Below are 61,330 nucleotides of genomic sequence, written 5' to 3' on the forward strand. Positions count from 1 at the left end.
TGCGAAATACTTAGCACTCAAGACCTTGTGCAAAAGTGATTCGGGTTAGACACTAATCGCCAAGCTTATCAACCAAGAAGTGCATCATTGAAGACCCTCAAATCCCGGAATCCCATTCCCCCAAGACATTTAGGTGTGCATAGATCCTTCCAGCTTTTCCAATGTACCCTCTTTTTATCCTCTTCTTGACCCCACCAAAACCGAGCAATCATGGAATGTATATCATCAATTACCCCTGCCGGAATTTTGTACACCCCCATAATGTACGTCGGGATTGCTTGGATGACTGATTTAATAAGAATTTCCTTCCCTGCTCTTGATAACAATTTCTTCCGTATCCTATCCTTAAGAGCCGAGAAAACCAACTTTTTTTTTTTAATTTTCGATGATAGTTGGGATCCCAAGATACTTTTCATGTTTTTCAACCCGTCGCATTGTTAAAATTTCCAATAGTTCCTCCTGTTTAGAGACATCCACTCCTTTGCTAAAAGAGACCTCCGATTTATCGTAATTAATTTTTTGCTGAAAGCTTGTTCATATATGATGAGAATTCAACAATTTTTTAACACTCGCTTCGGTTGGCTCTTGTAAAGAGAAGGTCATCAGCAAATAGGAGATGAGAAATCTCTGGCCCTCTGCGACTAGCTCTGACCCCATGGATGGAACCCTCAAGAACAGCTTGCCGCAACAAACCTGAGAAAGCATCTGCCACTCTATTTTTCTAGATTAAATAGAATGCAAGAAGTTCCATGTGAAGTCAACGCTCCGCTCCATAGTCTAACGAGTAAAGATACGGGGAAAGAGGGTCTTCTTGCCGGAGACCTCTAGTAGGGGAGACCGACCACAAACACCGCCATTGACAATGAAAGAGTAGTTTACTGAAGTTACACACTCCATTATCGTCCCCACCCATCTTCCATCAAACCCCATTTTTAGGAGCAATTTTTCCCGGAAATTCCATTCAACTCTGTCATAGGCCTTACTCATATCCAACTTCATCGAAATTGCCCCTTTCTTCCCATTACACCTCATTTTCATCGTGTGAAACAACTCTAAGGCAATGAGGGTATTATCTGTAATTAATCTTCTCGGAACAAAGGCACTCTAATTTTTCGAAGCAATTCCAGGAAGGATCGATTTTAATCTCATCACAATGGCTTTCGAAGCAATTTTATACAACACATTACAGAGAGCAATAGGCCTAAATTCAGTCATCAAAGTAGGAGATTTAACCTTTGGAATAAGCACAATGTTAGTATTATTTACAAGGCCAAAAGAATCATTACCCTGTAAATATTACTAATAAGCCTCGAGACATCGTCACCCACAATATGCCAAAATTTCTGGAGAAATATAGCATGCACACCGTCTAGGCCACAAGTCAATAAAGATTATTTGATATACGAAAATGCTCATTTGCAAATTGACATTTCTAAATTGTCATATGTTAATTCAACAATCACAATCTAAAAACTTATGGACTCAACAACTACAAATATACAAAGTACATATGTAAATGAAATTTTGTCTATAAACTTTGAATTACTAGAAGATTATTTAATTTTCCTTTTATTAAAGTGAAGAATAATGGCTTTTCATTCCTCTATATGTACTTAATTTTAGAGGAGTAACACACGCTACGTAATGTCAAATTTCAAATTTTAAATTAAGATTAATCAGAATTTAGCGGGCTTAAAAAAAATCAAAAGCAATTTCTGTTTGGGTCCAATTTAGTCCAATTGGGCCTAGGCATTAAATGATCCAATTAAAGCCCAAGGTCAAGGTTCAACTCTCCAATTGTGCTAAAGTCAAAGGTCAACCCACAAAGCAAGCCAATTGGGCTAAGGCCCAACCTCTCCATGTATGATGAGGTATAAAAGCCATCAATATTGATACATTTATTATGTTCATTGATATATTCTGAGATATACCATCAAAGCCTCAAGCAACAAACTATCTTGCATAGTGTCCTCTTCTTACACATTGTACTGACTTTAGCATCGGAGGGGCCTTCCTCGGCAACACCCCCGAGGCTAGTTTACGTGTGTTTACTGTGCAGGAAACCTTCGGCCCAACATAACTTGGACCGAATCCAGCCTTCTCCGTTTCAGCGGACCTTCGGCAAGGTCCCATTGTTTTCACCCGAAACAATTTGGCGCCGTCTGTGGGGAAGACTTTCAAAAATCTTTAAGCCAAATTCCTAACCAAGATCATCTTGCAATTATCTTAGCAGCAATGGCTAAGAACCGCAAGAGCAAAAGCCTCCGTCAAGGAGCGGGCGAAAAGCCTAAAACCCCTACACCATCACCCTCGCCGGACCGGAACTCTCCCAAGGGTGCCGGCTCGGGGGGAGGATCATACAAGGAGGATTCCCTATCTCCCGTAATTCATGACTCTCATTATAGGCCGAGTTACTCTCGGTCTAGCAGGGGTGAGTCCGATCATAGGACACATTCAGTGTCCCAAAGCCAACCATCGGCTGCGCGCCCTCATTCCCACACTCGGCCGAGGACCCCTTTGACGGGGCCCAGCTCGGAAGAGGTGGCAAGAGCGCTGGCAGTACTCATGGAGGCGATGAGGGCACAAAATATGCCACCACCTCGTGATCGAACTCCTCCACATACCCGGCATCAGCGGAGGAAGTTAGACCATGATGGTGGGAAGCTTCCTTCCTTCCGGGAACTGGAAGAGTGGGAGGAGGATTCCTGGAAAAATGAAAAACAAAGGAAAAAGAACCCTCAATTTTTAAAAGGATCCTCATCCTCAAGACCAGAAGCGCATAAGAGCAGCAGCTCAGCTTCTCGGCCAGAATCTACTCACAGAGAACCTGAGACTGTTCGCAGAAGCGTCCTTGACCGACTCGGCGGCAAGGAACCGAGCGTGCGCAGTCGCCTCTCGTTCCCTGCAGCCGAGGCCCAGACTTCCCAGCCAGGGACGAAAACCACTCCTACCTCTCTAAGAGGGCGGAGCGCGGTCCCTTCGGCCAGGAACAAGGGCAAGGCCGTTATGCTACCCGCCAGTTCACCATTCGAGCAATGGATACTGGAAGAGCGCGTACCCACGGTTAAAATACCGTCGCACATCACATATGACGGGACCACAGATCCGAAGGATCACGTGGCCTCGTATGAGACTCATATGCATCTTTGCCCCACATCCGAGGCGACTTGGTGCAAATATTTCCCAACCACTCTCAAGGGGGTCGCGCAAGCGTGGATCTCCAAGGGAGTAAGGCAAGGCTCCGTAACAGGGTGGGATGATCTGTCCTCCAAGTTCAGGAGCAAGTTTTCCACGGCAAACCGCCGAGAGAAGACTACCGCAGAGCTCATGAGTCTGCAACAGGGGGAAACCGAAAGCCTCCGAGACTACCTGACCCGTTTCAGTAACGAGTCATCAAGCGTCTCCCATCTGGACCAGGGGCTAGCCGTTTTCGCAATGCAGAATGGCCTTCAGCCCGGAAAGTTCCTAGACTTCATGGTCATGCATACCCCGCAGACCTTGGAGGAAGCTCTTAATGCTTCGGATAAGTTCATCCGAGCCGAAGAATGGAACAAAGCGAAAACCCAACCTCAATTCGGGGGAGGGAAACAAAGACAAATACCCTTGTCTGAAGGCCAAGGCCATAAGGCAAAGGGAAAGTCAAAGGCCCCGGAGCAATCTTTGGCCAGCGACCCAAAGAAGGAAAGATCTGCCTCATACACAGGCAGATACGAGTCCTACACTCCGCTCTCTCTTCCACGCGCCAAAATTTACAGCGTGACGAAGGAGGAGCAGAGTTACCGAAAGCCGAGACCACTCCCAGAGTGGTATCAGCGAAAAAATAAAAATCAGTGGTGCGAGTTCCACGAGTCTTCGGGACACAACACTGAGGAGTGTATCCAACTGAAGGACCAGATAGAGGACATGGTCCGGAAGGGATACTTGAAAAAATACATTGCGGATCACCGCGAGAAAAAAGAATCCGACAGGTCAGCAAAGGACCCTCGGCAAGACCTCGACTTCCCCCGGAAAAACAGTAAAAAGCCGGAGGGGAAATTCCCTCCGATCAATGTTATCTCGGGAGGAATATACTCTCGGAGGGAGCACAAGCGACACCTTAGAGCTTTGACTCACCAGGTGAACAACGCTGACATTCAATCTCCCCAGTCGCCGGTGCCGAACATGACGTTCACAGCCGCCGACTGCCGGGGGATTACGTTCCCTCACGAGGATCCGTTGGTGATCATCGCCACGGTGGCCAACCACGACGTCAGTAAGGTCCTTGTTGACGGTGGCAGTGGAGCAAACATTCTGTTCCGAAAGGCCTACAATCAAATTAAGCTGAAGCCCAAGCACCTTACGCCGGTACCCTACCCGGTATCCGGGTTCAATGGGGCTTCAACTTATCCAGATGGGAAGGTGACACTTCCTGTCACCATCGGTTGCGATGAGGCAGCCCGGAACGTCATGATTGAATTTTTGGTCATCGACGCTCCTTCAGTGTACAACGTGATTTTGGGGAGACCCATAATTCACGAGATCCAAGGGGTCGTCTCAACTTATCATCAGCTGATGATTTACGTCTCAAACGCCGGCTTCCCCGAAAGGATACATGGCAACCAAAAGGACGCCCGAAGGTGCAACTACCTCAAGCCATCCAGTAGTCGCCCAGATGACGACAAGGATGAGGAGGAGAAAGAAAAAGAAAGAGAGCCAAGCACAAAAAAGCCAAAAGGCCTAAGTGCTTCGGCCCAAGGATCTGTGCCCAGAGAAAAAGGGCCCGAAAGGGAAAAGGCTAGCTCTTCAGCTGAGCCGCAAGACTCAGAGAGCCAGCCGAAGAACAAAAAGACTGGGACACCTGCTGACATTGGCAGCAGGCCAGATTCTGAAGAGTCCAGTCCATCAGCAATGGACATGGACCAACAGACTGAAACAGTTGAGTTGGCCGAAGGAGACGTTGAGAAATGTGTAACAATCGGGATGGACCTTGATCCGAACACCCGTTGTGAACTTATTCAGCTCCTTCGGGACAACAGAGATGTGTTTGCTTTCTCGGCAACTGATATGCCCGGGATAAGTTCAGACCTCATCTCCCATAAGCTTAATGTTGACCCGACGTGTCGACCAGTTAAGCAAAAGAAGCGGAATTACTCCGCCAATAAGAACCGAGACATCTCAGCCGAGGTCAAAAAATTATTGGAGGCAGGATTCATCGAACCTTGCCAATATCCAGAATGGCTGGCAAATGTGGTGATGGTTCAGAAGCCCAATGGTACCTGGAGGATGTGCGTTGACTTCACGGACCTAAATAAGGCTTGTCCAAAGGATTTCTATCCCTTGCCGAGGATCGATCAGCTAGTCGATTCGACAAGTGGCCATGCCTTGCTTAGTTTCATGGACGCATTCTCGGGGTATCATCAGATCTTTATGCACCCCGACGATCGAGCAAAGACAGCATTCGTCACGAACGCTGGGGTGTACAATTACAAAATGATGCCCTTCGGATTGAAAAATGCGGGGGCAACCTATCAAAGGCTGGTGGATCAAGTTTTCGCCGATCAAAAGGGCCGAAACATGGAAGTCTATGTTGACGATTCGATCGTCAAAAGCAAAAAACTAGAGGACCATGTAAAGGACCTGGCTGAAACTTTCGCCACCTTGAGAAAGCATCAAATGAAGCTGAATCCGAAGAAGTGTGTCTTCGGCGTGAAGTCAGGGAAATTCCTTGGGTTCATGGTCAGCAAAAGGGGGATTGATGCCAATCCCTCTAAAGTCAAAGCGGCAATCGACCTTCGTGAGCCGAAAACGAAGCGGGATGTTCAGCGGCTCACCGGAAGAATGGCAGCCCTCTCGAGGTTCATTTCCAGAGCTTCGGATAAGGGGTTACCTTTCTTCAAAGCCCTGAAACTCCCGAAAACAAAAGAGCTCGTTTGGGAGGAAGAGCAAAAAGACGCCTTTAAACAGCTTCGGGAGCATCTGGCTGAACTCCCAACGCTGGCTAGCCCAGCTGAAGGAGAAACTTTATACCTATATGTGGCCGTTAGCCCTGCCACCATCAGCGCAGTATTGCTGAAGGAAGAGAGTAAAAGTCAGCAACCGATCTACTTCGTCAGTCATACACTGACGGATGCCGAGACTCGCTATCCACTACTCGAGAAAGTTTCTTTCGCAGTAGTAGTAGCTACTCGGAAGCTGAGGCCCTATTTTGATTGCCATCAGATAGTGGTCTTAACTGATCAGCCGTTGGAAAAAGTTCTCGGCAAGGTTGAAAAATCTGGTAGGCTAGCCAAGTGGGCTTTTGAGCTCACCGAATTCAGCATCAGCTACCGTCCGAGGGCTGCCATTAAGGCTCAAGCTCTAGCGGATTCCTGGCCGAATGCTCATACCAAGAAGCGCTAGACAGTGAAAAGAAAGTTTGGACCGTGTTTACGGATGGATCTTCCACCGAAAACGGTTCAGGGGCAGGAGTAGTGATAACTTCTCCCGAAGGCAAATCCTTTGAGTATGCACTAAAGTTTTCTTTTAAGGCCTCGAACAATGAAGCCGAGTATGAGGCAGCAATCGCCGGCCTAGAATTGTGCATCTCCCTGGAAGCCGATCATGTCTGCTTAAAAACAGACTCTCAGCTAGTTGCATATCAGATCAGTGGCAGCTACGAGGCCAAAGAGCCCTCCATGATAGCTTATCTTGCCAAGATCAAATCAGTCATTGCAGAGCTGAAAACTTTTGAGGTTCAGCTGATCCCAAGGGGTCAGAATACTCAAGCCGATGCACTCTCCAAACTTGCTAGTTCATCTCTTACCGAGCTGAACAGATCTGTATATGTAGAAGTGCGTCGAGAGAGAAGTGTCGACGAAACACCTAAAGTGTGCTGCGCTGACCCAGAGCCTAGTTGGATGGACCCCATCCTAGCTTTCAAGCTTCGGGGAGAAACTCCTGAAGATAAAGCTTTGGCCTCCAAGATGAAGAGAACCAGCTCTAGGTTCATTGTCTTCAGGGGGGAACTTCTGAAAAAGTCCTTCTCAGCCCCATTGCTGAAATGCGTGGGACCAACAGATGCAGATTATATCCTACGGGAGATTCACCTCGGCATCTGTGGGAACCACATTGGGGGAAGAACCTTAGCCTACAAGGCATTGAGGGCTGGATATTACTGGCCCACCATGATCGCAGATGCTAAGGAGCTGGTTCGGAAATGCGAAAAATGTCAAAAATACGCTCCAGTTATCCATCAGCCAGCAAGGGATCTTCAGCCGATCCTTAATCCACTCCCGTTTGCCCAATGGGGACTGGATATACTGGGACCATTTCCAGAGGCTGTGTACCAGAAAAAATGGCTGATAGTTGGTGTCGACTACTTCAGTAAATGGATCGAGGCCGAAGCAGCCTCGAACATTACAGAGCAAACTGTCAGAAAATTTATCTGGCAGAATATCATCACTCGATTTGGCGTCCCGAGAGTATTTGTCTTCGATCATGGGAGGCAATTCGATAACTTGCCGCTGAAGCGGTATACAGATCAGTTCAGCATCAAACTGGCATATTCAGCGGTATGCCACCCGCAAAGTAACGGACAAGCCGAAGTTGCAAATAAACAGATCCTAAATGCCCTCAAGAAGAGGGTGGAAGATCAAAAGTCCAAGTGGCTGGAGGAGCTCCCTGGAACCCTTTGGTCCCTTCGGACAACTGAAAAAGAGGCAACGGGCCACTCATCTTTTGAACTGGTATATGGTGCCGAAGCAGTCCTTCCAGTGGAAATTGGCTCTGAGAGCCTTCGAGTGCACCACTTCTCGGCTGAGAATGAGCGACTGATGAGGGAATCTCTCGATTTCCTCGACGAAGTAAGAGACTCAGCCCGAGACAGAATGGCCGCCTATAGGCAGAGAATCAGCAAATTTTATAACTGAAGGGTCCATGCAAGGCCTCTCAAAATTGGAGACCTTGTCCTTCGGAATGCTGCTGCAGTTCAGAAAGGCCGAATCCATGGGAAACTCTCAGCTGCATGGGAAGGACCTTATGAAATCTATGATGAGCTTCAGCCAGGGACATACCGACTTCGGCAGTTGGATGGAACTGAGTTGAAAAATCACTGGAACGCTGATGTACTGAAAAAATACCATGTGTAAACCCTTCGGGGCAGAACAATCTTTGTAAGTACATTTTGAACTAATAAAAGGCCTTGGAGCCGCCATTTATATAAATGTTTACTTTTTATCCTTTCAAAATTTTCTTTGTTCTATCTACTCTTTAAGGGTTTTTTATTCAGCCTCGTCTGAAACCTTCGCCTTCGGGTAACTGGGTTTCAGATTGCTGACAAAATCCGTCTTTTTAAAGAACACTGGTCTTTCAGCTGAAGTCAAACTTCAGTAAGACTTGTTCTCCAAAGACATGCGTCCATGGACAATTCTGGGATATTGCCTTAACTGAGCCTTGTATCCCAGAGAGCCATTATCCGAAACATTGCCTTAAGTTGGCCCTGTGTTTCGGGTATCCATTTTTCAAAGATAGACAGAAAATCAAGGATAACAGCAACAGTTGAAAATTTTTAAATCAGCCTCGTCTGAAACCTTCGCCTTCGGGTAACTGGGTTTCAGATTGCTGACAAAACTCGTCTTTTTAAAGAACACTGGTCTTTCAGCTGAAGTCAAACTTCAGTAAGACTTGTTCTCCAAAGACATGAGTCCATGGACAATTCTGGGATATTGCCTTAACTGAGCCTTGTATCCCAGAAAACTAATATCCGAAGCATTGCCTTCAGTTGGCCCTGTGTTTCGGATATCCAACTTTCAGATGAAGTCAATCTTCAGTAAGACTTGTATCCCAGAAGCATTGCCTTCAGTTGGCCCTGTTTTTCGGATACCCATTTTGAAGAAATGAAGAAATTGCTTATTCATCTGAAGTCATACTTCAATTTCTGGGGGGGGGGGGGCAAGAGGCACTATCAGTGCAAGTATGTTCGGCAGAATTGAAGAAACAAAAACAGTAAAGCATTCAAAAACAAAGCAACTGAAGAAAAGAGTATCAGATTAATAATTCATGCTCAGAAATTGAGCTACAAGTTCAATTAAACTGTATCGGCAGCCGCCCACAAGCGGAAAATAACAGCTGCCGAAACACGTACATAAGCAAAAAAAAAAAACTGTTGTACGACAAGGCAAGCTAAAGCAAAAAACAAGGCAAAAAATTCAGAAAGCGGCAAGTCTAAAGTTAAGCGCATGATGAACCGCAAGATTCTGAAGACGACTGCCCGAGTTCCTATGCTTCAGCCTGAGGATCAGACTGATCAGCGTTGGGCCCCATGGTGGCCTCAGCCCCAGCAGCAGAAGAAGCGGGCTTTGCACTCTGCCGAGCCTCCCTTTCCCTCTGTTCAGTTTCCAGCTCCATTCTCTCAGCTTCCTCTTCGGCTTCCTCAGCCTTAAGAATTTCAGCTTCGACTGGAGTTGCATACTTCATATGAGGGTCTTCGGGATTCTGGACCCATTCAGCACATTTAGACCAGTCCAGCTTCGGTTCAGCATGAAGGCAGACTCTTCGACATACTCTGAACCCGTTTCTGAAACCCATCTCATATTCCTCTTGGGTATAGACACGGACTTTGAGTAGAGCCTCAGCATCAGCCAGCTTCTTCTGGGTCTCCTCCAAGTATTCCTTGGATTTCTTCAGCTCATCAGCGAGCTTGGAGGAGGAACCTTTCAGCTCATTCAGCTCCTGCTGAACTTGGGAAGCCTTTGTCTGAGCCTGGGCCACTTCAACTTTTTTGGTCATCAGTTGATCCTCAGCCTCATGGAGCTTAGCTCTCTGAGCCTCGGCAGCAGCAGTAGCCTCTGAGAGTTGGACATCTCTGGCCTGGAGCAGCTCTTCAGCAGCCATTCGGCTGGCTTCAAGAGCTTCTAGACGTTGCTGCACTTCAGCTTGTGCAGCAGCTCCTTCCTGAATACGGCTCTCAACAACAGCCTTGAATTTGGAGACGTCCACTCCCATATGCTCCTGGAGGAATTTTTCCCCTTCCATCAGTGGGGGAAAAACTTCCTTCTCCATAGCGTCGCAGAAGGTTTTGAGGGCTTCAGCAGCTCTTTTCTCGTACTCCTCACCCTTCTGCTGCTTCTCTTCAGCTGCTGCTTGCTTCAGCTTAGCAAGCTTTAATTCCTCTTCAGCTACCTTCTTGTCGTGCACAGCAGCGTCTACCCTATCTTGTAGGGTATCTATCAGCTCTACAGTGAGAGTCTGATTGTGCACGAACTGAAAACAGGAAGACAAAAAAAAAATAATAAATAAAAAAATATATTTATAATAATAAAAATAGAGCTGAATTTCAGAGGAAATGAAGACAAGGAAAATTACCTGCATCATCAGCAGTTGGTTAGACCTGGCTGGGTCAGGAACTGATCTGCTGGATTCGCCCATCCCAGCAGTGGCCTTCAGCGACCAGATCCTTGCCCTATCTACTTCGGACATGCCAGCAAAATCGCCGAAGTAGGCTGCAGCTCCTTCTCGGTTCTGACCCCATATGAGGTCCCAGATGTGGTCTGGGATTGGAATTCGGGGGGCCGAGAAACCCATTTCTCCAGATTGCAGAGTCTGGAAGGAAGGGAAGGATGACGATGGAGCTTGATTAGCTTTGGATGGCTCAGCATCATCCTTCTCAGAGGAGTCAATTACTATGACCTCCTCTTCTTCAGGGGTGAGGACGAAAGCCTCAACCTCTCTTGCGATGTCTGCCGTGAAGCCCTCAGCACTGGGCATCACGGCATCCTTGTTTTCGTGCTCAGCAGCACTCTCCTTAATTTCTTCTTGGACCCCTCCCTTAGATTCGGGAGTTCTCTGATCCACCTCCATCTCAGCAGGTGGCGGAGGGGTCTTTTGAGGTGATTGGGGTGGTGGCCGGGGAACCCTCGGCGATCCATTGCCTTCCTCGGGTTCCCTTATTGCAACGCCGATGGTCATCGGCCTCCGCTGAAAGTCATGAGGGCCGATGATGGCCATCCTTCGGCGCCTTTTCTGAAGGGGCTGCTCGTCCATATCTGAGTCTGAAGACTCTCCTTGTATTTGGTCTTCGGGACGAACAGGAGCTTTCCCTTCTCTATGTCTGTTACTCTCTTCAGACTGTAACAGACAGGGGGGAGGAAGAATGTGAGTAAAAAAAAAAAAAAGAAAAAAGAAAGACAAAGTTAAGTCTGAAAGCTCACCGAGGTCTTCAGCAAAGCCTCGTCTTCTTCAGCTGCCCTAGCTGCAGCTTCTGCTTCAGCAGCTCTGGAGGACCCTTCTCCTCCTTCGCAAGCTTCGAGAACCCGTGCAACCTCTTCGGCTGTACGGGCAGCTTCAGCTTCTTCGTCCAGCAGCTGAAACCAGGGGTCTCTCTTCTTCCACCAAGGCTTCTGCCTCTGATACAGAGCAACAGCCTCAATTTGGAAGTGGGAAGAGTCTAGATGAACTTCCCTATGCCTCGGCTCAGTGATAGACGGGGCCCGTTCAGTTACAACTCGTTCTCGGTTGACACCAAGACGAGCGTAGTTAATGCCAACGTTGGTCTCGTCCCGCTTTGAAAAAGGAAAGGGGAAAGGTCAGTTCAGATAGGTTGGCACAGCATAAAAAAGCGAAGCGAGAGAAGAAAAAGAGATAATTAAAAAGCCTCGGCCCCAGCCGAAGAAGATTACCATCCTTAAACTTTCGGCTGAGGCCAACAGCTGCTAGCATGTTCTCTTGGAAAACGTATGCGTATCGGGGAGCCAAGTCTCCGGGATATGTTGCATTCGGCCACTGCCCCCCCGGTTCGGCAGCTTGCCGAAGATATGTTGCTGATCAAGGTTCGGATCCGCCCCGTTATCTGCGGGGGGACCTAGACTTCCCATTTCGGGATCAGGCTCAGCGAGGTACCGGGGAGCGCTGAAGACGCAAGGGTGGCCCGGATCTGTGGGTGCCCTAACCCAAATCCATTGACCTCTCCAGTCCTTGTCTGAAGAGTCGTTTGGCCACATGGTTAGGTATTGGGGCCGGGACTCAATCCGGTACCACCCAGAACCATGGCTTCCGTGCCCACTTTGAATATTTGGCACTAGCCGATGGAGCTTTTTGAAGCAGTGCAGGTTCGGCACATACTTGAAGAACTTGCAGACCCATAAGTATGTCATTACCCTTCGGATGCTGGTGGGAGTTAACTGACATAGAGAGATGTTGTAATGGATCAGCAAGTCTCGGACGAATACATCCAAAGGGAACCTCAGCCCGTACTGAAGCTGTCTAGTGTACACCCCCACATACCCCGGGGGTGGACGATGGATTCTATCGGATGCCGAGGGCATTCGACACCAATACCCATCAGCTTCAAAAATGCCGTAATGCAACTCAATTTGCTCGGCAAATCGATATTGATCGGCATTCTCCACCCACCATGAGTATGGGCGGTTCTTTATCATGGCCGAAGCAACTTCGGCATTCTCCCATTCTGAAAACCCGAGGAGGATATCCCAAAGGACAGCGGGAACTTCATCATCCCGTCCAGAAGCGCTCGGCTCCTCCGTTCTCTGAGGAGGAGCCGAGGAAAGGGGAGTCGCCCTAATCCCTTCAGCAGGGTCAGACTCTGGCCTTTGTCCATTCCAGGTCCCAATCCTGTTCCTAGGATCGGGAATCGGCCTTGCTCTTCTTGGAGCACGGGCTCTACCTCTAACTCCTCTTGCCATTGATTATTTCAAAGAAAAAAGTCGAAAGAAAAGGGGAAGGAGTTCGAATTCGAAGAAAAATAAACTGAAATCAAAGGAATTTACCTTAATCTGAAGCGAAAGTTGCCGATTTACGAGTTCGTAGTGGCAAGTCTCAGTTTCTAAGCTTAATGCTCGGGGAATTTGCGAAGTTTTGATGCGGGTTCTTGGTTTCTCTCTCGAGAATTCTGGGTTTGTGTTGGTGAATAAGTGAGGAGAGATGACGCGCCTCTGTTTATATCTCCAGGAATGGGATACGAGGAGTCTGCGTTTTAATTTCTCTTAAATACTCCACTAAGTAACCGTTAAACACATGATCTTGTGATTAAACTGCCCATTATCCGTCCAACTTCCACAATCATTCGCCTTAACCGTTGTTATCTCATTAATTACGGTTTAAATTCAAATTTTTGGATTAATTAAATCATTTACTTCCCTCCTTTTCTGAATTAAATCAAACCCGACCCGTCATCCTTCCAAATCGGGTCTGGGGGGCAAGTTGTTTGGGTCCAATTTAGTCCAATTGGGCCTAGGCATTAAATGATCCAATTAAAGCCCAAGGTCAAGGTTCAACTCTCCAATTGTGCTAAAGTCAAAGGTCAGCCCACAAAGCAAGCCAATTGGGCTAAGGCCCAACCTCTCCATGTATGATGAGGTATAAAAGCCATCAATATTGATACATTTATTATGTTCATTGATATATTCTGAGATATACCATCAAAGCCTCAAGCAACAAACTATCTTGCATAGTGTCCTCTTCTTACACATTGTACTGACTTTAGCATCGGAGGGGCCTTCCTCGGCAACACCCCCGAGGCTAGTTTACGTGTGTTTACTGTGCAGGAAACCTTCGGCCCAACATAACTTGGACCGAATCCAGCCTTCTCCGTTTCAGCGGACCTTCGGCAAGGTCCCATTGTTTTCACCCGAAACAATTTCAATTTCCCCCCCCCCCCCCCTCCCCCAAACCGCCCATTTCCTTCCCGCATTTGGTAATGTACAGTTACCAAAAAAGTTAGAAGAAGAAACCAGAACTTGAAGAACCCAGCTACTATAGCAGAGTAGGAGAGAGAAATTAAAGATGTGCGGAAGATGCCGCTGTACTATCCGCCCAGACGACGTCCCAAGAGCTTGCCATCTTCGCGATACTTCCGTTCGTCAAGTTGATGTCGACCGGTATTTCTTCCTCTCTTTCAATTTTCAGTTTCACTTTACAAAATTTACTGTATTACTTATGTTTCTCAACTTCCTTTTAGTTCAATGATTAGTTCAAGTGCGAAAAGTATACCCTCTATGGCTGAACTGGGTAGCTTTTGATTTTGATTAAGGCATTTTTTAGGGTTTTAATTCAAGTTTGCATTTGTATAACCAATGATGAACTGGGTTGTTTCGAAATGTTTATTTAGGTGTACTAATTTACACAAATTAGGCCCCATTTTGTTCAACTGATTTTGACATATTCCAAAACAATTAAGTTTGAATAAATTAAGATAAGTTCATACAAAATGATTTCAAACAAAAAAAGTTAAGTTCAGGCAAAATAAGTTAATTGGACAAACCCCAATTCAATAGGATATACTACTAAGCCTACAATCGATAAAAAGAATAGCTTTGAGTGTTTAATCTTCTTGTTAGATGCATACTATGAGAAAAAGGAATGTATGTATATGCAAAGGTTTTATAATCTGTTTGATTTAGGTACCGGCCTGCATATAATGTCTCACCGGGATCTTACCTGCCAGTACTTCGTCGTGAAAGTGGTGGAGACGAGGGTTACACTGCAGCCGTACATTGTATGAAGTGGGGGCTAATTCCTAGCTTCACCAAGAAGGATGAGAAACCTGATCACTACAAGATGGTACTATTAATTCCCCTTCAATCTCCTTTTTTCTTTGAGTACATTAATGATAGTTTGTAGTAGAAATTGAGTTGCGTGTCTTGTAAATATTCTCAGTTTAATGCAAGGTCTGAATCAATTGGGGAAAAGGCCTCATTTCGTCGACTAATTCCTAAAAACCGGTGCCTTGTTGCTGTGGAAGGGTATGAGTATAATTTCTGGATCCATTTTTTGATTTTTAAATTTTGTTTTTTCCCAGTTTGATGATTTCTTTTCATGTTTGTTGCAATATTGTAAATATAGTTGTTTAATTGATTTTACATTTGGATGCTCCTGCACCTTGAAAGTGGATATATCCTGATAATGGAGTGTAGATTATCTTTTATAGATGGACAGTTAGAACTACAAAGCTCTGATCTCAATTCCCATTTTTTTCTGTTTGTTCCTTGGTGTTGTATATTTTACTTTCTTCTTTCTCATATTTGTTTTAGATATTTAGTTACAATTGTTTGACTTTAGCATGGTCACCATTAATGATCATGGGCTTCAGGTATCAGCATCCTTTTGCATTTAGTCGTTTCTTGTTCTTGGATATTGATTACTTCCTCTTGAATGTTCTATATGGAGTGCAATCATAATCTAATGCAATAAAGTCATTTGAAGATGCAACTTTGAGTTAAAAAAAAAAATGAAGGCCTTACCAACATTTCTGCCTTATGTTTCTCTTCACTAATTTTGCTGACTTTGTTCTGATACATTATGCAACTTGTTCCAGAGTCTAGCATTGCATGTTGCACTGGAAACCACCATTGTTGGTCCAAGGATTTTGATTTTAGCATCCTTTTCCTGACTTTGCAAGACAGGACATGTGGTTAAGTGCTCTGTTTGATTTGTACAGTTGTATAAGCATCTTAAAAACCTTTCCACAAAGCTTATCTTTGTTGGTTCTCTAATAGGAGCACAACATGTAGAAATGAAAGCTCTAACTGCATGCTTGGCAACTTTGCCCAATCCTGTTGATCTCGAGCATGTCATGGGTTATGTCACCTTCTCATTAGTCCTGTCATTTGAGTAAAGAAAGTACATAGATAATTAGTTACCGGCATATTGCTTTATTGCATTTGTTATCAGCCTTTTGCTTTAAAAGCAAGGGTAGTTGATTCCCACTTAGCTTCCACCTAAGCACCAGTAACTGCAAGGAAAATGCTGAGATATAGATAAATGGTAAAGAAGGGGCAGTGGAGATGGTAATGAGGACTAAGGAGGAGGGTAGGGGACAGGGGTGGTGATGAGCTGGAAGGTATGGTCATGGTGGTGGCAGTAGCAATGTAGTGAGATGTTTGTATACTTGTACTTGTATATAATTAGTGGCAGTATATATTTTTTTGGAGTATACTTGTATATATTTTGATTTTCTTAGAAAAGAATTTGAAACTTAGAGCTGGGGTGTCTTCCAAATTTGCCCCCAAAAAAAAAGGGGGGGGGGGGGTGGGGGAGGGGCTGGGGCTGTGGAGGTATGCCCTGTATGGCAATCATGAAACTTGGAGCTGGGGTATCTTCCAAATTTCCTTCCTGATTTTGTTGAACTAAATGACCCCCCCCCCCAAACTAACTGCTAGTTCTGTGTGCTTGACATATTATCCCTCAACTGCTACTTGCCTGCTACTTTTGTGCATTTGTTTGACTTGTGTCTTATTAATTGGTTAGGTTTTATGAATGGAAGAAAGGTCCTAAGAAGCAGCCATATTACATTCATTTTAAGGATGGTCGCCCTCTAGTGTTTGCTGCCCTCTATGATTCATGGAAAAATTCTGAAGGTCAGTTTCTATTCTACTTTCCTTACAAATCGTGGAGTTCCATTTGATGGATGGTTTACTTTATCCGGAGCTCTATTTGAGTTTAGAATCTTTAGATAGTCTTGTCATACCATGATTCAAATATGTGGATTGTGCATTTGATTTATCAGTCACCACTTAGGCACTTACCATGGTGGTCTATAGCTGTGAGTTATTATCCCTTACCCTGGTCAAAGAAGGAAGTATATGGGAAAATGTTATTCTCGAGCTATTCTAAATGTACATTTTTTAACAATTGGAATATGTATTGAACAGATCTGGATGTCCTTGTCCTCTACAATCTCTTACACCTTTATAATGTATCTTGCAGGAGAAATTCTATATACATTTACCATCGTAACTACTGATTCATCATCAGATCTTAAGTGGCTGCATGGTAATCAATTTCCCCGTATTGCGTACTTGAGATGATTTTCTTTTTGTTTGATTCAAGGTTTTCTGGGGGGATTGTGGTGTTGATTTGGGTTGGGGGGGGGGGGGGGTTTGAAGAAGTGAAGAGGAGAATGTCAAGAAAGTGGATTAATAATTTGCCACAGAATGAGAGTGCTGATAAAGGTCACTTTCTACTTGCTATTGCTTTTTAAAAAATCTGATACCTAGAGGCTGAAGGTTGCCATGTACTGGTGGTGACATGTTGAGTATTGTACAATGTAACAGGACTCGATTATCTGATTTATTCAGCTGCGTTCTCAATTCATTTTTTATTTTACCAATGATGCAGCGTGAGCTTTTAGAGTGGTATAACTGCCTATTTTATTATGCATGACAACGAGGAATCTTGTGGTTGCAAAATAGATTTTATTTCCTAATTATTACTCGTACTTTTACAGCTGGAGAAACACCCTACAATTTGTTGTTATTCTACATTATCATTTTGACATGTGGGTAGATACACCCTCTCATTTTATCTCCAATTGTAAAATATGGAGATCATATCTTGTTTTTGATTTCTGTATCTTGTTATTGCAATCTTATTGCTTAGTTGAGATAAATGGTTATGAAAGTTATAGGTTTGCTGGCTTGTTATAATGTTATGTACTTCATTTTGATGTACAGATAGGATGCCTGTTATTCTGGGAGACGAAGCCTCAACAGATTTATGGCTGAATGGTTCTTCAGATACCAAGTTCAATACAGTGCTTAAACCATATGAAAAAGCAGATTTGGTAAGAATATCTCAAAGTTTTGTATGCAGCAAAGTTTTGACTGTAGAAGGTTGGCATGTTTACAAAATAGTGTGAACCTTGATGATTATTTTTTTCCTGTCAGATTTGGTATCCGGTGACCATGGCAATGAACAAGGCATCATTTGATGGTCCTGAATGCATCAAAGAGGTATGGCTATTTTTTGTTTCTTGCATGTCATATATAATGTCTCTAGTGGGCTAAAAGCATAGCATCTATGAGTATGGTGTTTTCTTTTAATAATTTCTATTGGAGGAGGGGAGAATAACGTAGGCAAAAGAAAAATTGCTGATAATGTTATGCTGTGCAGATACCATTAAAATCTGAGCAGCAGTCCAACCCTATCACAAAATTTTTCTCCAAGAAAGGAACAGATGATGATAAGGAATCAAATAAGACAATTAAGGAGTCTACGAAGAATGATGTGCAGAGTGATGTTAAAGAGGAAGCTGAGGCACAAGCAAATTTGCAACTGTCATCCTGTGGAAGGACAGTTACTGAGATAAAGTCTGATGTTACCACTCTGACTCCTGAATCTGACTCCAAGGTTGAGGTGAAACGGGATTATGAAAAGTTCCTGGCTGATTCCAAGCCGAGCACCGGTGAACTTGGTAAGCTACCCCAGACTCCCTTGAAGAAGAGTAAAGTTAAGAGTGGAGCTGAAAAACAGGCCACGCTGCGCTCATACTTTACTAAAAGCTAGTAGTTCTCTGCTTCTGTAGGTTTGCTTGTTAGTTGTAACTTGTGGCATATGTACATATTGTACTGGTTGCTTGTAGAGTTGTAGGAGTCCAAGATCTCATGCTCGATGGTTTCATATTACATCTTCACACATCCACGGATCCACCCCTTGTTGAAGTTTAAGGATATGTCTTGTGTGAGTCGCGTCTCTTTGCTTTTTTGGAACCTTGTTTGATGGTGGAATTTTAATGGATGAAAGGAAGAGTTTTGTTCTGTTTGTGTTTGGCAAAAATCTGCCTTTGATATATCTCAAGTTCTGCAGGAAAACTACTTATTACTGTATGCCTGTACTACTATTAGTTGACTTGTAGACTGAGCGATTAGCCTTCTGGAAACAGCTTGGTATTGGTCAGCCAATATGTTGTTTCTTGCGTGATAGTGTAAAAGTGTTGTCTCTACCAACAAGAGTTGGCTCAAGTGGTAAGCAACTTGATATCGCTTAAGGGAGGTCTTTGGTTCGAGTCTCACTATATGCAAAATTTTTTTTTGGGAAACTCACCCACCATACAATAGGTGTGCGACCCAGGTCGGATTCGGATGTAATCGGAGCTAAGCTTTGGTGAATCGAGTGGACATCCTAAAAAAAAAAGTATAAGTGTTGTCTCTTCGAAGACCTTTAATAAAAATGGAACGATACAAAGAAGATTCTGCATCAGCAATTTTATTTTACTGACAGTGTCATTTGCATTACTAAGTATAAATCATGTTTACAAGCTATAGTAATTTTTTTACTGTATTTGCTGGTTTATTATATTTAAATAAAAAAACTTAATCTTGCAGAAGCTTGTTGGATTCATCTCAACGTTTATGCAAAATGTTAACTTTGTACATACTACCCTATTTTCTTAGTATTTGCAACAAAGAGATATTTTATGTTTTATAAATAATACTCCTTTGTTGCAAGTACTTCGTAATAAAAAAACGAAGGTAGTATGTATATGTTGAAGCATATCTATTTATATATAGAAGTATATAATTAATTACATTAATGATTTAAGTTGTGTATCGATAAGATAACTTTAAAAATGAAATAATTACAAACGTAAAACAACAGTATTTTTTCCCGTAAACAAAAAAAAAAAAAAAAAAAACAACAGTATTTTTTTTTTCCTTTTGGCGCCAAAGGCAATGTTTATTTATAATGGTTTGAACTTTTACGCGGGAAAAAAATGTTAGTCTCCAAGTAAAATTGGCGGCAACAAAGACTCAAAACTGGCGCCAAAACTGATTACACTAATTCTTACTTAACCTTATCAATCAAAAATCTGCTCATTACCAAAAGAAAAATGAACCGTCGAAAAAGTTCTTGGTGGGACTTACCATCAGAGCTTCTTACAGCCATTGGCGGGCGCCTCAAAACACGAACCGACCTCTGCAAGTTCCGAACAGTCTGTTCGACATGGCGGCGATCAGCCCCAGTCTCACAAAAATCTCTTATCCCCTCTTTTACCCCACAAAATCTCAACCCCCACTCCTCCCCTTTTAGACAAGAACAGATCAAGTCATATGTCGTCGGAAATTCCTGGAAAATCTTTAATCATTGTACCATGCTCTATTTTTCTCCTCCGACCGTCTCGAAATCCGAAGGCCTCACCTTGGTTTATTACTGTTGAGGAGTTAAACCCAGGTAAATTCTACCTTAGGAAACCTCTTTCTCGAATAAATATCCCCAAAGTCTTGCAGTTATCTGATCTTGAAGTGATTGAACTTGGGAAATTCTGTACTTTACGGTCAGCTGATAGACCTTTGGACATGTTTGAGAGCCGATGTTTAAGGAACAAAGCGGTTTTATTTATGGATCCGAAACATAAAAACAATCCTACAATTGATAATTGTACTGCTATGGTGCTGTATGGTAATGGAACTTTATCCGCAATTAGGCTTAACAATGAGGAAGAAAAATATCTGAATACCAAAGGAAGGAATTTTGATGATATCCTCAACTTCAATGGAAGGGTATATGCTATTGATCATCGAGGAAGGTTGTATCGAACGGGTTATGATTCGTTATCAATGTTGGGGATTGTAGGGGAGCCAATAGGAGAGGGTTCGACAACTGATAAAAAGAAATGTCTGGTAGAATTGTTAGGTGAACTCTATGTTGTTGTTTATAGATGTCGTAGGCCTGGAAACCGATCACCTATCAGTTTCGAGGTGTATAGATTGCAAGAAGAAGAGGGGGGATGGGAAACAGTCAAAGATATCGGTGATCGTATAATATTTGTAACGTTGGATGGCTGCTTCTTTGCCAACAAAAATTATTTTCCTGGTCAGAGAGGTCATTCGATTGTGTACTATAAAAGAACCTTCCCTCAATATACGGGTAGCAGTCTTGATATTGGTATTTTCCATTTTGATGATGGGCGTGGAATTGATGGATATGGAATTATGGATGGTCTGTAGCGCCTTCTCCTCAATATTCTGAGGTGTTCTGGCCACCCCCAGCGTGGCTTTTGCCGGATACTGAATCTGCCACTAAGTAAGATATGCTTCTAACTTTTATTTCAGTGCAATCTTATATGATCGACAAGTATACTTTAAGATGGTTAGTCTGTATGATTATGAGACGTACGAAGAAGTATCACATTTACTAGTTTAGATAATATCTGAGTATTAATATGGCAATTGTTATGAGACTCGCTGATTTTAAGAACATTGATGCTTCACATCTTAAACTAATAAGGAAATGCTTTTTTTTTTTTTTCCGCTGTTGTTGTAACATACAAATAAATTTTAAGGATTGATAGTACTCCACCCTCAAAATGTACTTTGCTTGTCTTATCAATGAATCTAATATGTTAAAGGTTCAAGTCTTTCTAAATTGGAAATTGTATCTTGTATGTTGTTCTTTGGAAAGCTCTTCCGAGGAGCAAGAGGAAGGACAAGGCTCTTCCAAAGAGGAAGAGGAAGAAAGCTCTTGTGAAGAGGAAGAGGAAGACAGCTCTGAACAGGAAGAGGAAGAGGAAGAAGACGAAGAAGAGGAAGAGCTACAAAGTCGTTACCGGGTGGAATTAATCAACATCCCTTAGTGCAAGTAGTAACGTTGCCCACCTTTATACAAGTTGCAGGTCATGCTAAACCTATTGGCACCATTTTTACTGAGGTAGATTAGTTAGTCTTTCATAAGCCGAAAAGAAGAAATTGGTTTTTACTTTTTAGACTGTTAGTGCATCTTCTAAGTTTTTATACATGCTTTTGCAGATTGTTCAAAATGGTGTTTCACAGGCAAAATTTCAAGGAATAAATGTGAGCTCTCATTTGGTCCCGGTTTTGAAGAAAATATGGGATAAACACGGGAACATAATGCAAGGACATGAAGTGCAAACTAATAAGCAGCTAACATGGGCCTTGGAGTCACTAGCCAATATGATAATTCTTCTTCAAAGCGACTCAGGAATGTTCTTAGATGGTTTCCAAGCTGCATACTTGAATTCAACCATGAATTATCTTCAGGGTATGCGCTTTAGATTGGACTGGCTAATTCCTTACATACAAAAGGCCCTGGCAGTACACGATGAGCAGCAGCAGGTACATTATATGAAGGGACTTGAGATGTCAAAATCCAATCTTCTTGCATAGTTGCATGATCTGGATTGGAGATTGGCTCAACAAAGAAACCTTCTGGTCGGGATGGATGTGGCCTCAGCTCCTCTAGCTCCTATAGACCTAAAGAATGTGCTTGGCTGAAGGATGATGTGCAGATTTCAAGATCACAATGTTTTGTTATGGTAAAAATTTTCAATGATTGTTCAATTGCATTTTAATCGAATACTTGTAAAGTTTGCTTTAGACTTGTACTCTCAAATATCAAGATGAATCTGATGTTACCCTAATTACAGAGAACGTTCATAGTGAAATCGCACACCTATAGTACTGTCATATTAAGATTTTCTACCTAAGCTCTAATAGTTTGCCTTGCAATTTCATTTTCAGGCACCAGAACCAGTAGCTATCAGCTAGTGTATGCCTATATCAGCAACGGCTTAGAAGAATTTCGTGATCATTTTCAATGTTTAATATGTCAGCGGATTAGAAGTATATCGGAACTATCCTGCAGTATTTTGTTTTCAATTGCAGGGTCGCAATAGATGATTCCTGTATGACGGCTTGTTAATGTTTGAAACCGTTTCAGATTATGTAATTATTAGTGATGTAAACCTGATGTAATTGCAAACCAGTATGATTATTAGTAATGTAAACCTGATTTATTTTCTAAAATATTAGTGATGTATCCTGCAGTATTCTGTTTCAGATTATGTAATTAGTAGTAATGAAAACCTTATTTGGGCAGGATCATGAAATGTGTGACTTATTTTGGGCAGTTAAACAGAAGAAACATTCATACAATTGAGACTCCAAATCCATGCAAAATTGAGAACTTAACACAATAATATTGGACAAAATCTAGTCAAAACCAAGCTTTCAGAAAGAATCTAACATAAATGAACAAATTTGAGCAAGAATAATGGGAATCAAAAATTACAAACTACCTTGTCTGAATTACAGAGAGTTCGATAAATTGTAATACCACCATCACTATATATGGTAGAGCCACACTAAAACTTACAAATGAAACAAGCTAGCTACAAAAATCAATAATTAGAAATAATATTCTACATGACAATAAAATCACAAACTAAAGAAGAAAGAACTACGCAAAGTTTGTTGACACATAACCTCGATTTGTAACAACTAAAATGGTCATCTTCAAAACTCATAAAACAGAAAATATATCCCCCAAGCAATAGCAACAAGTGCCGGCAAGGTGAGTTCCGTTAAAGCCACGGTCACTAAAATTGCTAAATGCACCTTCGCGTCGAGCCATCGATACTTCGGTCAAGTCCAAAGTGTTGTTCACCGATGAATTTTCCGGTGGTGCAAGATTTTTGCCCGAGCATGGCATATTCAAGAACACTATCGACGGAGCTTCGAAAGAGGGCAGGGCGAGTAAGAGTGGCACCGGTGGAGCTTCGAAAGAGGCGAGGGCGAGTAAGAGTGGCAGCGGTGGAGTTTTTGGTGATGAGGAGGGTGTTTCCGGGAAGAAGGGTAGGAAGGTAAGCTCCGGTAGGAAAGAGGAGGAGTTGAAATGGCGGGTAATAATATGGTAAGTGATGAATTGGGTGGAAGCAGGGCATGTTCCGTTGAGAGAAGAGGTGTCGTCGGAGATGAGGAGGGTGGCGGAGAGAAGGAACTTGGAAGGGTCGGCTTCAGCGAGGATGTAGAAATCCCCTGCTTCGACGATGGCGTTGAGTTGGAGTTGTTGGGTTGGTGTTTCTTGATAAAGTATTCCTTTATTTGCTATTTTTTTTTTTGTTAAATTTAAGTATTCTATTATTTGCTATTATTTTTTGTTGTCTATATATCACAATATTCATGTAATTTCATTACTATTTATAATATTGTATCTAGTGGTTTGATATTATTTTTCAGCTATGTAAAATATGCGAAATAATATTTTATCTAATGGTTTGAACTATTCATGGAATATGCGAAATAATGCAACCTTGAATATCAATGTGTATCGATCATTAGGTCTTCTATAACTACAATTTAAGAATCTTTGACATGATTAAGCACCTTCAATTTCTGGTGTAAGAGTAGATAGACAGTTTACCACTTTAACTAGTTAATGAAAAAGGATTACTTATTATTGAGAAAGATGCTCATAGTATTGATAATGCTTAAGCAAAAATCAGATGCTACAATCTCCTCGGCCACACTTGGACAACGCCTACCCATACTCTAGTAGAGGAGTCATTCGAGTTGATTAAAACTAGCAACCAACGATAATCAGGAGTCCCTCTAAATCAACAGACTCCCTCCCCTAGGCATTTGTCCAAATCAATTGGACCAGATGCAGATATGCTCTCCACAACAGCAAGATTTAATCCACTGTCCGGCTTCTCTGATTCAGCAAGGAGCTTCAGTTTCAATTCTTCGACATGAGCTTTGGCTTTCTCAAGCTCCATTAAGGCAACCGCCAACTGCCTGCTCTTGTTTAGTGCAACAGCCTTCTCAACAAAGGGGACTAACCAATCTACTTTCAATTGCATAAGTTGGAGGTCTGACAAGGTTGAAACCAGATAATTCACTTGATGATCAGTCAATTTATTTGCTGAGGTATTTTGGAGAATGTTTATCACCTTTGCAACAGACTCCAAAGCCATGATTATTGTATCAGAACTACGAATTGCACTCTGTTCAATGATGTTCCCATATTTGGCCCAAACCTTTTCTAATACAGGCACCAACTCAGACCTCACCTCTTTTCCATGAAATGCTGCTCTATTAGTTGGAGAAGATTGCACAACTCCAGAACCTGAAATAAAGACGATATAGATGAGGGCTCAGGAACCGAGTGAAAAATAGTCTCGTAATGATCTCTGGTTCCATAGTTAAACAAATACTTCGTAGTACAGAACAACTAAAAGCACAAAGCATATAGACAGTGACATCTTGTTTGATGGCATCGAAGAAATAATTACCTCCTTCAGCCTTCTTAGTATCACTGATTAAGCAAGTATTGACCACTACTGTTTGCTTCATATCTTCTACTTGTGCATCCTTGCTGCAAAGATCTGGTTTTAACTTTTGCTCTTCGTCGGGATTCCTTAATAAACAAACAAAATAATAAGTTATAATGCAGGACTCATTGCTACAAAACCCTCTGAACTATATCACATATATATAAATTAACCAGAGCTTTGATCATTTTCATTATGTGTACTAAACAATTTTACTTCAAAAAGGAGTAACAATTTTATAGCCTTCTTTCTCCTCTTTTCAGAGGTGTTCCGTTCATGATCACAGAACGCCAAAACACAAATTTAGAACACTACACAAACAAGTAAAATTGATTAATTCGGCATCCTAGACTTAGTTGCTGATGACAGAGTTATTGATCTTTGAATTTCATAACAATGGCTGTGCACACAATGTAGAGAAAATCAAAGGAAAATTAAGTATACCATGTCGAAAAATGCCATAATGATTGCAAAAAGCCAGCATGCATGGGCTTAAGCCCCATAATCTCACTATCCTTGAGGTGTTGGACCTTCTCTACTCCCTTGCTTACTTTTTCAAATAGAAAATCATCGGAGATATGATCTCCACCAAAACGAAGAAAACAATTTCTTTGAGAGACAACGCGATTAGGTTGACATCCTCGAAACTCCCTAGCAGAAACAAAGAAGCAGCAATCAAAGCCTACAAACAAGGCGCGATCACCCAAATGCTTAACCTCGAACCACCTACAAAGAGCTTCATTCAACTTGAAAACCTTGAACCAAGCATTCCCTTGAGCACAAACACCTGCCCAAACAACAAGATAAAGATCCCCACACGATTCCACCAAACGTTTTCGCATATAATAATCATAAGTAACACCATCTCCCCTACGAATCGCAATATTTACAATTGTCTTCACCACCCTAGCCTTTTCATTAATAGCATAAACTCGCCCCGAACGATCCACAGCACAAACCATCCCTTTAAACAGAACAATGTCATCAAAATGAGCATCCCCAGTGTAACACAAATACCACAATTTCCTACCATTCGATTTCAAAGCAGCTAAATTCCCTCCTTCATACAACACCACAACAGTAAAATCATCCACAGTTTTAAAACCCGACTTCGGATTCGGATACATAATCACCTTATAAGCAGAGCATATGAGTGATCGACGAGGTATAAGCGAATACGAAAGTCCCAAATTATACTTCTTTTGATCCTCGATCACAACCCTAAAATTATAACCTTTAGCAATTTCAGTCACATTAAAATCACACAAATCAAGGGATTTGGGAAAATCCTTGGACAAATTCGCAGCAAAATCCCTAGAAAAAGGACACAAAACACGAAAATTATCCGAATTCGATTTCTCAACAGTTAAAACCCAAAAATCAGAAGGCGAATCAACTGATTGAACAACAAAAACAGAGGATGAAACAAGAAACAACGAATCATACTTATGCCTCTCATTGAAAGGGAGTTTAGCTTCAGCAGTAATTCTACGAGGGAAATTTGGGGATATGAAATTAGGGTTTTGGGGAGGAATTAAAGACCGCCATTTTCGACAAACTGATCGAAATCGAGAAACATTGTGAGGACTTGCGAGGCGAGCGGCGATTGCGGCGAGGAATTCGTGCGGGAGTTCCGACCATCCGGCGGGTGGTGCGGCAAGGCGGCGGCGGCGATTGCCGATAGTTTCTCTCTCCTCGTTGTCCGTTGCCATTGAATGTGCGCCAAGTTGTTGCGTTGTGGTCTGTACTCTGTATTACGGAGTATGACTATGTATTATAGAGTAGGGCGGGAGAATGAGCAAACAACTCTGTTCTATCGTTTTCAAGCTAGGTTTTTGGGAAATGGAATACTACATCCGAATTATTTTGGGAACTTGATTATTCTCTTGTGGGTATTATGGTAATCGTGAAAATCTAGTGGTTAAAATTGTTTACAGTGTATTTATTGTGATTAATTGTCTTTGAGTAATGTATGTATGATTGCGTGTATGATTAATTGTACGTTTTGTGTTTGATTCATTGTACTTGTTGATTACGTACTATGTATATCATTGTAACATTACCATTGAAAAAGAATATGGAGTAATAAAAATACTTTGTAGTGAAATATTGTTGCGTGCAATATTATTTTGGTTTCAAAACTTGTCTCAATATTTTACTTACTATGTTATTTAATACTTGCAACATGTTTCTGAAATTGAAATATTATAATTTTTGTAACACATTTTTACTGAAAAGTTTTTTACGGAAAAGGTTGAACTAGTACCCAGGTTTAAGGCTCATGTCCTATCTAATTATACTTTAAATAATCTCTCAACCTGTGATCATGCTGAAAACAACGTGTGTGTGTGTGTATATATATATATATATATATATATATATATATATATATATATATATATATATATATACCAGAAAGTAAACATAAGACGAGCAAGCTAAGTGAAATAATAGAGCCTTGGCAAGAAACAGATCATCTGCATCTAGAGGCTCAGAAACAGCATAAAATCGATCATGCTTCAACAGCTAGCTTAGCGCGTTTTGAGCCTCAAGATGCAGATTACCCATTTCTGACCAAACTATGAAATCGAACTTTGCTTGTTACATACATACATAATTAGTCATAAACCAAACAATTTATACTAGTAGTAGAATGGTGGGACATAAGGCATTGGGTTCTTTTAATCTTGAACAAATAGCATCAATCTTTTTTTCTTTTTTCACCCAATCATACGTCAGGCTTCCTATTTTTTCAGTTGAAAAGGATGTTTGGACCGGACTGCTTTTTATCATCAATGTTACAAATATTCTTTGGCCTACAAATGTGATACTCTCAATCATCAGGTTTATTTATAAGATATTCTCTTGGCATCCATTTGTGTAGGTACGGAGTATATATTTACACTAGGCATGACCAAAAAGACTACACATATGATTAACATTTGCGGAGTATTTCAAGTTTGGATGCAATATGAATGAAAATCCCTTAAATAAATACAGTTAAAAAAACCTGGAATCAGTTCTATACCAATAGATAATAAAGAGTTATGTATAATAATCTAACGTCTTAAAAAATTTGTAGCTATGATTCTTGGCCTGGACTCACTAAAGAATGATAAAGAACTCTTTAAATTTACTTGATTTTATAAAAACTAAACTGAAATTAATTACATTAACTGACTATTACTTAAGAAATATTAAAATTATTTTTCATTAATTATAATTGATTCATTTTTTAAAGCACATTTAATTTATCATGTGCATGACTCAATATTTTCCTTGAACTTGAGATTGAATTGAAACCATAAAGCATGAAACAAACTCGGATTATTAGTGAGCCCGACTTATTATATACTAAAAACAATCTTTAATGTTACTACGGAGTATAAGCTTATACTCCATACGAAAACTGTAATAGAGATAGATGCTACAAGCCTACAATTTCATTATAAGCAAAACCTTCCTTTATTATTTTAATAATATTATTTTCATTCTTTCTTTTTTAATTAATGCTGAAATAATAATAAATAAATTTAATTAAGTCCGTGCATGACATATGTTCTAAATTAATTGGGTGGCACCGTGGCATGGTACTGGTAGGGGTGCTTATTACGAGCTGAGGAGTGCTCGACTTGACTCGAAAACTTTTTACATGTGCTCAGCTCGTGCTCGCTAAAGTTTCGAGCTAATAAAACCTGCTCGGCTCTTGTTCATTAAAGTTTCGAGTTGAGTCGAGTAGCTCACGATCTGCTCGTTAAAGTTTTGGCCTTCTATAATTATATGCCTTTATTTTATTTTTTTTGTTCATTTATATTGCTTTCTTTATTTTTATATATTTATTATTAAAGATTTACTCTTTCTTTTTTGATAATATAAATTAACACTTATTAAGTGTCAAATTTGTTTAAACATGGTAACTTTTTTTGTAAATTTTATATTAATAAAATATATTATCGAGTTGCTCATAAGCTTATCGAGTCGAGTTAAAACTTGCTCAACTCGTGCTCGTTACCGTCTCGAGTCGAGTCGAGTTTTGACCGAGCGTTGATCAAGTCGAGTTCGACTTGCTCGCGAGGTGCTCAACTCAATTAGCACCCCTAGTACTATTATTGTTAAATGTTCAGATAAAGAAATCAAGTGCATGAAAGATTTACATAGAGTAGCACAATAAGCTCTGGCCTGGTTATTAATGCGTTACACTGAATATATAAATAGTAATCTTAATATCTTATGTAGATTTATTATATACTTGTATTACAAGCTCATCTACCATCGGTCAATTAATTTCACAATTCAAGCATGTTTAGTTGTTTACTTGCTCATCAAACCATAGTGTCGACCAACAAACTGAACCAAACATTTTGGAAAATTATATCCAAATTTACTAAATTCGAGCTGTCGGTTCATTGTGGGGGATTGTTAAAATCACATGAGCTCACCAGAAAACCTCGAGGACTCATGATGATGATTGCCTGCTTGGAACAATATAGCCGAAACAAGCCAATATGTATATACTTCAAAGACTCATGAAGTCACGATCAATCATGCTGGTGCGCATGCAAGCGATGAATTGAAATAGAGAGCGAGCCTTGGCAAGAAACAGATCATCTGCATCTAGAGGCTCAGAAATGGAAGAAGATCAATCATTACGCGTGCACTTTGAGCCTCAGGATGCAGATTACCCATTTCTAACCAAACTATGATATCAAAATTGAAGTTTGCTTACAATATCAGTCATAACTAACAAGAAACATACAATGCAATTTATACTACTCTAGCTTACTAGATTAGTGAAGTACCTGAGTTCAAATTGGCCTGGTGGGGTTTAAATGATAAGACATTGGGTTCTTTTAATTTAATTCGTCTCCAACATCTAGTATCAATCTTTAAATTGAAAGGGATGTTTAGACTAGACTGCTTTTTTTCATCAAAATTACACATATTCTTTGGCATTTTAATGTGATACTATAAATTATCACAATTTTATATAAGATATTCTCTTGGCATCGATTTATGATACCAATATTTGTATTTAATTCTTAAAATATATTCCACCAATTTAACTAATCGCCGCAAATTATTTTACGTATGTATTACATCGGGTATGATTAAAAAAAATATGAAGAGTTTATAAGAAAAAATATTTGCTGCAGCCAGGAGTCGAACCTGGAATCTCATTGTTTGAAGATTTAACCAAAGTGCTACTGCAGCAACTGCTGTTCTTAAGACGAACAGTTTAATATATACTTTACCAACTAAATCTATTAAAATAAAAATATAATAATAAAAAACGTCGCCTGAGAGATTCGAACTCTCGCGGGGAAACCCCATGTACTTAGCAGGCACACGCCTTAACCACTCGGCCAAAGCGACTATATTGAATATTCTTAGATTCCTTTAAATAATTAAACAATATTGTCTTTTCATTCTTTTTCCTAAAAATCTTGTGATAAATTTCTTTTAAATGACTAAAATGAGCTTTGAATTAATTCCTCAAGAAAATTCTTCATTATTTGCTCCTAAAATAATGAAACATCTTAAGTGTCAAAGTAGAAGCTACTCGTAATTCTTTTCTTCTACTAGCTCCCTCCATTCCAGATTGATGTATTTCTTTTTTTCATGGTCGAACTTTAATAATTTTGACTAAGTATTCTCATTGATCTATTTCAAATAAATTTAGTCATGTGAATATGTGAGATATAGTTGGATTTGTCTCAAATTTGTTTTGAATATTGATGGTTCGACCAACTAGAAATAAAAAAATTGATGGTCATAATATTTAACGAGAATATTGATTTTTTTTTTAAAATATATAGTTGGACTTAAAAAAGTTCTACCAAGTATTATCATGTTATATAACTTCATCTATCTTAAATTTGTTTTGAATAGTTGGATTTAAAATATTGATGGTCAAAATTTTGTTTTGCATATTTTGCGAAATAGAATGAGCATATCATTTTGAATTGAGGGAATACTTATTATATATATAAAAAAAAAAAAAAAAAGAAAAAAGAGCATCCACAATGTACGTAGCCAGCAATTACCACATCCTACCATCTAAGCTACAACATCTGAGCTACAACCTTTACAATGGTTAGCTACTTATTTTTATAATTGGAAATAATGATAATAATAATAATAATAATAATAATAAACCCAAAAAAAAAAAATCAAATACATTAAAAATATTAAACAAATCAATATAAGTGCATTGGGTGGAGCAAAAAGCTACAAGGTTTGGCCTTAGCTATAAGTTTTGTAGCTCCACAATGGTGAGCATGTAGGTCCAACTATTTATGAATTCGAAGCAAGTCCTTTTATACTACCATTGTGGATGCTCTAAGGTTATTCTTGTAAGATGAAGTATGGAGTATTCATTGATTTTTGGCAAGATCTTTTCATTTTCGTTGGAGGTGCATGCTTAACTACTTAGTCAATAACCCTATTTGGTTTATCGTTACGTATAGTAATTATTGAAAATTCATCAAAGCACGCTCATTAGATTAATTAGCATGTTGTATACGGTGCGCCTGCTATATAGTTGTTCAATTCGATTGTGACTTATTATCCAACTTACTAGTCGCACACACCACTTATTGATCTGCCAACTAGGGTTATTGATGAAGACAATGACGGCATATAAAGCATCCAAGAGCACAGGCCCCTCATCTAAGAGGCCGGCCCTAATTTTGATATTTATTGTGTGTTATAATTACAACTTTCTTAGCACTATATTTTTTTGGAAAGAAACGGAAGAACATCCGCTAATTATTATTATTGATCAAACAGAAGTCATAAGCAACCAACTTCTCCACCACGCTTGGACAACCCTCAATCGTTCAAGCATATATGACAAATAAACATATTAGACCATTTCATGCAGGAATATAAACTCGATATCATAACTGAAATAAAGGCAGAAGAAGTAGCTTTGGCAAGAGACAGATCATCTGCATCTAGAGGCTCAAAAAATGGTAGAATGAAGATGAAAGATGGTTCCACAACGCGCTACCTTTGAGCCTCAGGATGCAGATTACCAATTTCTAACCAAACTATACATGAATATAACTTGTATGTTGTTCACATAATTATTAGTGACGATTAAAAGAAGCAATTTATACTAGTGTTCTAAGAGTTAAAGAGTGGGACATAAGGCATAAGTTCCTATACATCCAGAATCTATCTGGTTCTTAGACTACCAATCATATTATTCTAGGCTTCTTATATTTTTTCACTTGAAAATGATGTATGTTTAGACTAGACTGCTTTTTGTTCGAGATTATAAATAAGATATTCGAAATCTTTTGGCATATTGTAATGCTATAATAACAGTTTTGTAATTTACCCAAGTTGATTTACATACAAGTATAAGATTTTTTTTGACAACCGAAGTATAAGATATTCTTCGGCATCCATTGTGATTCTAATAATAAAGACAACACTTAAAAAGAAAGGGAAAAAAAAAACGTCGCCTGAGAGATTCGAACTCTCGCGGGGAAACCCCATGTACTTAGCAGGCACACGCCTTAACCACTCGGCCAAAGCGACTTTGTTGTCCAAGATTCCTGTTGTTATTATTTAATTCAGTTGATCATTCGTAACTTAATATTATTAATCACATTTTAATTTAGTTCATTCGTTCATATCATGGAAAATTCACACTCAGTGACTTACTGTGATTATTATTATCTTATAAGACTTCTAAGAAAATTTTATGTGCATTCAATTGTAAAATTAGGGAGTAGTGTGATATCTTAGAATCATGTATGTATGTATGTACCTCAAAAAAAAAAAAAAAATGAATCATGGAATCATGTATGTATGAAGTAGTAAACTAGTTATATTAAGATTATGTAATAGAACATCTAAAAAGTGAACTTAGCTACTACCAACAACAGCCGACATGTTAATTGTACATGATTATCGAAAATCAAATGATCAATCTGTGAGATCAAGTTAGCTGCTGAGCAATACGAAAGGTCCGAGATTCAAAGAATATTCAAGGTACCAAGCATTCAATATCGATTTCCACCCTATGGCCTATACCAAGATGTGTTCTTCACTGTAGGTAACTAAATTAATAGAAATCTCAAGAGGCAATACGTGATATAAACAATATAAGGTACAGAAAAAACCTGGATTTATAATAACACAAACTGGCTTCTCAAAATACCATAAAAAACACGACACAAAGTTCACCTACCATCCAAAAAAATGTTGTACTCCGTACAAGAAAATATTGAAAATGTGTGTTTATCCTGTGCTAACTGTTAACATTTCCCTTTAATTTTTTGAGATTTAACCAAAGATCAAAAATTTATTCACATCAATCAGTTGTCGATGAAGTCATTTCATAATCATGCATGGCATTGTTACTAGCCATAACTTCTCTCTGATCCTGGAGCAGAAAGAAACAGCACTATCCGTTCCTCCCATGTCTTTTCATTCCCTGAACAAATAACAAGCATTGCAGTGAGAACACTGGGGGGGGGGGAGGAAGAATAAATAGTATAGAGAAGGCTTCAACAATACCATCACTTGTTCAAAACCGAGGTTATTGATTGAAAATCTAAGCATAATTGATTTTGCTAGCCTTGATCAGAACTTATTGACCTTAAATTTCCTTTTAAGGCAAAACAAATAAACATAAACATTTCAGAATTCTGTGCTCTGTTTTTTGGTAGATAGATAATGCACAGGGAATGAGGGAATTAAGAACCTCCTACTGCAATGAACTCACAAACTATCAGAGTGTCAATAATAATCAACTCATAAACTATGCAATTGAAGACGTCCATAAAGCAATAAGAAAATAGATATTCTAGATAACAATTGTTTGCAATCTGATTTGCTAGATAATTTGATTCAAGATGATTATGCAAAAAGAAGGCTAGCTTGTTGGAACAAGTTCCAAGACTTTACGAATGACTTGAATCATGGTATTAATCTCTTTACAATGGTGATACTTTGTAAGGAGCCAAGACAAACATTGATATGACTTGCTTCATGCTTGTCAGCTTCAATCTTAACGCTCACCACTAATTGATTTCCATCATGGACAGCAATATCTTAGGTGGGAGAAAAGGGGAAAATCACTCCACATATATAAAAAGTTAAAAACTCATGAAACAGGTTACAAAGAGGCTACAATGACCAAAGGTACTCTACTAGCTCTTGCACGGGCAAAACTCTAGTGTAGAAATGTAGAATTAGCTGAACAAGTTAACAGTATTGACCCAAAAGAAGCAACAACACCAATGTAAAGAGAAACAAGGAAACAATCCCTGACATATTAATATTCGAGAAAAGGATAATGGAGTCTTGTTCAAAAGAGAAACACTAGACCAGATTTCAGGTAAAGAAGCAAATAAATGATGCCAGCATTTCAAATAAAATTAAATTACAACATGAACTTACAACAAATAAATCTAAGCGAAGACTGTTAGCTTCAGGAGCCTAAAATTCAAGACATTGTCCACATAGTCAATATAGATACATACTAGGCGTGAATTATAGTCCTCCAAAGTAGGAATAGGCTCAATATAGGCTCGAAACAAATAGATAAAGATGCGTTTATTAATCATTGTAGATAGAAGAAACTGATCCTGGCAAGTTAGTAAAAGATTACTCTACAGAGTGACTTGGACCAATAGTATATGTCAAGCTAGTAGCTCTTTATTAGTGTGTATAAAGTAGCACAATTTAGGCTCGAAACCAAGAGATAAACATGCACTTATTAATCATCGTTGAATATAACTTCAATGTCCTCATTCCGGATAAGGTAAATCACCAACAAAGATTTAACAATTTAAACAAAGAAACATGTAGCATTTAAGCTTACTAAACCATACACAAAGTTACACATACATAGAATGCAATAAAATCCATTACAATACTTTATAATCAACTAGCTAACAAGTATCACTTGATCAATCCATGATTTATCATTAAACACTACAATATAGTATACAATGAGCAATGAACTCAAACACAAAATGCAAAACCAAATGAAAACATAAGCAACAAAGTAAACATATCATCTCAAATCAATTAAAACTTGACAAACATTGAATTAAGGCCTTATACCTTAAACTGAAACACAATTCTTCTTGATAAATCATCACCAATACTCCACCATTAAACTTTAGGCTTTAGCATTGCCAAGAATCGACCCGAGAGTACCGAGAACGGCGAAAGCCAAGAGAGGGCTAAGATCAATATTAGAAACAGGAGGAACAATCTTCCTACAAAGGCTCAAAAAAGGATCAGTAAGGTCTCTAATTGCAGAAAATGGCTGTCTTTCCCAAGGCATATTAGGAAACCAACTAAGCAAAATCCTAACCATTAAAACCCCACTATAAATATCAAGCCATTTAGCAATTCCAGCAGCAATGGCTGTCAATGGAGGCCCACTTCGGACACCCTGAACAGAGGCGAAAAGCAGGGGACCCACTGCACAAACAACATTGTCATGGAGAAATTGAAGGGTTTCGAGCAGTTGAGGAGATGGGGTTAGGAAAAGGGTTTTGAGATTAAGGAATTGAGCGTTGATGATTTGGGGGATTTTGGAGGAGAGAGAAAGTGAAAGCGAAAACAGGGTAGTTAGGGTTTTGGTTAAATTTGAGAGAAATTCGGGGTTTTGAGGTGGGATTTGAGGGAAATTAGGGTTTAAGGAGGAGAAAGTGAGGTATTTGGAATTCTGGGGTTTAAGAATGAAGGGATTTAGGGGTTGTTTGAGAGAGATTTTGAGAGGAGGGATGGAAATTGCGACGGAATTTGGAGGAGAGAGAAAGGCGATGGGTTGAAGTCGGTGGATGTTGCGGCGGTGGAGAGCGGCGGAATTGAGGCTGGCGTAGAGGAGAAGGGATCCGTTGCCGGTTGTGATGGTCGCCATTTTTTGATCTCTGGTTTGCAGAATATGCAGGAAGATGAAAATGTTTTCCCTTGTGAAGAAAATAAAAAGGTTTTATTTGGTTGTATTTGTGTACATAATATACGGAGTATTAATATGTACCTCCGGACCTCCGGTCCGTCCTCAATTGATTAAAAATTTAAATCAACACGAAAAAACTTGAGCGGACTTATAGTAACCCTCATATTGAATACTAGTGACCTTTATTATTCATATTAATCCGTATATAAAAAATTCATTAAACAAAAAAAAGCCTCTTATAGCCTTTATAATACCACAATGACTTTTATTTCAACATAATAACCTTTATTTAAATATAGTGATTTTTTTTATTAATAAAACAACAATAGTATCTCTAATGTTAGTGGTCCACAATAAATTAGTGTAAACCAGGTTCGTTTAATAATTAAATGTCAACGTATTGTATTTTTTACGTGATGAAAAGTATTTGTATTGTACAATTAAATACAGTATAGTTTTTCTTAGTGCATTAAAATATGTGAAATTCCAAATCATGCAATTAATTAAGAGCATAGAATTTTATATTTAGAGTTTTACGGATTAGTCCTATAATTTGAAAAGTGAATTGTGTAAATGTATCATAAAAGATCTCACATTGTCACATTCGAGAGAGCTTAAAATTTCATTAGCATGATAAATTTATACGAAAAAATGGTAACAAAAACAAAAAGAGAAGGGAATAAACTTTAACGGTCTCTAAGACAAATCTTTTACTTTTATTAATGCTTTTGACTATGTATTACCCCATACTAAGAAATTTTTTTATCAATTATTTCAAAGTACACATGAACTTCTAATAAAACCACACTTGGTATTAAGTTTTCTTGTACAATAGTTGCAATTAAAGAAACTAAATTTAAAACAAAATACACAAAGAATAACAAAGTTCATAAAATAAATTATTCATTGAATCCTTTTTGTTATTAGTTTACTTTTTTGGTATTTCGATTTTCGAAAATATTTCATACGAAAACAAAAATAATACTTCCTCTGTTTCTAATATTTTGCCCCATTTGATTTTTTACGATCTCCAAGGCGTGTTTTACAACAGTTTTATCTTTAATTTTATACGTGAAAAAGTAATAAAGACTAAATATTGATAAAATATACGATGAAACGAATCCAATAAATTTCAGATGACAATATTATCTTTTATAGATTAAGAATATTTAGCGGCCAAAAATTTTGAAATTTGACCCATATTTTGCCAATTGGGCAAAAATTTAGGAAAAGAGGGAGTAGAGTAGGAGAGTAGGTATTGAACTGAACATCCTGCGATTGATAAATGAATGGATGCACCCTGGCAAGAAAAATGTCGTTGTTTTATGGCTATTTGGCACATTAGTTTTAAGTTGGGTCTATGCAACCAAATTTGCTTCAATATGCTTATTTTAATGCTTAGATATCATGCTTGAGGAGGCCCAAAAGGCAAATTATACGAAGAAATTTTATTTTATATTCATGTCATCAATTTAGGGGCTTAAAACTAGTTTTGATCTCATATAATCAACAATAATATTTCAATGTAACTTTGAACTCATTATATTTATAACTCCCTAAAATATTGGAGAAGAATTTGTGGATTTGGGGTAAACTTTACAATGGGTGAGTGAATTTGGTACTAGACATTAAATTGACATTTATATATCTTCCGAATACTAGTTCATTCATTGTTTTGATGGTTGCATTGCATTCAAAAATGGTCAAAATGAAAGTGTTATGGTGTATTCATTGTTTTGATGGTTGCATTGCATTCAAAAATGGTCAAAATGAAAGTGTTATGGTGTATAGTCTGTATAGTGTATACTAATACTCAGTCAGCTCCTTATTGTTAAAGTTTTGGTGCTTTGAGAAGGTATTGACTATTATTGAGGTGTTATCTTCCTTTGCTCAAATACCTTTATTTGTCAATCCACGTCATTCTTAAATAATACTTCGTGTTTGGGTCCAATTCAACTAAGTCTAATTGGGCCGGTCCAAATGATGCAATTACAAAAGCTTAAAGCAAGCTTTAACTCTCCAAAGCATGCTAAAGTCAATCAAGCCAGTCAGCATGGCAAGCCCATCTGACTCCAGGGCCCAATCCTCATATTTTGAGCAAAGGTATAAAAGTCATCAATTATCTTATTTATGGAGGATCGACAAATATTCACTTCATACACAGTAAGTCTTAAGCAACTAATTCTCTGGCATAGCTTATTCTTCTCACACTGAACTGACTTTAGTATTGGAGGTGCCTTCCTCGGCAACCACCCCCGAGGCTAGTTTACGTGTGTTTGTTGTGCAAGAAATCCTCGGCCCAGTCTCAACTTGGACCGAGATAAGTCTTCTCCCACCGAAAAGGGTCTGCCGAAGGTCCTATTGTTTTCATCCGAAACACTTCGTATGTTTAAAGAGATCTTCATTGTTTTGACTTCGTCACTTTCAAATATTGCTATTGCAAGACAAATCAGGTGATCGATTTCATGGCTAATCATGGTCATTCTCATTCCTTTCTTTTTCTCTATAGGCTCGCGTACATTTTATAACGATTCTTCTCTTTAATCATTCAAATGGATTAGATAGTTTGGTCTTATAGTAGAATTTAGAGATTATCCTAATATCATTTCTTTATCAAAAAAATCTATATTCTAATTAGATTATAGATCCTCCTCTCTCTCTCTCTCCAAAGACATAAAAAAAAGGGAATATATAAGCTCATGGTTGACGTTGGTAGATCCCAGGAATTGTGGCATAACTTTAATTTGGCTCCTCTTACAAATACAAACTAGATTGATTGATAATTGGCTTAATTAATGTTAATAGTACTAGATCGAGCAAATCCATCTTTATTATAAACTACTAATGGTTGCCATTAACACATCCCGGAAATTTTGGTAAATTGGACGTTAGTGTTGATTCTCCTATTACATTAATACATTCCTTATGGACTGACATGATGCGTACCTTAGCTTATTAGGTTAGTACAACTACCTTTTTACATCCTAGGAGGTGTTTGTGTAGATTAAGGTTTTGCTTATCATTAATTATTAGAAAGGATATATAAGAGAAGTTGCTTAAGTATAAGTGATTAGAATAACACTACTTCAATTCATCCAATAATGTAAAACTTACATATATATACGAAGTATTAGAAATAGAATGATGCATTACATATACAAAAGATGATTATTTTGGAGGAATTATGTTAAATTTTGAATTATGATATGCTCAAATAAAAACAATGTGATGACTATATCCCAACTGAATGAGTAGTAACAATGAACAAGTGAATAGCAATAGAAGTTCATGAATTGAATCACGAATTTCACGATAGTGATGGGGATCGGATGAAAGGTTGTATGGTTGTACCATGTGTGGTACGATAAACAATTTTTATGATTTACTTCCTAACATTATTCCCTCCGTCTTTAATATTTGTCCTATAGTAAAAAGTGGTGGGGCCAAGTACAGTAGAGTAAAGTAATGGTCTCATATTAGGATAGGGCAAACTTAAAGGGACGGATTAAAAAGGAAACTGAGGCAAATATTTAGAAATAGAGGAAACTCTGTAATTTAAGTATCACAACCCCAAAAATAAATGCAACGATAGATGAAGGCGATCCCTTTGGTGAATATTGACAGTTGTTTTTGTAATTTGCACTTTTTTTTTTTTTTTTTTTAATATATAGATGAAGGTATACTTGGAAGTTAGGTCTGTCTATGATGGTGCAATTGTAACTTCTAAACACATCTTTATATACGGAGTATACTTTTTCTCATGAATTTCTCCTTAATTAGACTAACTACTCATTATCTTCATTATTGTACCTAGTCATAAAATACGCAGTATTCCATCTTCTTCCCTTGCAAAAAAAAGAAGAAGCTCAAATGAAATAATGTACACATTTATTTGTTGTAAAACAGGAAAAGGTTGCCCTCATGATCATAGTTATCATATAACAACATAATACATCCTATTTTCAACATAATAACATAGACCATAATTAACATTACATATAGTTAATTACACAACAAAATGCTATTTTTATCCCCTTATTTTGGGTCAAAAAATGAAATTAAGTTCAACAATAGCTTGACCCAAAAAAAAATGAAGGAAGAAAAAAAGAAAATCAACACAAAGGAAAAGCTTGTGGCCGTAAAAGGGTCAAGGACCTCAAATAAGCCTCTATCCACTTCCCATTAACCCCTATATCAACTATAAACTTCTTCAACACCCGTAGTGGCCCTGCCATGCAACTCCAATGCACCACCGAGCGTGACCCAAGACTAAACACCCGGCGTCGATTCCCCAACCTTATAGAGCTCAGTCGTCGCCTTCTCAGCCTCCTTCGTGGGCGGCACCACCCCGCTAGAAGGGTTGAATTTGGAAGGAATGAACCTCTAGTAGACTTTAACATACTCACTAATACTTATTAATGATATCTTTTACTAGGACTTATAATTATGGTCTAAGCTAGTTAGTTTTGTTTGATAATGTGTAATCTACTTAGTGAAGATCACATATTATATATAGTGGAACTAAGGAAGGATGTGCAATCATTATGGTCATTATGCCAATTATGTTTGCTTAAGTAATCATATTATAATAAAAATTATATTAATTAAATTAGATAAGTAAAGAGGGAATATAATTTGCTTTAATGATCTTGTATTAATATTTTAAGGGCATTAATGGGTATCATGATGACAACTACTACAACAGACTCTTTTCAACTTTTGTGATCAAAATGAAGCTCATTTGAAGTCACTTCTCGCTAATCATACTTTAATTAAGGTAATTAACTATAAAGCTTGATCAAAGTACCAATTTGGAGCAGTGAAGGTCCTTTAATTAGGAAATTGTACGAATCGTGAAAAGTTAAAGTTAATTAAATAATATATAATTAGGGTTAAATTAGTATTGAAATTAAAAGCCAAGGTCAAGAAGTAGTTAGCATTATTTGGATCATGATGCATAGCTAATATGTTCTTTCTGCGGAAGGTCCCTCTTCATTGATATGTTAATATTCTTAGATAGAAGATAAGAAGATTGCAAAATTATTAGTTATTTTTAGGGTTTTAATTAAATTGAGCTTGGCTCAATATAACTTCTTGCATGAACTCGACTCAGTCAAAGGCTCAAAGCTTAACTGAAACAAGTTTGAAAAAGTTTAATACTAAGCCAAAACCAACATGAACTTTGTAAAACTAAATCGAGCCAAATCCTAGCGGGCCGTGATTTGAAATTTGGCTATTATTTACTTATTTTATAGATTTAATCATCGTATTAATATAATTTTAGTAACTTCAATAAAGGTTTTTTTTTGTAAGTCCAATCCAAGATTTAGGTGAACAAAATCTAATTTCTAAAGAATATAGACTTTTAACTCTTTAAATCACTTAAATTCTACCCATGCTATTTTTGGGAGCCGTTACTTGCATGTCATGGGGCAATCAAATTGAGTCATTTGGGTTCGAACTAACTCGACGGACTAAACTTGTACAAGAATTATTTTGTTATAGTATCTTAAAGATATTTGTAGAAGAATTTCAATTACATATTCTACTCACACAATATATTTTACTGGCAAACATATACTTGTATCACTTTGTTATACTTCAAACTAAACTATAGATAGATTATACAAGTAATTTCTTTTAGCCCATATCCCAACTAACCCAGTTAGTGCTAAGATTATCACTCAAACCTTGTTCAGTTGCCCCTTCCCTCTTCGAAAATACGAATACTAAGCTCTATGTCATCATTCTCATGAAACACGAGATTGATTAATAAAACATTTCTTCTTAAGAAAAATCTAAAAATATGCAAACAATATTTAGAACTAGATCAAAACTAAAAGTCAAAAAAAAATTTGTGGTAGCATCTTCTCTTTGTTTTATGCTATAATTTGGAGGTAAGTTCAAGATTTAGTTGTATTTCAATATTTTTCATTTTTTAATTAACATAATTTGATAAAGCTATCTACCTTCGTAGACAGTCAAGTTTAAGTTACTGTCTCACTTATATACATGTTCTTGAGAGATAGGGGTTTAGTTTTTTTTTTTTTTGGTGGTAAGGAGAAAGGTGCTATCAGGCCAGAACCTCTCACAGGTCCTCCCGACTTAGGCACTTTGAAAGTGAGGGGAAAGGGTAAGGGAGTGCCGACCCCAAAGTGTTACTAATGGGGTTTGATCCCACAACCTAGTAAGATACAAACTTTGCTACTAGATTAAGCTTAGCTTGGTAGAGCCATAGAGTATTATCAATTAAGTTGTTTCGTACAAAATTCATAATACAAAGTAGAATAGTACTTCGGACGATATTAAAAAAATATATATAATAAAATAAAAAATAAAAATCCTATATTAAGAACTGTGCAATATTTAGGGGTGTCTATTTGGTTTTCGGTTTGGATTTTGTCAAATCTAATCCGATCCGAAATAAAATTCGGTTTTTAATTTTCAAATTCGAATTTCTTATCAACCCAATCCGATCCAATCCGAATTATAATTCGATTATTTGGATCCGAACCGAAAATCCGAATTAAAATACATTGTAAGTTTTTAGGGGCTAAAGTGATTATAAAAATAAAAATGCAATTATAAAGTTGTACACTATTAATACAAGTATTAAAAACGTTACATAATTTATATTAATGTAATTATCAACATATTTTTACATGATTAATATAAACAATCATTATTTGTAAAAGTACGGTTTCATATTTCGGTTTTCTGGATCCAAACAAGGTCAATCCGATCCGATTCGAAAATCCGAATTTTTCAAAAAATTTCAATCCGATTCGATCCGAATTAAAATTTGAATCCAATCTGAATTAATAATTCGATTTGGATTGGATTGAATTTCGATTTTTATCCAAATAATGGACACCCCAATTGATTATACAGAGTATACTATAATATCTTCGTTAACAATATTAATTGATTATACAGAGTATACTATAATATCTTCGTTTTTTATTTTTTCCAACCTCTTACCCCCGTGTAGTCCGTGTACTATCTTAATGGGCCCAATGGCTTAATTTAAAAGAGAACAAATATTTGGCTTTAAAGCAAAGTCTTTGATGATCACTATAAGTATTCAAGTAACCGAGTGAGCTGTAACTTATAAGTATTTTCAGGCATTTTAGCCTTTAAATTATGGAGGAGTTGTAACTTATGAATTTTCATTTTTTAAAAAAATAAAAAATCGTTAATCAAGTTACTCTTCATAGAAGCTAAGGTAAATATAGCATGTAATTATGGATGTAATTATATATAAAGTACTCGTATTTAATAAATTGATCTTTTGACACACATTTTCAATAAATGAATTATATAAGATAAACAGACAAATTAATCAAAAACAATTATATATTGATGACCCAACTCTTTCCTCCTACTGGTGTTGAAGTTATTATAATCAACTATTACATGCTTTAAATTAGTGTTTAAATTAAATTAAACACTCACTAAGTATATTACTTCGTACTAACTAAATTAGTTGACATTGGTAATGCACCCATTGTACTTAAATATGAACATGAGTACAAATATTTCACTACCATTTCAGCAACCCTGGACTTGGTTTTTTTTATGCAACAAATAACTTCACAATACGTTGTACAAAACAAGCTGTCATTGTTGTAACTTTAATTTGGAAGGAAAAGGTACGTCTAGCTAACGCACCAACTACTTGAAAAAATATCATCACTTCTTTGATAACGTTTTTTAAGCCAAGCCTCTTCATTCGATTGAGGAGAATCAAGAATGACGTACACTAGGCTAGATCCAAGGGCAACAATCACCCGCAAATGTAACTTCAAACGAGAATCTAAGGAAGGATATACCTAAAGAAATATTGAAAATAAAATATTTATTGTATAAGCTATTATGATACTAAAAATCTAAAATAGTGTAATGATAAGCTATTGATAGTAAAATTTAATTTTTAGATACAAGTGCTTATTCATTTCATCTTATTTTCAGTTATTTTTATGTCAATAAGTTTATATAAATTCAGATAATAAGAATTTATAAAGTCAAAATACTTGAGCTTGATAAGCTTATGCATGTCTTCTATGATATATTTGAATGAATGGAATTTATTGATCTCATATAACTTTCACCTAAGCCTATACCGTAGAAAAAACTCCCCTCCTCTCCTCTCTTCTAGAGTTTTTTAAATTTTTGGCCGTTTAAACCGGAAATAGTCTAATTCCTTTCCCTTTTACCTTACTTTTCTTTAGATTTGCAATTTAAGTTTCGATAAATATACACACGTAGTGTAGATGTTCGTCCCGTCTCCCTATGGAGTGGTTGTTTGTTAGTTTAGTAGTTTGTTTTTGTTTAGAGTTTGTTTGTGTGTTAGAGTTTATCAAAAAGGTATTCATATTTTGTCATATTTTCTGTTCATTGTAAAGATTTGTTCGGTTTCGCAACGGTGGTCAAATTTTCAAATATGTTCAAGGAAATCAAATGAAAATCATCCTTACGGTTACAACAAATAGTTAGACCAACTCTACGAATGAAAAGACTGTATATTCTGACGATGTGTGCGAGAGATATAACACGGTGCAAGATGTATTCAATGATCGTAGCTTTGATAAAGGAAACCCTTCTTGGATTCAATTTTATGTATTTTAATTTAAATTTTATTTATAGATGCCGTATGACTTTTTATTAATGAATTGATTTGGTTAAAAAGAAATACTCCGTATATATAACTTTCACTTACAAAACTCTATTGAAATGATACAATATCCAACATAGACATATCTGTAAAAGTGCTAGAAATCTAGAATCTAATAAGTTGGTCTATGCATGTCACTATGTGGATTGACAAACAAAAGACAAGCCAAAGAACAATTATTCCTCCTTGATATGGAGCTATGAATGTCAACATGCACAAGACATGGCAGGTCAAATTTTAATTAAAATGTTAAAACTTGATACACAAAGCCAACATTGTTATCAAGTCCAGCAAAATTCATGATACAATAATGTGAAAAGCTACTTTAGAAAGCCAGCATTATTATTAAGGCTAGCCTAATTACCAATGCTAATGTCTCCATCCCCTTAACACAGCTATTAAATATATTCAATGAAGATATTTGAGAGCTCAAAGTAAGACCTCTTGCTTGGAATGTTCGGATAAGTTTAGATAAGATAAGGGCTAATTATTAAGATTAGATAACATATGTTCGGGAAAGCAAAGGTAGTCTTTGCATGTTTGCACTAATGCTGCCTTGTTGATTTCCATTATCTAATCCACATTTACTTTCTCTCAATGCTACTGTAAGTCTGTAACAATAATGTAGTTTAGAGAGGTTTGTAAGCTTCTTATTTTTTTAAAAAAAAAGATAAAAACTATGTACATAGTGTGTATTTTTCTGACATTTTCTCCTATACACACCCTAGCATATATTGAACTTTGGACTTGATGTTCATATTAATTATCTGCTGATGAGAAAATGTGGAAAGACCAGATTTTCAATGATATGCGAAAATTTCTGTATTTTTACTCCCCATTAAGATCCATGCACACTTCTGTTTTAATGCTATGAAGTAAGAATCAGTATTCATTCCTATTGTAAGAGGATCTTGATCAGGGATTATAAATTGTAATGTTTGATGAGCTAAAATAATTGATGCTGCTACATCTAGTCTCGTATTTGCATCAGTATCAAAAGTTTGAATGGTTTGCGTTAGAATTTGCTTATTAGAGTAGGAGGCTCATCTTTGCATTAGCTCGGTTCTTGCACTCCCACCCCCAAGACTTTGACTAGGCTAATTGGCATCCTCGCACATTTGCATTATAAAAAAAGAATGATAGATAACCTGGTGCAGTCCTTCCCCACCCCAAAGACTTTGATTGACTAGGCTAATTGGCATCCAGATTTCAGCCTATGTACCTACCTTGCACACAACTCAGCTAGCAGGTAGTTGTATAACTTGTATGCTCTTTTTATGTGTAATATACTTCTGTACACAATTGTTTCTGTACTCGTGTTAGTTTAAGAGGCTTTAGAAAGTGGGAACTAACATCATGTTTAATCTAATCTTATGGCAAACATGCTAGAAGTCCAGGAGCAAAATAACTTATTCTGCTTAGATGATGCTGTAATTGAGAAACTTCTCATTTGCTTCACTAGGAAGATCTTGAAGTAATGCTGATGTACTGTTAAACTGTTTTGTAAAAAAAACTTACAATTCGATCTTAGCACGCATGCATGTCAATCTATATTATTAGAAGTGATGTTTTTATCAATGTCATATTTCTTTCGATCTTAGCTATGGAATATATTTGTGCATTTCAGAATGAACGGACTTTGATCAATGTTTAGGTAAGGGCATGGTAAAATATACCATCCCAATGTGTATAGGGGAACATATTTTGAATTAGGCTAACGACTCTAACCTTGTGTAGTAGAATGGTTTCACCTAGTCTAATGTAGATTTTATTTCATTTGTCAACTTATTAGTGACTAGGGTAACTGAGTATACATATGTAAGAATGTAATCGCGTATCCTTGTGACCTTGTTATGTAACAAGAGCGTATTGAATACTAATGACAACATGTCGAGCTAACAAGCTGGGCAAAAAATCATGTCATATAGTTTCAGAATAGAAAAAAAAAAAAAACAGAACAGAACTAACCAAAGTTTCCATCAATTATATAGCAATGGAAATTAAACAATGCAGTAGTCATAATATAACTATGTCTTATAGTTTTAGTTACATCAACAAGTTATTTGTTAACAGGATACTTAACAGCATTAAGCTGAAGTTTGCGAAGAGCAACTTGACCAAGATCAATGTCACAGCTGTCAGAGAGTTGAATCAAATACAGAAGAACATCAGAGAGTTCTTCACCAAGATGAACTTTCTCTTCTTCTTTCCAGTTTGGCAGACCTCTTTCTACCTCTCCTTTCCATTGGAATATCTCCGATAGCTCTCCCATTTCTCCCACCTGCATTTTTTTTTTCACTACGTTAATCTTTATTCACCACTACATGGCGTATATGCATGAAAAACAAGATATTGGTTGACCCTGTCTAAATTTAACTGTTACATTTTCCTAACCATTCACCAATAACAATATGACAGGATCGATATTTAAATATTTGTGTTTTTTTTTTTTTTTTAATCATCCTTCTGCTAGCTAATTAAGGATTTATTAAGAAATCTAACCATAGAGCAATGTTACTCATATTTATTAAGAAATCTGTTCATGAAAACAAGTATATACCATTATAACCCATCATAAATTGTAGAACAAACACAAACTACTAAAATGTTTATCATACACTTTCTCATGATACAACTAATAGGTCGAAATTTTATATCGGTATCATGTTCAAAAGTATGAGTAGTAACCTTAAATGTACAATATTTCCTACTTAGTCTACAACTACAAAACAACAAAGAAATTGTAGTCTCGACTACATCATTTGTAATCCTGACCAATTACATCACATAATCGAACCAAAACAAGATCCAGAGGTAAAAATAACAAATTAAAGGGAAGAAAAGAAAAAACTAGAGAAAAAGATAGTTGATACAAAAATACCAGAGCCAAAAGCAGGTTCCTAGGAGTATGATAAGGTTCCCAGCCTCTTTCCTTAGCAAAATCTCTCATCTTTTGCCTCAAAAGGTCTAGACTTACGCTTTCTTTCCCTGAAACTCCTGTCATTTCTCTCTCTCTCTCTCTCTAAAAAAACAGAGGAGGAAGATATGAAAGAGAAAATCAACTCAAGAAATATCACTCTATTCTATACTTAAATAAACATAAATAATTATATAAATATGAGGGAGGTAATAAATCTCAAAAGAAGGAAGATTTTGGAAATTTGATGATATTTGTTGATATCGAAAGGTATCTGTTTGATTGTTTCCTTTCTTTCTCTAATCTCTATGCTTATGCTCCTAATCTGGAGATTTGCTTCTATGATGGTGTCCCTTTATTATTGATAGCATAATCTTCATTTTAGGCTATAATATTGTTAATAATAATGATAATTATAAATTAATTGATATGATATGATATAATATAATATAATAGTATATCTAATTCCACCTAGCTACAAGGCTACCACTCATATCTAGCTGATCATGGGATTCATGGACCAAAATATATGATATTTTTTTATCAAGGTGTACCTATTACTTGATGTATAGGTTTATGCCTTTATGGTTTTACTTGTTCAATACGAAGTACTACATTAGATTCACAAAATGCTAACCTTAGTAATGTAACATATTTGAGATTACCTTGACAGTGCTCTCGCAACATATTTGGATTAGGGTAGCCTTGTCGAGAATAATGATTTCACATCCCGACTTGGTGATTATGGTGTGTATACGTGGTCAAAGTTGAAGTACTCCGTAGAATTTAATTAGATATCCCCAAGTAAACAAAAATAAAATAAGTAATCGCATATCCACCCTGTCATGTAACGAGAGTGTGTTAGCCACGGCTAGGCAAAGATACAATTATGTCTAACAATAAGGTTACATGCATCAAGACCATCAACTAAGTTATTTGTTAACAGGATACTTAACAGCATTAAGTTGAAGTTTGCGAAGAGCAACTTGACCAAGATCAATGCCACAACTGTCAGATAGTTGAATCAAATAGAGAAGAACATCAGAGAGTTCTTCACCAAGATGAACTTTCTCTTCTTCTTTCCAGTTTGGCAAACCTCTTTCCACCTCCCCTTTCCATTGGAATATCTCCGATAGCTCTCCCATTTCTCCCACCTGCATTTTTTTCGTCGTTATTTTTTTTTACCATAGTGTACATAAAAATACAATCTTGATCGACTCTATTCAAGTTTAGTTATCACATATTTCTTAATCATTAAAAATACAATAGTACGGAGTAGTGTTATTTTTATTATCTTTTCGTTACTTAATTAAGAATATATTAAGACATCTAATCATAGAATAAAATTGCTTGTATTATAGAATCAATGACAGGTATTTTTGGATATGTAAAAATAGTATACATGATTGATTGTATTATAAATTTATTACTCGCTTAAAAGTAAAAATTATTTACCTAAAAACAACTGTTTAGTTAACAAAAAAAATGGAAAATGAGAGTCATGACACTACATAGTAGTATAGTACATAGCAATATAGCATCACGTTTTTACATTGGACAGTGAAGTTTGACTGGAACACAACATTTGATGCACTTAAGGAATAGTGGAGTAGTGTCATAGTGTGATTAGTTAGCCTAATTGAATGAAACGCACTATAAACACATGACAAACCACTAGACAAAACACCTACAGATCTACTGGATTTTAATCGAGACCGATATACTTTTTAAAAAGCGATAAAGCAATGGATAAAAGTCATAAAACAATTTACATACAGTACATAAAATTGCCTTCATAAAATGTGAGAATGTTCTCTTAAAATCAAACAAATTCTTATATGTGGCTGGCGATATCGAGCAACTATGGGATTACTTAGTCAATGTTACAGAGGTTACCTTGTTATTATTTTAGGGGTTACTCGATCGGCCAATATTATTATATTATAGGTGTTACTCGATTAATGTTGTACGGAGTAGGTGTTACTCAGTCAGTTTTAAAATCAATTTTGTTATAATATTCCAAGTAACAATCAATTATAATTAACAAGACTTGATTAAGGAATGAGGATATATGATAGTACACTAGCTTCCAAATTTCCAACATTCATGGAAACAACTATACAGCCCATCAAGAATTTTGGAACATGTATAAACTATTACCAAGTTCAAACACTTTCACATAATTACATCTTGAGGTTCATAGTTTTTGGTAATTAGAGAGCCGCAATTCACAAGACCCCAGAATTTCCTGAAATCGGGAGGAAAACTCTAACCACATGAGCTATCCCTCACTCTCTCTTGAGAGTACAACACTACAACCAAGAGATCTAAATTTATTACTGCATTATATCCGGTAATATTTAGAGTTATTATGTAGCAATTAGAATGCACAGTACGTCGGAACTTATTATACTACTGCAGTACAACAACAACAACAAAATTTTAGTCGAGTTGTCGACCATGTCATTTGTAAATGATAAAGTATAAAACATAAATCGATGGTTGAGGCCCAAGATTATGTTTTATACTCTATCGATACCATGTTAATGGATCATTTCAACCAAAAACTTAAACTAATGGTTGAGGCCTAAGATTATGTTTTATACTCTATCAATAAACCAAACCGATCACATCACATAATTACAACAAATTAAGAAAATAAAAAAATAAAAAAAAAGAGAAAATGATAGTTGATATAAAAATACCAGAGCCAAAAGCAGGTTCCTAGGAGTATGATAAGGTTCCCAGCTTCTTTCCTTAGCAAAATCTCTCATCTTTTGCCTCAAAAGGTCTAAACTTACGCTTTCTTCCTTTGAAACTCCTGTCATTTTTCTGTCTCTCTCAAATATAACTACAAATAAAACAACGAAGAAGAAGAATAACTCAAGAAATAACAATCTTTTTTATACTTGATATTGAAACCTAATTTGTTTCCTCTCTTTTATTTTTATTTTAGAAATAATTTGTTTACTCTGTTTCTCTAATCTCTATGCTTTTGTTCCTAAATATGGGGATTTCATTTTATGAATGTGTCCCAGTATTATTGGCTGGTGGAATTAGACATGGTCATGTGGTGGGTCACGTGACCCACCGTTATTAAAATAAAAGAAAAATAGTTGTAACTTCATTTTCACAACAAGCTGGCGGGCCCTTCCCTTTCACTCTATTCCCCACATTTTTTTCTTTATCACGTGTTGTGTTTTTTAATTTTTAAACTTCTATTTATCAGGATAATTTTGTAAATAAATCAACAAAAAATTCTCTCTATTAAAGTATTTTTTCTGTCCATGCATACTAATTTAAAAATTTAACTAATAAAATCTTTAATTACCAATAAATAAAAATTATTATATAGTAATTGAATATTAACATTTGAAGTGCTATTTATTAAAACGATTCAAACAAGACCTATAAGAATATAATCTTTTCTTATGTATAAATCACTTACATTTGACAAAGTAGGTTAGATAAATATTGCAAAAGATTAAAATGTTTCACTTAAAAAAATGAAAGAAGTACGAGTATCACATTTTTGTAATTCAATTAAATCAATAATTGTTGAATCTGCATATTATGAATATTTGTTAACTCGTATTTATTTACAAAATTGTCACGTTAAAAATAGAAGAGGAATCAATTTAAGAAAATATTTGATAGGGATTGTCTCAATGTATAGTTTTCAAATTTTAAAATTTTAAAATTTATATTTAGTGATAATTAAATTTACTATTGATCAAAACTCTGTATTAGTATACAACATTTATTTTGAAGTGTTGAGTACAAAGTTACAAACATGTCCATGTTCAAAAACATAATAAAGGAATTTATAATATTCTCCTTTACGGAAAAAAAAATATAAAATAAAAAATAAAAAAATTTGTCCATGTTCAAATGTTTCCGTTGAAAGTAGGGATGGCAATTCTAATATCCGAAAAGCCGATCCATCTGATATAAATAAATGGACGAAAATCTGCATTAAATGGATGAAGGGCAGGTGACAGATAAAGTGGGTGACGGATCGGGTTGGATTCGGGTGGGGCTCCGTTTCATCCATCACCCGATCCGTCATCTGTTTATCACCCAATCCGCCATCCACCTGATTATATATATAAATTATTATTTTTTTTACCAAAAAATGTTTTTATTTTTATTTTTACCTTATATACCCTACTATTGGTTGGCGAAAAGTGACAAGTTTGTAAAAATTATTAAATTTCATTTAAAAAAAATATATAAAAGCCCCCCTCCCCTTAGGCCTTAATATACTACTGCACTACTGCTCCTATAAGCTATAACTTCATGTTTTTTATTTTTATATTTATTATAGGTATAGTTTGGAATTAAAAGTTAATTAATTATTTATTAATCAAGTTTAAATTGGCTAACAGTTTTTTTTTTAATAAGTAATATATTAGATAGTTAGAGTAAGGATTATAATTATCACCCGCTAAGCATTCGATCTACCCGTTTCACCCGCGGATTACGGATGAATCGGATGTGGGTGATGGGTTTTGCGGGTGACGGGTGGATCGGGTGGATGCGGGTGAAGCTTCATCTGACCCAAATTCGATCCGTTGCCATTCCTAGTTGAAAGACACAAGCATTTCTAGAATTCTAGTAAGGAACCCATAAACTTAAACTCCATACTCCTCCTCCATAGACCATAGGGTAGCTACATCTTTAGGTGTAATGTGTAAAAAGTTTCAAAATTTTGGTTTAGGCTTAATCTAACAACCGACTTCCTTAGGCCAAATTATCCAATATGCAAAAACTGTAGCCCAAACTAGGGGAAACCCAATTATTGAAATTAGCTTTTATTGGGTCCAATTTCTTTTGGGTTCTATTGTCCAGGTAAGAATGGGCCCCTGTCACTGCATGCTAGTTTGACTCATAAAAATTAAAAGGAAAAATTGTCAAAAATAATACAACTTTGAGCGGTCCGCTAAAAATAAGTCAATTTTTTTACTCCGTATTATTTCTAAATAATACAAACTTTGTAAAGTATCCACTTTAAACAAATTATGACGATTAGTGACTTGATTAATAGATACTTGGGACAAGTGTATTTTTTTTATTGGTTTAACAATTTAATTTATTTTTTTAATTTATCTTTTTAATTTTTAAAAGATATAAAATAATATTAATTATTATTATTATTATTATTATTATTATTATTATCTTATTATTATTATAACAAAAACCTACAAAGTCAATTGATTTACAAGAAATTAGTGGGGAGCCGAAATACAATCTGGGCCCCCACCCCTCTAACTATAGCGAACCCGATCCTATTACAGATATGAGCAGCTGCACGAGCACCAATATCCTGAGTTCTAGCAAACGCCTGAATCCGCTTCAGCAACGCAACAACATCCTTCTCTAATTCCCCCAACGAAGAAAAGGAGAAAGGAAGAAAATCATTATCATTATTATTATTATTATTTAAAAAAAAAAACCAACCCCTTCCCTCACACCTGCCACCCCTTTCCCCGACGCCTGGACCATTGGCGCCCCAGCCACTGCCCTCGCGCCGACGACCCCGATCCTCGCATCCCTACCCTCCCTCTCCCCTCCCCGACACAAAACCATTATCCCTCACCACCGGAAACTCCAAATCGTTGTTTCCACCACTCCCCAAACCCTAGTAGCTAGGGTTTTTGATGATGGGGAAGGGTCGGTTGCAGGTTTCGGGGCCACAAGAGGGATGTTTCGTGGTTTTTTTTGTGGGGAGGAAGGGGATTTTGTTGATAGTGGTTTGGAGGAAGGGGAATTGGGTTTCGATGATGGTGGTTCGGAGGGAGGGGGAAGGCGATGGTTCAGGCCAACGCTGGGAAGAGGGAAGGGGGGGAAGGGTGATGCGCGGGGGAGGGTTGGCGCCGACACCGGAGAGTGGGATCTGGGCGCGGCCGGCGCCGGAGGGCAAGGAGAAAGGCTGGTGGCGGTGGTAGAGATGTTTTCTTTTTTTCAAATATTTATTTTTGAAGAAATTTTTTAATTATTAATTAAAGTTGTTATTAAGAGTTAATTACATTATTAAACGAATTTATTAAAAAGGAAAAAAAAAATTAACCGGTCATTCAGATTGTAGGTAAAATTACTTTTTTTAAAGCGAACACCTCCAAAAGTTTGTATTATTTAAAAATAATCAAAAGTTTGACTTATTTTTAGTGAATTGCTTAAAATTTGTATTATTTTTGACAATTTTTCCAAATTAAAACCCTAACTGTCTTAAAGTTTTTTTTAATAGCGAGCAACAAGCTTTCCAAAAATGCATGGGAATGTAAGTTGTAACTTGTAAGTAGAAAAAAGTAGTTGAGTGTAGACTTTGTCAATTGAAATGTCTAATTTTGAATTTTGACTGGTCATATAGCAAATTAGCAATCCCATATCGTATACTGTCATGCCCAGAAAACCATGCTATAAAAACCATTTTATTTATCAACTTGCATTCAATGCTCTGTTGAATTATCAATGTCGTCACTTATTTGTTTAACAATTATTGTGGAATTATCAAAGAGTTTTCCCTATTCTTAGCATTATTAATTTATTATTGTGAATGTTATGGTAATGGGAAATCATTCATAGCAATTATTTGGAATTATCAAAAGGATATATTTTCTTCGTTTCAAAATATAATTCCCATTTTATTTATTTGGGTTAAACTTTGTAAACTTTGACTATAAATTCCCATTAATTTATAGGAGATTATATGTTTATGTGGGATCTTGTTGGATTCGTCGCATTGTATATTTTATTAATATCAAGTTTTTATAATTTTTACTCGTATGAAAATAGAGATATAAACGTTATAAAACATGTCTTAGAGACCATGAAAAGTCAAATGAGAACTATATTTAGGGACGGAGGAAATATAAAAACGATTTTGTTAATTACATGCTATTCCTTTAGATAATAATGCAAACAGCTCTTTTTTTTTTTTTTTTTTTTAATTAAAATAATGCAAACTGTGAAGAAATTTTTTTTCTTAAAACCTTAGCAATCACCAATTATTATTGTCGTAAGACTATGCTTACAAAAAATTTAAGTATCCTGGTTTTTATTATTATCTACCAGAGCAAATTAGCAATTTATAATACTTCGTAGTATGGATGTCTACCTGCTTAGTTTGATCGAGTCTTAAAGTCACGGAAGATTACTCGAGTTATGGGATTTAATATATAACTAACTTTTGTGGCATTCTTTACCACAACAAAAAAATATCAAGCTTATATTCTTGAACAAAGGAAGTAATATTGTAATAAGGATTAAGGACCACAAGCAACATACAGCTTAATCAAATTTTTAATATTTAAATTATATGAATCATATACATATATAACCAACCCTCTTTGATTCAAACAGAGCTACTTAGGACTTAGGTTAGTGTAATCATTGAATCCTCAATTAATTAATTAACCCCAAAACTCTCCAGTAGAGGAAGGAAAGGAAAAAGGAAAAGCAAAAAGTCATATTAATATTAAGGTAGTTATGTTTTTTATCATATTAAAAAGTAAATATAGAATTAAAAATTGATAAGTTGTCACTCAAACAACTCATAATTTGGCTTTTGCCATCTATTTGCCAGTTTGATACATAATAATTATTTTATAATTTTATTCTAATCAATGCTGGCACAGCATCTATCCATCTACTATCTATGACTCACATCACATTGCACATCTTATGAGCTGTGACTCTCCTTCTCCCTCACTTTATCCTTCTCCTTACTCCTTTTATTTCTCTTATATTCAATCTTATACTTTCTATTCCTAGTCAATCACATTCAACATTTATCATCATAAAAGTGTCCTAAACAATCTCAAGTTGTATATCCTAATTAAGTCGAGTCGAGTCTAGTACACGGACCTTTGATAGATAAATATGATAGCGGATCCAATTGGGATCCCGGCCTGTTTCTCATCCGGGGCACGGTCCACGGATGAGTTAGAAAACACGGCCGTGACACGGGCGGGTCAAAGTGTGATCATGTCAATGTATAGGACCAAGTTAGGCAACCATAGCCGTGTGATCACCATTACATGGTGTAGGAATCTCCTCCTCCTACACGGGTTATCGGTTACGATATCGAGCCCTTACGACGAAGGGAGATCGTCATCGTCGTCGTTGTCGTCGGATGGTGATGGGCACTACACTTGTAAGGTGGAGCTGAAGCCATGGTACTTTTGGAGGAAACATGGGTCAAAAAGTTTTGCAATAGATGATGGTAAAAAAGTGGATGTTTTCTGGGATTTGAAATCTGCTAAGTTTAACAACGGTGAGACAGAGCCAAGTTCAGAGTATTTTGTTGCTCTTGTTTATGAAAACGAAATCGTTTTGTTAGTTGGTGATTTGAAAAATGAAGCATACAAGAAAACTGGGTGTAGGCCTTGTATTATTGAGCCTATTTTAGTCACAAAAAAGGAACATATTTTTGGTAAAAAGAAATTTTTAACTAAGGCTAAGTTTCATGAAAAGGGTAGATTTCATGATATTGTTATAGAATGTAAGAATAATAAAGTTGAAATGGATTTGGAAATGGAGGTAAAAGTAGATGGAAAAGTGGTAATTGAAGTGAAGCATTTGCAATGGAAGTTTAGAGGAAATGGAAGCATACATTTGAATAGGTTAAGGGTAGAAGTGTATTGGGATGTACATGATTGGTTATTTAGTCCTGGATTAAGGCATGCTTTGTTTATCTTTAAGCCTATTATTCCGTTATCGTCGTCGAAGAGTTTATCATCCACGTCTCCAATGTCGTTGTCATCGTCATTGTCATCATCTCTATCTTTATCGTCCACCCCATTGTCATCCTTACTTTTCGGGAGCTCTGGGTCATTGAGTGATGGGTTAAATGGAAACGGGTCATCCGAGTTTTGTTTATTCCTATATGCTTGGAAGGTTGAATGATTGGAACCATATAGCCTTAAGTAGTTAAGGCTTATTTCCAATATACTAAGAAATTGGAACGCGCGAGCCTCAAATATTAATTACACTCAAGAGCGAGCATAGGCTCCTAACTCTCAAGTCGTTAGGAGTCCATAAAACATCACATTACATCACATGCTCCCGAGTGTACCTAATATTTATTAATCTCAATGCAATTAAACCGGGTGTATTATTACTCCCTCTGTTTCAGATTAAATTGACGAATATTCAAGAGGGTGGTGCAGTGAGAGTAAGAAATGGATGGGAAGCACATGGGAGGAGATTAAGGAGAGAGGAGTTCAACTTTCAAGACAGAGAAAGAGGAGCTGGAAAATGAGATCTCACAGCTGGGTGGGTAATCTTCAATTGGGCAAATTCAGACAGGACAGATTGGATTTGGTTACAACATGGGTCAATTATTCTTCTTCATATCTAAAAAGCATCTAATCACTTGTATTTTTTGTCTGTTTTTTCTCATTTAGTCTCTGCCCTTCATTGGGAATATTTCAGCTCAATTATTTCTTATTTGGTGATACTAATACAATACAATAAATCAATAATACATACACATTAACGATATTTGTAATTTTTAACGAACGGGGTTTTGAATATGGTGGTTGTAATTTATTTTATGCCATTTATGGTGACCTTTAATACTCATTCAATCATTCTTGAGGAATCAGGATAGTTTATACTCCGTATGTATTATGTGTTTGTACATATGATATTATTCTTAAAAATATCATACTTTGATAAACTATGATCATGTTAGGTGAATTGAATTCCAGTTATTTTTTAATTGATTTTTGCCTTATTGTTTATTAACATTGTCAAACAAATATATACTAAAGTTGTCTGTTTGGCTTTTCGAATGGATGAAAAGCTCTCTTTTCAGCTAAAAACGAGAAAATATATTGCAACAAAGTTTTCTCAGAGATTTTAGCTATTTTGTCCCTAAGTTGGTAATCTTGTATGGATTATCTAGCATTTATTAATCAATAATCAACTTTATTAAACATCTTTATTATAAATATACACTACAAGATCAAACTAATTTTCATTTAGGTAAATTACGTAGTACTCGTATAACTTAACATCTTTCAAAATTGTTATCTACCCTAGTTTTCGACATGTCCCGAAAAAAGAAAAAAAAAAATAGCCAAGTAAAGCTGCAACTATACCAAAATTTGATCGTTGAACAAGGCCTTTGGCCCTGTACTTTCAAATCCAAACTTGCCACTTTATTTATTCCTAAGTTAAGAAGTAGTTGAACCAAGAAAAAAAAAATCATAATATAATGTGTTAAGTACTCGTATTCATAGTCCTATCTAACTATAAGAGAAGGCGTTTTTAGTTGTATTAAGTTACAGAGTATATTTCTAAATGTTCATATGATTTACATCTGCCTTTTCAATTAATTCGAACGTTTATATTGTTCTAGTCTTTATTTTAGAGAACGATATAAAAATGACCATTAAAATAAGTTGATAGCTTGGTAGATCGTTATGTGTTAACTTTCAAGATTCATGGTCTTGTAAGATACATAAATCAACTCTTAAGGAGTTTGGTATTCACCTAAAATATTTAAAATACCTTTACAAATGTACTCCTTTAAATTTCAATATTTTTAATATTAAAACTTTACGAGTTCTTATACATATTTTAAAATGTAAAGCATGCATCACGTGCATTTAGACCTTAAATATGATTTCGCCTCTAGATATGAGAAGATTATATCATACCAAATATACCAAGTTCTCAATCTAGTGAAGCCCAAGTGGTTATTAAGACCTATGTGCAGTTTCTTTTTACATTCACTAATCCTTCCATCCGAAATAAACAAGCAATACGGAATACTCACAAGTCACAAGTACTCTATCAAAATTAAACCTTTAACCTTTGGTTATCCTCGAACCTTGGCTTGGACTCATAGAGCACTAGAGATAGCGGATCTCTGAGACGCGGCATAGAGCCAAAAAGAAAGATTAATTGGGCATTTGGGCCGCTGGGGATCAGATAATACAGCCTGGAAATTCTTTCAAGCTACTGTAAGAGTGATGGTACTACAATCATTGGAAACTTGTTATCTTCACCGTATTTACTACTCCCTCCAATCCTAAATTCTCTCCAACATATAACATAATGGGGTTGTTTGGCAATCGTCGGTTGACTGTTGGCTTATTTGTTTGGCTTGTTTGACTAGCTGAAAATATTAGCTGTATGAATTGGTTTTTTAAGTTAGTTGTTTAAGTCAGTTGTTTATAAAAGTGTTTAGTAAAATTATTTATGGTAGTTAGTTGTTTGTTTATTAGTGATAAAGTGGGCCAACAAGCCAAAAGCCAATAGAAAAAACTACTCCTATTAGCTTTTGGCTTTTGGCGGAAAAGCCAACTACCAAACATATTTTTTGGCTGTTTGACCAAACTAGAAAGCCAAAAACCAAAAGTTAGGTAAAAAGCCAATTGCCAAACACCCCCAAAACATGATTAAGTGAGGTCTACTATGATTCCTTTATGGGTACTATTAAACTATTACGAATAATGTTTATTGTCATAATATGTAATTAGAGCTATTAACATGTGCATTGGCAAACATGATAAAGGAAAATGAGAAGATATTAAAGGATTGGAGAGAGTATTACTTTGTATATGTTAAGGAGTAGTTTTGAGTTTGACAAGCTGCCAATGGGATGGGCATTCAGTTTGTTCTAATAGTATATTTCCTCATCACTTTAAAACATTACTTCTAATCATCAATGTTTACAGGTAACTGAAGAATAATGGTAATGGATAATTTAATTAAATAGGTTGTTGGCCTGGAATGCTATGAATCTAACGCTTCGAGCGACCCATTATAGACCTAGCTAACATATAATTAGTGAAATACGTCAAATTCGCTTATCTGTAATTTAATTTCTTGCAATCATATTACGTAATAACATAAGTGATTAAATAACTTTTTAATTTGTGATTTGTGACGTTAGAATTCTGCCTCTACTTGAGAAACATACATACAAAATTATTTACTACGTAAATCGATTTGAAGTAAGGAAAAATTATTAATTTGCAGCTCTTAAAATGTGCTTGTGTCATGTGTGTTTGTGATGCTTAAAAATTGCCGATTGTGATTTTCAAACTAGCTTTATGGCCCGTGCGATACACAAACTATTTATAGTACAATGATGTGTTTTTATTTGCCATATATGCTCTATTAATAGTAAAATAATGTGCTTTATTTGTCGTATGCTATTCTTGCTTAACAAATAAAGAGTTCGGAAGGGAGAAAGGGTGAGTGTATTGATGGTTTTCGTAAAGGACTTATGTTGTATATCATAAAGACGACTATGAAAGAAATAGTGTTGAATACGGAATACATGCAAATATGCAATGAATTAGCTTTAAGATTAATATTTTTAATACGAAGCATAAATGTTTTTTTAAAAAAAATTGAAGAGCAGCGTGACATGTAGTAGTAGTACTATTGATTTGAGTTTATTATAGTACTAAGTATAGATATAGAAGTATAGATTAGGTATAGATCAATTGTGCTTAAAATGTGCCTATGGCCCCTATGGTGGACTTAATCCAATATGAATCCTTACAATTTCAAAATTTCAATATATGCTCATATCCTTAAATTATACGGTCATATAGTTTACCATTGGAAACTATGAGTATACATATTAGGAGTCAATTTTATGGAGAAATCTTCAAAAGGCTAATCCTTTATTTATTTATTTTTTTTTATAGAAAAGGGAATATATTAAAACTTAATCAACACCAAAGAGTTCGAGAGATGCTGTCATAGCAACTCCAACAACCAAGCCAAAAACAAAGCTTAAACAAAGCCATAAAACAGATCCAAACCAAAATACATAGAAGAGACAAACTAAGATCAAGTTTTTCCTCCACCAAACGAGAAAACTAGTTGCTGCTGTCCAGAATATCATTCTCATAAGCAACCCTTGCACAATGAGGAGTTGTGTCATGCCCCACAATATCCCCGTCCAAACGCAAAGCCATTCTTGCTAATTGGTGAGCAACTTCATTAGCCTCTCCATGAACATAGCTGAATTCGAACTTGCAAGCCCCCTTGAGCAGCTCTCCAATGTCCCTTAGGATGGCAGCGAGTTTATGAGTTCCGCATTTCCCCAAGTCTTCCAAAGTGCTTTTCAGGGATTGAGCATCTGTTTCGACCGTCACCTTCTTGTAATGAGCATTGATTTCCAAAATCATACCTCCTTTGATTGCTAAGAGTTCGGCTTTTGAGAGATTTCTAGCTTTAATCTTCCACGAGCTTCCTCCCAGCCAATTGCCATCACTTGCTCTCATACAGCTCCTGCTCCTGCAATTTCATTACTCTTTGTAGAATTGGAAAAGGGAAGATTCTTCTCATTCATTCAAATCATATATATTGTACAAAAGCTTCCCAAAATACAAGAGATATGATCACAAGATATTCAATATATTATCTTGTGTCAATCAAAGCCTATAAACAAGGAAACTATAATATATGATAATTATGAATAATATTCTCCTAATATTAGCTAGATGGACTGAAGATGTTAGGTTTTCAGCAATTCTACACAATAGGAATTACTTAAAATTGGTGGAACAAAACTTATGTAGTGTATAATTCAATCAAATTATACAATAATCAATACTAGTTAAAGTATTACAATCCAAGCACCAAAATATCAAAGTAATCAGAAAATTACAAGGAAAACTCTAATGTGAAAGATACTAAACTTGCCTCAACTCCAAGCCAATGAAATCACCAAGAACATGAGAATACAATGGACCACGTGAGTCTTTAATACCGGATACTTGTCTAAGGCGTGTAAACACTTTCCTAAAGTGATTATTTCCCCCACCACGGTGTTTGGGTTGAAACCGGAAAATCACTTTGAGATACAATAGACAACACTACAATCTTTGCACTAAGATTTGTAGTAAGATGATCAAATTCTCAAGGAATAACTTAATTGATAGAGTTTTCTATAAGAGATTGCAAGTTTCTTAGAGAAAAGTGTGAAAAAAAGTGAAAACTTGGAGATGATAATCA

The 61,330-nt window shown here is 36.8% G+C and overlaps 6 protein-coding genes and 2 non-coding genes across 9 annotated transcripts; 3 read left to right on the forward strand and 5 right to left on the reverse strand.

Moving 5' to 3' along the window:
• Positions 1-13,654: 13,654 nt before the first annotated feature.
• On the forward strand, positions 13,655-18,522 carry LOC110727562 (putative SOS response-associated peptidase YoqW). The gene is made up of 8 exons (XM_021907129.1): positions 13,655-13,850; positions 14,373-14,532; positions 14,629-14,714; positions 16,219-16,328; positions 16,678-16,743; positions 17,424-17,533; positions 17,637-17,702; positions 17,863-18,522. The coding sequence occupies exons 1-8, from the start codon at positions 13,756-13,758 to the stop codon at positions 18,253-18,255; spliced, it is 1,086 nt and encodes a 361-aa protein (XP_021762821.1). The 5' UTR covers positions 13,655-13,755; the 3' UTR covers positions 18,256-18,522.
• An 860-nt stretch (positions 18,523-19,382) lies between these two features.
• Positions 19,383-22,015, forward strand: LOC110727429 (F-box protein SKIP23-like). Its single transcript, XM_021906990.1, has 2 exons — positions 19,383-21,396; positions 21,495-22,015. Exon 1 carries the CDS (start codon positions 19,800-19,802, stop codon positions 20,694-20,696), a length of 897 nt encoding a protein of 298 aa, XP_021762682.1. The 5' UTR covers positions 19,383-19,799; the 3' UTR covers positions 20,697-21,396; positions 21,495-22,015.
• A 1,904-nt stretch (positions 22,016-23,919) lies between these two features.
• Positions 23,920-26,903, reverse strand: LOC110727563 (F-box protein SKIP23-like). Its single transcript, XM_021907130.1, has 3 exons — positions 25,262-26,903; positions 24,779-24,903; positions 23,920-24,612 (listed from the first exon to the last, which is right to left on the reverse strand). Exons 1-3 carry the CDS (start codon positions 26,527-26,529, stop codon positions 24,101-24,103), a joined length of 1,905 nt encoding a protein of 634 aa, XP_021762822.1. The 5' UTR covers positions 26,530-26,903; the 3' UTR covers positions 23,920-24,100.
• A 3,205-nt stretch (positions 26,904-30,108) lies between these two features.
• On the reverse strand, positions 30,109-30,190 carry TRNAS-GCU. The gene has a single exon. It is a non-coding gene; the product is annotated as a tRNA-Ser (tRNA).
• A 2,093-nt stretch (positions 30,191-32,283) lies between these two features.
• TRNAS-GCU lies at positions 32,284-32,365 on the reverse strand. Its single transcript has one exon. It is a non-coding gene; the product is annotated as a tRNA-Ser (tRNA).
• A 513-nt stretch (positions 32,366-32,878) lies between these two features.
• Positions 32,879-35,991, reverse strand: LOC110727564 (ylmG homolog protein 1-2, chloroplastic-like). The gene is made up of 2 exons (XM_021907131.1): positions 34,904-35,991; positions 32,879-33,266 (listed from the first exon to the last, which is right to left on the reverse strand). Exon 1 carries the CDS (start codon positions 35,709-35,711, stop codon positions 34,962-34,964), a length of 750 nt encoding a protein of 249 aa, XP_021762823.1. The 5' UTR covers positions 35,712-35,991; the 3' UTR covers positions 32,879-33,266; positions 34,904-34,961.
• Positions 35,992-46,328: 10,337 nt separating this feature from the next.
• Positions 46,329-50,351, reverse strand: LOC110727565 (dCTP pyrophosphatase 1-like). 2 transcript variants are annotated; one of them, XM_021907133.1, is made up of 4 exons: positions 48,298-48,430; positions 48,007-48,181; positions 47,306-47,444; positions 46,329-46,705 (listed from the first exon to the last, which is right to left on the reverse strand). In XM_021907133.1, exons 3-4 carry the CDS (start codon positions 47,426-47,428, stop codon positions 46,484-46,486), a joined length of 345 nt encoding a protein of 114 aa, XP_021762825.1. In that variant the 5' UTR covers positions 47,429-47,444; positions 48,007-48,181; positions 48,298-48,430; the 3' UTR covers positions 46,329-46,483. The 2 variants fall into 2 exon arrangements, with proteins under 2 accessions (XP_021762825.1, XP_021762824.1); XM_021907132.1 differs by lacking the exons at positions 47,306-47,444; positions 48,007-48,181 and adding an exon at positions 50,047-50,351 and having other exon boundaries at positions 48,298-48,495.
• Positions 50,352-55,333: 4,982 nt separating this feature from the next.
• Positions 55,334-56,248, forward strand: LOC110727455. Its single transcript, XM_021907014.1, has one exon. It carries the CDS (start codon positions 55,334-55,336, stop codon positions 56,246-56,248), a length of 915 nt encoding a protein of 304 aa, XP_021762706.1.
• Positions 56,249-61,330: the final 5,082 nt, after the last annotated feature.

The sequence above is a fragment of the Chenopodium quinoa genome, unplaced genomic scaffold, assembly GCF_001683475.1.
Source record: "Chenopodium quinoa cultivar QQ74 unplaced genomic scaffold, ASM168347v1, whole genome shotgun sequence".
Lineage (NCBI taxonomy): Eukaryota > Viridiplantae > Streptophyta > Magnoliopsida > Caryophyllales > Amaranthaceae > Chenopodium > Chenopodium quinoa.

Coding starts and splice junctions, on each gene's coding strand:
- LOC110727562 (XM_021907129.1), top strand. CDS start 13,756: ATGTGCGGAAGATGCCGCTGTACTATCCGCCCAGACGACGTCCCAAGA. Junction 13,851..14,372: donor CGTCAAGTTGATGTCGACCG/GTATTTCTTCCT, acceptor TGTTTGATTTAG/GTACCGGCCTGCATATAATG. Junction 16,329..16,677: donor TTCATGGAAAAATTCTGAAG/GTCAGTTTCTAT, acceptor TGTATCTTGCAG/GAGAAATTCTATATACATTT.
- LOC110727429 (XM_021906990.1), top strand. CDS start 19,800: ATGTCGTCGGAAATTCCTGGAAAATCTTTAATCATTGTACCATGCTCT.
- LOC110727563 (XM_021907130.1), bottom strand. CDS start 26,529: ATGGCAACGGACAACGAGGAGAGAGAAACTATCGGCAATCGCCGCCGC. Junction 24,904..25,261: donor TTATGGCATTTTTCGACATG/GTATACTTAATT, acceptor TTGTTTATTAAG/GAATCCCGACGAAGAGCAAA. Junction 24,613..24,778: donor TACTAAGAAGGCTGAAGGAG/GTAATTATTTCT, acceptor TCTTTATTTCAG/GTTCTGGAGTTGTGCAATCT.
- LOC110727564 (XM_021907131.1), bottom strand. CDS start 35,711: ATGGCGACCATCACAACCGGCAACGGATCCCTTCTCCTCTACGCCAGC.
- LOC110727565 (XM_021907132.1), bottom strand. CDS start 50,169: ATGACAGGAGTTTCAAAGGAAGAAAGCGTAAGTTTAGACCTTTTGAGG. Junction 48,496..50,046: donor GGAACCTGCTTTTGGCTCTG/GTATTTTTATAT, acceptor AAAAAAATGCAG/GTGGGAGAAATGGGAGAGCT. Junction 46,706..48,297: donor GCAAACTTCAACTTAATGCT/GTTAAGTATCCT, acceptor AAAAAAATGCAG/GTGGGAGAAATGGGAGAGCT.
- LOC110727455 (XM_021907014.1), top strand. CDS start 55,334: ATGTATAGGACCAAGTTAGGCAACCATAGCCGTGTGATCACCATTACA.